The sequence below is a fragment of the Juglans microcarpa x Juglans regia genome, chromosome 1D (genome assembly GCF_004785595.1).
Source record: "Juglans microcarpa x Juglans regia isolate MS1-56 chromosome 1D, Jm3101_v1.0, whole genome shotgun sequence".
NCBI lineage: Eukaryota > Viridiplantae > Streptophyta > Magnoliopsida > Fagales > Juglandaceae > Juglans > Juglans microcarpa x Juglans regia.
Genome location: NC_054594.1, coordinates 36413630 through 36476806, shown reverse-complemented (window position 1 = coordinate 36476806; position 63177 = coordinate 36413630). Strand labels below are relative to the sequence as shown.

Sequence of the window (63177 nt, the reverse complement as noted above, 5' to 3'; positions counted from 1 at the left end):
AGAATGAACCGTAGATCCAGAATCTTAGGCTTGATTTCGTAATTGGAATTCCCCTGGATTACTGATGGACAATTATAGAGGGTGGGGTCGTGTATTTGGGTTTTTTTCCCGGGGTGGGTCTGAAGGGCCATGCCTTGGTGAGGTTTCACATCATGAACCAATGAAGTCTTGAATTGCTTATAGAAACAAAACGAACCTCTTCTATTCTTGGCACGGAGGTATATGAAGAATGACCTTTGGGTCTGTTTTGTCTAGTGGTTATGACATCGTCTTCTCATGCCGAAGAAAACCATCAGTAAGAGTAACGTGAGCATGAGAATTTTTGGTAGTACTGGTGAACCAGATGGCCGCAGTGGTGGAATCTGGGATGGAGGGCTCGAAGTATTTCTCTAGATCTGGCAAAAGCGAAAGACCTCCTAATGTAATTCGAATGGGCGCTGACCTGACCGTGAATAAGAGTTTGCTTCACGTGTGCATCTGTATGATTGCTGTAACTATTATGTCTGAATTAGGTATTTGGAGCTTGAGTGGAATTCCATTGCTGCATGTGATTGGATCTTTTTGCTTTTTAAGTCCTGTGCTATTTTTCATTCAACACTTTTTTGGTGCAACAATGATTTTCATTCTAGATGGTGCTGACATTGACTCAAATATGGTTCTGGCTAATGCATTTTTTCCCCTGCTATCTAGGACATAATTGCAACTGGAGGGCTCGACACAAATGCCGTTCTTTTTGATCGACCATCAGGACAGATCTTATCTACACTCAGTGGTCATTCCAAAAAGGTTTGACTTTTATTCTATTATTCAATTGCTGGAGTTGTCCTGTTTTGAAAATCTGTTGGCTGATTAGACATTGCATTTGATAGGTTACCAGTCTAAAATTTGTTGCTCGGGGTGATTTATTCTTAACTGCCTCAGCAGACAAGGTAAGTATTTGGTTTCCAAGTTTTGTAGTTATGAATCATGAATGTTGACATCAACCGGTTCTTAATAAAAGGAAACGTTTCTTTCCGAAATTTATTGTTTAGTTATGGGTTTTTCAGACAGTAATGTTTGCCTGACCATTAGAAGTGTGTATGGGTGATTTTGTAAATCTTCTTGGCTATTAGATTAAATGTCTGTAGGGAGCCTGAATTGCAAATATTGACCTGGGTGCCACCCAGAGGAAATCAGTAGGTACTGGAATGGAAAGCTGCAAGTGAAGGTTTAAGATTTGCTAGCATTGGCTTTTGCCTTTTAAGTTTGAATGTCTCTACAAGTGACATTGAATAGCTTTGATAAAAAAAGAACACCCATATTATTTCTTGAACAGGTGATTTTGCATCTGAATTATTATGTGTTTTCCTTGATTCTATTTTGTAAGTTGTGATGACTCTGTATGGTGGGTATTTTTGGCGGTGTTGGTCAACTTTTTTAAGTGCACATTTTCTTAGGAGCTCTGATTGAATTTAGGCTTTCCATTTACCAAATACTAAAGGTCTATAGTTAATAAAGATTGCTTTCACTCTAGTCTCTTACAACTTGCATATTAGAATACTACAGTGCTTCCAGCTGTTTTGATGTAACTCCATGCCATGAGCATTTAAGAATCAATTTCTCGATAAGTTTTTAAGAATTATTTTAACAATATATGTACTTCTATTCTTGCCTTGTTTTCTAAAATGTTCTTTTTCTGTTTTTTGCTCAAGACTGTACGTGTGTGGCAAGAGTCTGATGATGGGAACTATAACTGTAGGCACATCTTGAAGGATCATACAGCCGAGGTAAGTAAGCTTATGATTCTCTTGATGGGTTCCTTCACCAATTTCAACACTGGGTGTAATATGCCTTCCTATGCTTCTTTCTTTTAGCTGTCCTTTGGGAATAGAAGTGGAATTTTCTCATTCCATACTTGCTTCTCTGAATTGTGTTCTTAAAGTTACTAATAAAAAAAATTGTTCTTAAAGTTTGGCTAGACAATCTAGTCTGCTGCGTTAAACTGTCACTAGAACATGATACCTGTATTTGGTCGTCAGTTTTTATGTGGACATGCTACATTAAGAGTGGTAACAATTGAGCTGTTAATGTTGCGGAACTCAACTCTCTCCCCATACTAATCGTGCCGTGTTAGTCATGTTCTTGTTCATCTCACTGAAGGCAACATGATGAATTATTTCTCTTTCACAATTGATCTAGTATTTTTTAGATATTTTGTGATCACGAATAAAAGTGTGGCATTATATGCAATGAAATCTTGAATACCATTGACAACAATGTCTTGGTCGAGAGGTGTTCGCAACTAAAGAAGGATGGCATGCCATGCTTAGTTTTCTTTTTCTCACTCCTAGGATATCATATTTATGTCTTGTTGACTGCTATTTAATTATGATTCATGTGCTCTCATGTGATTCAATAATGATATGCCATTTATTTTTCTAAGGTGCAAGCTATTACTGTCCATGCGACGAATAACTACTTTGTGACCGCTTCTCTTGATAGCACATGGTGCTTTTACGAGCTTTCTTCTGGATTATGTCTCACACAGGTCTGTTTCTCTCCATCTCTGTGTGTCTCTCTCTCACATGCACCCACTTGCACTCTTATCTAGTACCTCTATAACCGTGAATAGCAGGAATGATATGTATCTATAAGTTGACATCAATGAAGTCAGTACACAATCCTATGTATGTGGAGCATAAAATAAATCAATAGAGATTGCAGAAGAAATAAAGAATTTGAAATGCTTTCAACAATCATAAGATGCCTTGCAAGCATTTGTATATCTATCCCTTTTGCTCCATCTTTTCTGGTGAGTTAAGTTAATTATAATTAGTTCTGCAGGTAGTGGATGCCTCAGATTCTAACGGCTATACATCTGCAGCATTTCATCCTGATGGCCTAATCCTTGGAACAGGCACTTCAGAAGCTGTTGTTAAAATTTGGGATGTGAAAAGTCAGGTGGAACTTGCTCCTTGTGTGGCTTTCTATCTTTTAGTTTTTTCAAATTTTTTCTGATTAAATTTTCTTTGATTGGTTTACAGGCAAATGTTGCCAGATTTGATGGACATGTTGGGGCTGTAACTTCCATATCTTTCTCTGAAAATGGTTACTTCCTTGCAGTAAGTTTTCTGCAAATAAATTATTCCCAGTGTATAGGGGTTGGACATATCTTGTTTGATTTCATGTTATGAAATGGACAGACTGCAGCTCATGATGGTGTTAAGCTGTGGGATCTACGCAAATTAAGGAACTTCCGTACATTTGCACCATATGATTCAGATACCCCAACAAACTCGGGTATGTAATTTTAATATCTCCATGCCCAAAATAGATGGCTCCATGTTGAGATCAAACATGGTTTTGTTGATCTATTATTAGGCTGCGTTTGGATGTTGAACTGAGTTGAGTTGAGTTGAGTTGAGATGATAAAATATTGTTAAAATATTATTTTTTAATATTATTATTATTATTTTGAGATTTGAAAAAGTTGAATTGTTTATTATATTTTGTGTTGGGATTTAAAAAAGTTATAATGATGAGTTGAAATGAGTTTGGGATCCAAACTCACCCTTACTCCTTGTCTGTTTTGTCCTGCGCCTTTGTGATGGAACTGGGGAGGTTTTAATCCTTTACTTATTCTACCTGTTTACTGACTTGATACTAGTGTTTGAAAAATGTATTTGGTAATGGAAGCTCGTTTCTGCTTGCAGTGGAGTTTGACAATAGTGGATGTTACCTTGCAATCGCTGGATCGGATATAAGGTGGGTGTTAAAAAACTCCACAACTACTGGGCTTTGATAATATTTAAACTTATCGAATCAATTTCAAATCCAATTTCGCAGAGTCTGGAAGATGTTTTTTTTTTTTTTTTTTTTTTTAAATGAATCATCTCTAATATTGAATTAGCTCGGGCTATTTTGATGTTTGCTTTCAGTCATTTCTACAAACAGCCTCTAGTAACTAACTGGAAGGAAATTCATGGCATGCCAGGAGCTCCTTTAGCCACATTCACTCATCTTTTCCCTCTATCTGGCCTTATTTGCCCCCTTTATTCTTCTATGGTGGGAAGATAAATTTTTTTTTTTGATACGGAAGAGATAAATTTTATTAATATGAATGAAATAGGCCTAAACCATGTACACAGGAAGTATACCACAGGACACCTAAATACATTCTAAGAGCGATGAACTAAAGACAAGAAGTCATGAATATTATCCCCAATTAAAACAATAGCAGAAAACCAAAGCAATAAGGTAGTTAGAAAGAAATTCTTCAGCTCCACCACTGTGTGTTCCTTGTCTTCAAAACAACGCACATTCCTTTCCATCCAAATGCACCACATGATACACAATGGTGGGAAGAGAAAATTAGTTGCAATTCCATCATGTATGAACCAACACTCCATCTATTGCAACTAGATGTTGGAAAGGTAGTTGGGCCCACATCACAGCATTTTCACGAATTAATCCCAACCTAGCTGATTAGTTAGCAGGTTCATGTGAGAAACCTGACATCTCTATTTTAACCCGAGTCTTAAGATTCAGTTTCTAGCCTTGACTTTAGCAACCCTTCAACCACCTTTTCTTGGCAACCACTTGAACTGCTGACTAAGTGACAAACCCTAGCCATCTTTCAGTGCTAAATGCTGTTTTGCTTCTGTAGTTTTGTGATTTTTTGCAGCCATGGAAACTAATCTGGGGATTGTGCTTCTGCAGAGTTTACCAAGTTGCAAATGTTAAATCAGAATGGAATTGTATCAAGACCATACCTGATTTATCTGGCACAGGTTCTCTAAATTTGGGCCCCATTTTTTTGTTTTTAATCAGTGGCTCTTACCTGTCAATTCTTGATGTTCAGTCTGTTCTGCTTTTATTTCAGGTAAAGCAACTTGTGCAAGATTTGGTCCGGATGCAAAATATATGGCAGTTGGATCAATGGATAGAAACCTCCGCATTTTTGGCCTGCCTGGTGAGGATGGTCCATTATAATCATAGAGCACCCTTGAAGTTGCCCTATGCAGGAAGTGGAATCTTGGTATTTCCTGCAGTTTCTGTTACTGCTACTTGTAATTCATTGGCTGAACTGAATGGTAGAGATTTCATTAATTATATAGTGTAGGCGCTATTCTCACGTTCCTCTCCATTGAGCAAAGAGTACCCTTGAGCATTCTGCATCGTTCTTGTGAGGTGCGGTGTCAAACTGAGCTGAAAATAGTCATATCTGTCGGCCCATAATCCCATGTCGTCATAACTTTCTAAGCGCGTCTAATTTCCTGTATTATCAATTTTTTTTTCTATTAACTTTTGGTAATGAGATTTTGCCCTTATTGATTAGCGTTTGAGTTGGCCAACATTACCATCCTTGTGTTCAAATGTGGGGTAGCTGATACGACATTGTTTTCAAAGCTGTTCACATTCGATGCTTTTTTGTCATAAATTGGTGCACTGACAAGGTTAAGCAATTTAGAACAGCTTCTAGACCCCAAGTGTGGCATGCTTGCAATTCATGGTATTCAGTATTAACGATGTGGGATGGGCATTCCAAAGTTCAGTTTTTCAATCGAAACAACGTTGTTAATCATGAATGATCAAACTTACAATGGCATTGGAAGCCGGGATTCATGCCCAAATCGCATTCCCACGGTATGTTTACGGTCACTAACATCAAGAGATGCGGGCTGTATAAAAATTGCTACTTCAGGTCAGCCCTACTAACCATCAGTTGGTGGCTTTGTACTGTTGTAAAACAATTAGAGCTGAATGTTTGAACTGCAGCAGCAGTTAAACAAGCCTTAAATATTTTAAAATATATTAATATTATTTTTATTTTAAAATTTAAAAAAATTAAATTATTTATTTTATTTTGTGTAAAAATTTAAAAAAATTATAATGACTTGCGTCAGTCACCAGTTTGGAGCATTATTGTGACCAGTCTTGGTCGTTTTGTTCGCGAGAATATTGTTTACACCCAAATGATCTCTGCCACTTCGTATCCAGTAACTTCTACAACACTAATAGCTCTGTAAATTCATTTTTTTTAATGGAAAAAAGATTATTTATTCGGGCGTGAGTGATCAAGCACCATCTACTGCCAAATCGAGCATGTGGCCAGAAAGCAATTTTTAATTAGTTTAGAAATCTATCAATTCACCAAATGGAAAATCCCTCATCTGAGATATCATCATACCTCTCCTTAAAATAAAAAAGGAGGCAAATTTAATGTAAATGAATAAAGAATAGGATCATAATAAATTAAGAAAGACAGATCTGGGAGCCTCATCTTAGGTAAGGTAATGCGATGCATGCGTAAAACCCCAAAGCTGCAAAAGAGACAACAAGACTTGCATTAAATTATCGTCGGGTAAATTGAAATGAGTATAATTTAAGAGTTAGTCTATATACAGTCCCCAAATGGAGATTGCTTATATAAGTCCATATAGTTATGTTTAAAAAATAAATAAAATTCTAATAATATCCTTTTTAAAATGATGTTTTTTCCTCTTTTACTCCCAATCATCAATAGGACTACACACGTAGTCCCCCACTCAGGACTGCAAATAGAATTTCTCATAATTTAATTTGCAGTTGAGAACATGACTGCTTTTGTAAATGGAACAACAATTCGAAAGAGCTAACATAGGTATGATTTCTATATTTCTTTCATCAAAATGAAATTCCACATGGTTTTGAGAAGTAAATCCATTTTACTGGAGCTAACCAGAGTTGGCATTCTAGCAAATTGCTGCTCGTGTACTACTGTTCCACTTCATTTGTGATTCATCTTATCTCAACACCTAAAAACAATATTTGTCTTACCCTTGTTACCGGTTGTCTGATTTTAGGGATCCTAAAGTTGTGTTTCTAGTCGGCGCACATCAGCCACAACACTACAAATGGTTTTAGTAGACAGAAAACCTGTATAATTTAATGGCTGGAATGGATTTGAAATATGCATAACATGACAAAGTAACTGTATTATTGGATACCCTGACTTGGAGCAGGTTGGTGAGTTTAACAAGACAAGGAGTATGAAGGGGGTTGAAGTGGGAGGCAGCAGACAATACTCAAATCTTTCTTATGAACTACAATGGATTTATAACTAACAAGAGCATCGACCAATATAAAGGACAAGCCAGAGAAAAAAGGGTCCCACTCACCAGACCAGGAAGCAAAAGTAACAATGTGAAACAGTCACTGGAAGTTAACAATGTACAAGACACAGTGGTTAAACATCAGGCATTACCTCAACATTCTTTAAATCAAACTCTTGGTTATGAGCCAAGCACAAGCTCCCAAATGTTTCACACGGTCCACTGGTTCCACTTAACCTTTTCACAGAGTTCACAAGCATGAGAAGAGAAGCTACTTAACCGCTGGTGCAAATTAAAATTTTGAATTTGACAATTCCAAAGAAGAATATTCAAAGAAACAACTTACAGATCTCCATCCAAGCACAAGGCAAAGTTACCACCGCCACCAAATGCTAGTAAGTCATTCAAACACAAGTAATAATATCGATTGGCTCCTACACACAATTTTGACATGATGTCATTTTAGGCAAAAGAAAGGCCCATTAAAGGCTTCTCAGGCATTGTAATATGTTTTTCTTTGATTTTAAGGTGTACTAGAGTTCATTTAAGACTTTGGTCATAAATTCCATGACATTGATATGACAACGAGCATTGATATGGGTAACTCTTAAAGGAACGGCACTCTTAATGTAGCAGTTGAAGACTGCCAACCAAATCCAGGCTTGAATAAATGTCCCAATTAACATCTTAGTAAATTGGGTATCCTGTCTTCCTATTACCAAACATTGAGGGGTCCAAAAAGGCAGCCAAATACTTGGCTCTACCACCTATTCACATGCATGATGCAACTCATGAGAGCAAGCATTACACGTAATTGAATCAAGTTCCTTACCAGTTGGTCTAAATAGTCTCGGTTCACCATATATGGTTGTAAACACAAATGTTTGGTTTGTTCCCTATCACCAAAAAAGGAAAAAATAAATAAAAATAACAAAATCATGCTTCAAATATTGAAAGAGAAAATTAGAGATACAGACCCAGATAGATGAAATATCAAGGAGATAGCCACTTCATCGAGAAGACATCTATGAAAGATTAATATCAATAATGATTATAACATGTTAACTTACTAGGTATTTTCTCTTTGTTGTAGGTTTCAAAGGGCATTCCAGCAACCCACCAAACACAGCACCTTGCCTATCACCAGCAATCTAGAAGTTGTACATCACAATTACATAAGCTACCATTACTAAAAAGTGAATGTATATATAGAAGATAGGTAATCTCCAAATTGTATCACCACACAAGAGATCTCATTGGAACTCAGATATTAGCGTACCAGCAAACAAGGGCCAGAAAGGTCGGCACTCTTGCGAATAAGTGTACGCAGTGATATACCATGTTTCAACGTACTGCCCTTCAGTTGAAAGAACCGATATTGAATCAAGATGTGAATACAAGGATAAATAAATGCATTTACTGCAGAGTGTATAAGCTTTTCATCAAAACTGACCTGTACAGCAACACCCACTGGCATCCTTTGACAATATTAGGAAGGGACGACAACAAGAACTCATACAAATCTGTGGAAATAAAAGCAGACTCATCCATGAGATAGGGTAAAGGCTTCTGTGGACTGTGTTGATCGGTTGCATCTTCAAACCCTTCAGACCCACTAATGCTCCTTCCTGAAGTCAGCTCTTCATAATCTTCTTGATTAATTGGTGTTACCTTCTTGTCATATGTTGGACTATATTTTACATAGTCGTCCAAGGATTCATCTAGAGCTTTAAAGTTCGCATTTCTATGTTGAGCAGGGTGTGCTTGAATTGGTTTGAGACCATGTTGATGCTCATTTGATCTCGATCCAAAGCCGGCTGAAGGAATAAGGTAAGAAAAATATGAAGACAAAGATTTCTCCCCTTTAGAACAAGGCCTGGCCTACACATTCAAAAACCTCAAATCATCATGAAAGTAAATTACACATTCAAAATTCAAATAGAATTCGAGAAAATCAGCCACTTCCTATTGGAATATACAGTAAACACGGAGGAAGATGCTTTTTTCTTGAATTGTTTCCAAACAAGCGAAAGAAAGAATCAACTTGACTAATCCATAGAGTTTGAAAAGGGCATATTTGCGTTGAAACTTTGGTTTTTAGTCATAAACCTCATCTCTATCTTTCTCTTAAAGAAATAAAATTTTCACATACCCTGCAATCAAAACCCTTTTTTTTTTTTTTTTGATTGGTAATCAAGAAGTTTTATTCATAAAAATAGGCAAAGTCCAAGTCCACAAGGAGTATACATGAGAAGTACCTAACTAGAAAAGTCATGGACATTTAGTCCGTGACAAACAATGGCCCCCACCCATTAGAACAATGTTTTAAAACTTTTAGAAAACTTTAAAAGAATCCATTAAAACAACAGAAAACAGTGGAGTACTAATTAAGAAGCTAACTTCGTCTACAGCCTAAAAACCACATCCGTTCGAAGATCATATACCTCATTTCCTTCTAGTGTGTGCACAGGAATAACTCAGACAACAAAAATTACACGCCTGGTTTTTTAATAGTAGGAATGACTCCAACAACCAAAATGCCCAATTTTGGCAGTTATCTTGATAATTAAAGACTTTTTTTTTTTTTTTTTTTTGGGGGGGGGGGGTGGAGAGGGGTAAAAAAGAAGCTAGATTTAACGACAATTCAGCAAACACTAGTTGACAAATAAATAAATAAATAATCCGTCTCCACATTGGATCTCAATCGATCAATAGCTAGTCCACCCAAATTCAATTTCAACTGAAGGAACTCCAATTCTTTCAGACACCCAGATCTAAGTTTTCCAGAGAGCCAACCTTACAATCAGGCTCAACTATTTACGTGTCAAAGAACAAAAAATAAAGAGGAGAGATTACCAGAGGGGAGGGAGAAGCGGAGGAGGAGGAGGGGGAAGAGGAGTTGGGGGAATCGGCGAAGAAACGGGAGAGCCTATCCGTCACTTTCTCTTTCAACGCGTACATAATGAGTGTCGTGATTTAGATGATGATAGTGAATCGGTCTTGGGGTGCTTTTCTTCAAGACATTCGAGTTTTTATGTGTTTTAACGTTATCGCTTTTGCTTTGGGGAATGAGAAAGGAAGGGAAAGCAAACAGGGAAATGTCGGTGGGAGAGGGACGAGTGGCAGTAATGGCAGGCAGCAATCAACGGAAATTTGGAAAGTTTGGGGCATTTTTATCTTGTTCGTTATGCGCGCGTCTCTGTTGGTTTTTGACTTCCGATACTGCTATAGGCCGTGGGCTGAGGCATCCTATGCTTTAGAGGTTTTTTTTTTTTTTCTTTTTGTTTTCCTTCTAAACAAACACAAATCGCACGGAGTAAAATATAAATAATTGTATGTACGGCAAATTATAAAATTATAACACAAGTTTTCACGTTTATATAATTGAGTAATATTAGATACAAATTTTAAATAGACAAGCTTTATATAAGCTTTTTATAAAATAATAGGTCACACTAATAAATAAGAATTTTTTTTACACTTTTTTAAAGTGAGGTCTACTTTTTTACAAAAACTTGTATAGAGCTTGTCTATTTATAGTTTGTACAAGTCATTTCTCTATATAATTTAAGGCCTTAGTTTCTAGTTTTTGTAAAACTGATATTCAAGTTTCATGAAATTTTTAATTAGACACCTCCGTCAATTTTTCATTTAGGTCTCATTTGGATAGCAAAGGCTTTCCAACTCATTTTATTTGATCTCAATATTCAAACACACCACAAACACACATTTTTCAATTTCAAATATTCAATTTTTTCAAATCTCAAAATAAAAATTATATTAAAAAATTATATTCTAATAATATTTTAATTTTATAATATTTTTATTCAATTTTTTCTCTCTCATTTTTTAAAATCCCATAAAATATATTAATTCAAATCATTCACTAGGGGTGGAAATATATGACACGACCCATTAGCCCGACACGAACACGACACTGTAATAACGGGTTTGGGTTTAGCCTTAAGAGATTCAGGTCAAAACGGGGTTAACCCGTTAAGACATGATTGCTTAACGGGTCACTAATGAGTCAACCCGTTATGACCCGTTAAGAAAGTTCAAATTACATTTTTACCATTATACCTAAAAACTAAAAAACCCTAAGTCCCGCCACACTCACAGTCTCACACTCCCTCGGACCCTCACAAATTCACAATCTAAGATTCTTACATTCATCTTCTTACTTTTAGCCCTGTTTTGAAAAAACCCTAACCCACATTGCCACCTGAGCCACCTCCCTCATGAATCGTAGCCTCACCGTTCAGCTGCTAGCCGTTTAGCTGTGTCACGGCGTCCCAGGCCATCTCTCACAGTCTCACTTCTTATGTTCTCTTCAACCCTGTCTCACGAGTCATGGGCCACGGCTCAACCACTTACTGCAGGTTCGTTCTTCTTTTCTCCTTAATTATTCTTTTTAAGATTTATAATTTGTTTGGTTCCCACACGGCTCTTTCCTGCTTCAGAGCTTCTCTCCTTGGTAGCAGCTCCTGCTTCACTTCTTCTCTCCAGATCTCAACCAACAGGGTAACACTAAACCCTAGCACTCGGTCTCTGATTCTTTGTCGTTGCTTTGATTTGAAATTATCTTGATTAGTAGTAAAAACTGTTTTAATATTAGAATTTGTTCTATGCAAACTGCACTCGTCATATTTCTAAATTTATATTCATTTTATTTTTGTAATTCTTGAGGATTTTGCTTGTTGTGGATAAAACAAAATGTTAAACTCAACAACTAAATATGCATGCTAGAAATGAGTTTTGCTACTCATCATCTCCGCACACTATACACCGCACTTATTTTTAATTTTTTTAAATCTCTTTTGGTTTTATTCTTCCTAAACTAATTGATTTCTTCTATTCATCATCCATACACTACATATTTGGTAAAAGAAAAAAAAAATATGTGTGGTGTGTGGTGTGAGGATGATGAGCATAATTTTTCACTAGAAATAGGGTTCAAAACAACTTCCATATAGTATACTCAGAATCATTCAAAATTAGCACAATGCTATTACAGATAATTGAGGGAAAAACAATACAAAAGATCAATAATTATATAAACACAACTGTTTAACAACACAATTGATAATGAAGGACATGAGTACAAATTAACGTAGCATATGCTTGTGGTAATTATTCTCAAGAAGATTTTAAGAAGCAATGGATGAAGATTTGGTCTCCAGCAAGGCACAAGTACTAAAACTATCACAATTATTGCTACTCTTCTAACTGTTTTGCGGACCATTTGATTTATTTCCTATTTTGTCAGTATCTTTCCTTAATTTTGATGATCAATAATTTTTTTACCATATATTGATCATACTTATAATGGAAGGATCATCTTTGTTATCTAATAAAAGAAAAGTGGTGATAATTTGCATTTGGTATTAATTGTGGAAGGACACAACTCTTTTCTGTGCAAAATTAATTTCTTTTTTAATTTGTAGTTTCCGTCTGAGTTTTTCATAAGTTTTTCCCATTTATACAGAATATGACAAGCAAAAAATGAGTTTTTTAGTTTTAGAAACAAAGTAAATTGTTTAAGATTTTCTCTACTATATCCATCCGTCATTTTGCATCTCTCTCTCTCTGTAATATTCAAATCAATTCTTAACATGTCCATAAGATGCAAATAGTAAGTCTTGTTATTGATTTTATTTTGTAAGTAATAGCTACTTTATTGAAGAAAATGAATAACAAATAGTGTGCAGGAGGCACTCCCAACTTCTTGTTATTAGTTCATATTAATGCAAGTTTAGGTTGAGTCATCTTACGTACTTCAATTACAATTTTCACCTTCTAATTGTGTATCTACTTCCACTTCCACTTTCCTTTTATATTCCTTTTTCTATTTGTTTTCCCTTTTGGCAGTCTCTTGATTACCAACAAAACAATAAAGAAAAAGAAAAATAATATATTTTACTGTATGTGCCACCTTTATTAGCATTTCATGAGAAGATTTACAATTATAGTGTAATTGTTGTGTAGAAATCTTGAGTTGTGCATAAATTATATTTCTTCATTTCAATCTTTTAAGTTATGGTTAAGTACTTAAATAGTTGCTGATATTCACGTTCGGCTTTTTTAAAATGTCAAATGAGTGAGGCAGAAGGCAAAAATGATGATTTGATTGACTTAGACGTGCTGGACTCGAAAAGCTTTCCTAATGATGAAGCTAAAGCAAAATGAAAGAAATAGTCAAACATGTGAAGTTTTTTTTCAGATAGTTCCTAATTCTAACAAAGGTGATGATAAGGCACGAGCCAAGTGCAAGATGTGTGGAGCTTCTTACTAGGCAGCAAGCAAATATGGAATCGGGAATTTAAAGCATCACATTGACACATACCCTAGAAGAAGTTCACGACATATTGGTTAGTTGATGTTAGCACAAAATAGTGGATCTGTTTCGGTAAATGCTTCTAAATTTGATTTTGAATAATTTAGAGAAATCTTGGTAGGCACAATTGTGAAATATGAACTGCCTTTTCGGTTTGTTGAATATTTAGGAGTGAGATCTTTATAACTATATTTGCGTCTAGATGTTCCAATTATTTCTAGAATACTGCTAAGGCTGATTTGTTAAGGTGTATCATTGAGAAAAAAAATGATTAAATGCATGTTAAATGATGCTCCTGGTAGAATTAGTCTGACATCTGACTTGTGGACTTCTATAACCACTGATGGTTATATGTGCATTACAACAAATTTTCTGGATAAGAAATGGGTTTTACAAAAAAGGATTTTGAACTTCTCTTTTATGCCACCACCACATAATGAAATATCTTTATTTGAAAATTTTTATAATTTGCTACGGGAATTCAACAAAAGATTTTTGCATTGACTTTAGATAATGTTTCTTTTAATTACGTTTCAGTAGAGTTGTTAAGAACTCAATTGAACATTAAGAACGCCTTTGTATGTCATAGTGAGTTCTTTCATCTTCATTGTTGTGCTCATATTCTCAATTTGGTAGTACAAAATAGATTAAAAGAGATTAATTATACTATCCAAAAGTTCGTAAAAGTATCAAGTATATCAAAAGATCACAAACAATGAAAGAAAATTTTTTAGCCTCAACAAATCAAATGTCTTTGGATAGTAAGAAAGGACTGAGATAGGATATCTCCATTAGATGGAATTCTACTTTTCTTATAATTGAGAGTTCTCTTTTCCATCATCGTGCTTTTTGTCATTTGGAGTTGACTGATTCCAATTTTCAGTTTTGTCTATTAACATCTGAGTGGGAAAAAGTGGAGAAGATTAACACTTTCTTGGGAGTTTTTTATGATGGCACTTGTGACTTTTCTGGAACCAATACCCTACAGGCAATTTGTATTTTTTAGTAGTGTTTATGATTTATTTGACATTAAAGGAGCACTCTAAGAGTGAAGATGACTACATGAAGAAAATGTCTTGTCAAATGCTTGCTAAGTTTGAGAAATATTAGTTTGAGTTCAATGTGTTGTTATAGAGATTTATACAGAGTTTGGAAAAAATAATTCACACACTTTTGTTAGATGATGAAGACATATTTATACAGATTTTGAAACCAAAAACTGTTCCTAAACTTAAGCTAACGTATAGAAAACTATGTATTGTACAAATCAAGCAAATCAAAAAGAATTAAATGAGTATAATCAGTTACAATTCCTAATGCCGATTTTGTGAATGATTTATAGCTGTCCTTATATGCCCCCATAAGATGGAGGTGTCGTCTGCAATAGCAATCTTGGATCTTAAGGTTTGAAACTGTTGACGGGGTAGTGATTTTGTGAGGAGGTGTTGAACTGGGTTCAGATTGAAATGATTGGCTCCAATATTGTCACAAAATAGTTGAGGTGCTTGTAGAAGTTTAAGACCAAGTTCTTGAATGAGTGATTTAAGCCACACTGTTTCGGAGGTAGCAGTTGCAAGTGCTCAAACCTCAACTTCTGTTGATGATCTGGAAACTGCCTTTTATTTTCTTGCTGACCATAAAATTGGATTTGGACCAATAAATGTTATGAAGGCAATGGTTGAAACTCAAGTGTCTGTGTTTGATGCCCAGCCTGCATCACTATAGGTCTTTAGTTCGAATTGAGCATTTTTTTTGTAAGAGAAGACCATAGAACATTGTCTGCTTGAGATACCTGAGAAGCCTCTTTGCTGCAGCCCCATGGTGTGCTTTTGAATTTTGCATGAACTGAGCTAGTCTATTAACAGTAAAGACAATGTCTGGACGTGTGAGTCCCAGATATTGAAGTGCACCAATTGTTTTTCTATACTCAACCCCATCAGCATTCTCCAAATCACCTGTAGTTGTGAGCTTAATTGTATTTGACATTGGAGTTAGTACTTCTTTAGCATTGTCCATGGAGGTTCTTGATAAAACTTCTCGAATGTACTTGTGTTGAGATAGAAACAGTCCTTTTGGTATGGGAATAACCTCTATGCCCAAGAAAAAATGCAAGATACCAATGTCTTTGACTGAGAAGGTAGTGCCAAGCTTTTCTATGATAGCATTTGCAAACTTCTTGTTGTTTCCTGTTACAATTATATCATCAACATAAACAAGATAATAACACAAGATGTCATTAGTCTTATAGATGAACAAAGAATTGTTAGTTACCGAGTGTATGAAACCAAAGCTGAGTAATGCATCCCTAAGAGCTTTGTACCATTGTTGTGGTGCTTGCTTCAAACGATAGATACTCTATTTTAACTTGCAAACATGCTTGGGTTTAGATGAATCTTCAAATCTCAGAGGTTCATTCATAAAAACTATTTCTTCAAGGGTACCATGCAGGAATGCATTATTAATATCTAGCTAATGTAATGACCACCCATGCATGACAACAATAGTTAGAATGAGCCTAATTGTTGCTGGTTTCACCACTGGGCTGAATGTTTTAGAGTAGTCAATGCCTGGCCTTTGATGAAAACCTTTAGCAACGAGTCGAGCTTTATACCGACTTATTGTGCCATTAGGATTTCTTTTCTTTCAAAACACAAATTTGCACCTAACCAAGTTTTGATCTGGAGCAGGGGGAACCAATTCCCATGTCCCATGATGAAGAAAGGTTGTGACTTCATCTGACATGGCTTTGTGCCAATGTGGATCTTTGAGTGCCTAACTAACACATGTAGGCTTGGGTGGTTCAAGTATTGGATGCTTTGAAGTGTGATGAAGTTGCTTAGGTCAAAAAATATTATTCATGGATCTTGTAATGATTGTGCGTGTGGGTTGTGGTGGAGATGGAGTAACTGAATTATCTAGGACATGAAGAGGAGCTAAGTTTGCATGAACTACCTAATCTGAAACTGGCACTTGTGTCACTGAAACTTCAGGTGAAGTCGAAGAAGGAGGCAAGAGAACTTTTTGAGGCTGTGAGAGTTGTGTAGTGTCATGTGAGGCAATCTGCGAAATTGGTCCTGAAAGGAAGGTATTTTCTGAGATTGATGAGTCAGGAGAGTGAGTTGGGGGCTCTTGTTTGAAAAGATAAACAGACTCATAAAAAATGACATGCCTAGAGATATAGAGACATTGAGTGGGGAGATGAAGACACAGATAAGCATTTTGACTAGTTGAGTAACCAACAAAAAGACACGGTACAGATTTATGTTGAAATTTGTTGGTGTTATAAGGCTTCATCCAAGGAAAACATAGGCATCCAAATGATCTAAGTTTCTCATACCAAGGCTTTTGATTGAATAAAGCTTCAAGTGGTGATTTATGTTGGAGAACAGGTGAATGAAGTCTATTTATCAAATATGTGGTTGTTGCAAATGCATATGCCCAATATTCTAGTGGAAGGGAAGCATGACTAAGAAGAGTTTGTCTTGTCTCCACAATGTGTCTATGACAATGCTCGAAAACTCTATCTTGTTGGGGTGTATGTGGAGCAGTTGTGTAACGACTAATACCATGCTCGGTAAAGAATGGTCGAAGGACAATAAATTACCCTCCATTATCTGAGTATACCCCTTTAATTTTTGTGTCAAACTGTGTTTCAATCATTTTATAAAAATGAGGAAATATGAGTTTGACATCTGATTTTTTTATGCAATGGAAAGAACTAGACATATTTTGTAAAATGATCAACAAAGATAACATAAAAGCAATGACCATTGAGACTGGTTGTGGGAGAAGGTCCCCATACATCCGTATAAATTAAATCAAAAGGAGTTTTGCTAGTTAAACCATGTTTGTGAAAAGGCAACTGATGAGCTTTATTGATGACACACGAGTGACAGTGAGTAGAACTAGAATCACAAGAACTAGTTGGAAGAGAAAAATAACTAATGATGCGGTTGACAACTTTTGAAGATGGATGGCCAAGGCACTGATGCCAACCAACTGCTGATGTTCTTTCATGAATAAGAGCAATTGGTGTAACAGCAAGTGATGAAGAAAGATGATAAACTCCATTCTCACACGGGCCTCGAAGAAGTGTCTCCCCCGTTCACCAATCCTTCACAAGAAAATAATTTTGGTGAAATTCCAATAAAACATTGTTGTGCTTTGTGAAGTGATGAACATATATCAATTTTTTATTGACATGAGGAACACAAATGGTATCTAGAACTTGAAACTGTTGTTTTGGAAAGGATAGAGTGAGATAGCCAAAGTGAGTGATGGGCAAACCTGATCTATCTCTAATAATAACCTCATCAGTACCATCATATTCAGAATCGGATTGTTGACTTGAAACTTGAGACGTGATGTTGTGAGAACCTACTGAATCAAGGAGCCAGCGTTTATCTGGACTAGGAGCAGCAGTGGTGCAATTCGCAGTTGCTTCGAATGACTTCAGTTTCAAGCAATACTTTGCAATATGACCTTATTGCTCACAATACTGGCACTTTGGTGGGTATTTGTATTGTTTGAACTGTCGAGATTTGGACTTAGAGTCAGCCTTTGATGATTGCTGATTTGCTGAGTATTGAGGCTTTGAAGGACAGTAGTCTCAAATAAGGGCAAAAATATCATGATATTCAGAGCCTAACCCGTGTAGAACATATAATGTGATGTCATCTTGAGATAAAGGTGCATCAATGAGAGCAAGCTCATCAACAATACTTTTAACAGAGTGAAGATACTCTGTTATAATACGAGTGCCACGCTACATGAGGGTGAGATCCTCTTCGAGCTGCATTACTCAAGTCCTGGATCGATTGGCATACAATTTGGTGAGTTTGGTCTAGATTTGATGAGACGTCTTTGAGGTAGCTATGAGCAGTATCACAGCTGGACAGAAGTCAGGATTGCACTTAGGATAAGTTTATCCTGACGGAACCAAATTTGATAAGCTGCAGTAGCAGCCACATCATTTGACGTTGGTTGAAGTGAGCAAGTATGAGTTCCATCGACATAACCAAAAAGGTTATAACCGAGAAGAAAGAACTCAAAATGAGCATGCCGTGAAGGAAAGTTTGTTGGTGTGAGTCAAACAGAGATTTGTTGAGTAGCATTGATAGCTATGGGGAACACTTTCAGAGGAGGAGTTGGCCATGACAGTAGCAGGGAAAAGAGGGAAAAGCCAAGAAGATTCTCGTTAGAGTGTTTGGGGCTTTCAACTGATACCAGATAGAGGTTTATACAAAGTTTGGAGAAAATGATTCACACACTTTCATTAGATGATGAAGACATATATATACAGATTTTGAAACAAAAAACTGCTCCTAAACTTAAGCTAACGTATAGCAAACTATATACTGTACAAATCAAGCAAATAAAAAATAATTAAATGAGTATAATTAGTTACAGTTCCTAATGTAGATTTTGTGCATGATTTGTAGCTGTCCTTATAGTTGTTGGCTATAATAGTTATATTGAATCCTCGATACAAACTTCATTTTATTGATTTTTCTTATACGAAACTTTATGGAAATGGTTCCCTAAAGTATTTGAATGTTCGTACCAAATTAACATCTCTTTTCATGGAATATAATAGTTTTAGTGCTCCCACAAGTTCTACCACGACTTCAGAAAGATATGTTAGTAAAGCAGAACGTCAGTCCCCATCTTTTAGTAGATTGAATAGACAAGTATTGTAGGTAAATTCAAATACTATTTTTTGTTTAATGATTTATACTATACTGTTGTTTCATGTCACATATTGGCTTGAATTTTTTTTTTTTTTTTTTTGTATAGGAATTTAAATCATTTGAAATGATGATCTTGCTGTCCATATACAAAAAATTCAATTGAAACTTTACTTGGATGAACCTAGGACAGATAGAAATGCAGACCTTGATATTCTTTTTTTGTGGAAAGGAAATGAATTTTGTTATCCTAATCTTGCTTGTATGGCTCGTGACATTTTGAATATTCTAGTTTCTACAGCTGCATCTGAATCTACTTTTAGTGTTGGTGGGCATATCATTGATCAGTTTAGGAGTGCACTGAAAGCAGATATTGTTGAAGCATTAGTCTACACGAGGTTGGTTATATAGAGAGCAGGGTAACATTATTTTTATTTTATTAAATAATTGACTATAGATTTTCAATACAATAATTTTATTTGACATAAAACTTTATCTATGCCATTTTTTAATAGGAACACAAGAAATAAAATTGGACAAGTTAACTGAAGATGTAATGGAGTTGGAGAACAACAAGAGCAAGGAGGACGCTACACTTATTCAAATTCTAAATTTGTTTAGATTTGTGTGTTTATCATATTTGGGATTGTAATATTAAATATTAATATTATTACAATGTGTGTTTATCATATTTGGTACTGTTGAAATTTTAATTTCAATATTTTTATTATTTGGATTATAATTTTAGACTTGTTGTTAGTTTTATATTTTTATAGATATTGTGATTTTAACATTTATATAAAATTATGCTAAATTTAATCAGGTCAAATAGGTTAATTTTGGATTTGTTTAACCCATTTACATAAACGGATTGAAACGGATCTAGTCGGGTCGTGTTAACTTATTTTGTAGTATTCACTAACAGGTCAAAATGGGTCGTGTCTTGTCTACCCGTTTTGTTAATAGGTCATGTTATAGTTTGAGATTTTGACACGACAAGCTTAATAGGTTGTGTTCGGGTTGACCCATATAGTATAATATATATGACTTGACATAATACGAACACGACCCGTTAACATGATTTGACACCCCTACTATTCATAAACTATTTCACTACTATTTACAAATTATCTCCTATCATCTCACTATCTAAACGCTGCCTTAAAATCTAAGGATAAAATTGATATATGGTATCAGTGTTTGATATGTCAAGCTTCACATTATAAAAGTTAAAAACCTGATTATGTATATAACCATGAAAAATAAAAATTCTTTTGCATACCAAACATATGATTCAAGTCGCTTTCATGATTGATAAAATTGATTTTTTTTTTTTTTAACTTTCTTATAACTATTATAGGTACCACAATAAATTATGTGTCGAGTCACCAATTTTAAAAGTAGCAAAATTCTATCTAAAACAATTTTGATACACGATTTTGACACAATTTGTCCAATGCATAATGCATTACGATATTAAAATTGAAAATAGGGGTGTAATCGGTTCGGTCTGGTTCAGTCTAGGAGAGGTCACAGATCGAAAATTTTGGTCTATCATTTTTGCCAAACTGGACCATTATGGGTCTGGTCAGTCCATGAACATTTTTTACTCTTTTTTCTTTTTTTTGAAAAAAATATTAATACAAAAAAATAATTAAATTAGTAAAATTAAAATTAAATGATCTCTTTAACATTTTATATATGGTTAATGAGTATTGAATAGTTTCATTGTATATATAGTTAATGGTGATCCCTTGGATGAAAATTACATAATTAATTTATACAATTACTATATAAAATAATATTATATATATATAAAGAATATTTAAATATATATACATTCGGTCAGTCTCGGTCCAATCCGGTCTAAAACAATCACACCCCAGACCAATAAAATATGAGATGAGATGAAAGTTGAAAGTTAAGTAATATATTGTTATAATATATATTTTTAATATTATTTTTATTTTGAGATTTGAAAAAATTAAATTATTTATTTTATTTTGTGTGAGAATTTGAGAAAGTTGTAATAATTAAATGAAATGAATTGAGAAGAGTTGTGAAAACAAAAAAGGCTTAAGACTATCGGTTCGGTCCGGACCGAACCATTTAGTCTGGTTGATTTTTCCAATCCGGACCGATAGACTTATACCCGTAATTGAAAACTATAACCCACTAGAGTGGTGTATACTTTGATTTGTTAATATTTTTAGTAGATTATTGGAGAGATTCACTCATTCCTTCCCGCCCTCACAAGAGAGAAAACTAAGGAATTAGGAAAAACAACTTGAGATCACTGGATGTCACAGTGCATCAGTCACATTATCAATGATTTTGTACATTATAATTATATTTAAAATGGGGTAGTATATTGACAATTGAATAATGCTAGTAAGTTCCATCATTTTGCCGTTTTGAAATTTTTTTAAAATGGTTAAAATTTTTATTATTAGTGCATTTGTGTATTTTGTTTTTCTTTAACATTTAAAAAATATATGCAAAAAAACAATTTCAACTAGAGCTAACTTTGAGAAAGGTAAAATAATAGGACTAAGTAGCATTACCCATTGGCAGTTACTGAAGCCCATAGAGTGATTCATGAATGCTTGTGATTGGTGTAGATGATCAATTGGTACAAAATGCTTTTACCAATGAAACCTCAAACATACATAGGAAGAATTTGTCCATTCACTGCTTATGTAGGGCTTCTGGCTTTCTTGGTTGTTGATTCTACTTCTTTATAGATGAATTTTGCTACTCATCATCCATACACCACACATTTGGTAAGGAAAAAAATAAAAAATTATGTGTGGTGTGTGGTGTGTGGTGTGTGGTGTAGGGATGATGAGTAAAGTTTTTCTTTACAAATATATCTCCTTTTAATTGATCTTGTTATGCAGTTTTGTGACATTCATATCTTCGTAAAATAGTTTAGAATTGAACACTTATAAATGTGACATTGTTGTCGGAACTAGTTGGTTATTTGATGATTTATTCACTCCCACACCATTTAGTGAATGGGGAAGTTATTGAATCTAGTTTTCTTGACCACAAGGGTAAGAGACCAAGACTTGAAACAAAAAAGTGTTATAGATATAAAAAGATTATATAAAAGTAAATTCACAACTAATGTAACTTTATGATCTATTAGATTTACTTTACGATAAAAGTGTTGGTAATGGGTAAATCTCATGACCAAGTGGTGTCCACATGGGTGGGGAAGTTATTTGTTAACTCCCCACCACTATCACAACGCAAGGGAAGTTATTTAACTTCCACATATTTAGAGAAGTTAATTAACTTCCAGGCATGTCTCTTCTAAGATAAGAGGACGTACATCATTTAGTTATGTGAAAAAAAGAGTCCTACAAGAAGACAAAAACTCTCCTCTCTCTCTCTCTATCATCATTTTTCCTAGAGAAACCATCTAAATCTCTTGATCTTGAAGCGTGAAATTTTCTAGGAGACTCTAGTAGCCTCCTAAACGACGTAGAAGTGCAAACAATGAAGTGACGTGGGCTGTAAGACGAGCAAAGATCCGACCTTGTGGAAATTCCTCTCCTTTTGATATTTCGATTTAACCTTTATTTAACATTAGTATCAGAGCATATGTTGTTTGTTTTCGCCCATGTGAATAAGATTACATGTTGTTTGATGCTTTGTAATGAGTTTAAAAGCATGTTATTAATGATATGCCATGGTCTATTAAGTTTCGGATTTTTCATTAGAGGTTATGGTATGACATGTTTAAAATTGAAATATTTACATGAAAATGATCCTTATAATGTCAGAAACATGTCTATTAAATTTGGTGAAGTTTCGTTGCATATAGAAGAAGAAATCTGAAACCTTAGTTTTAAAACTTCTTGTTTGGACCGTGACTTCAAACCAAGTTTTAGCCAACCAAATCTAATTGTTTGGTAATAATTTTTATATGGTTGGAAATCTGGGTTCATTAGCTTTAATTTGATATATCATATGCTTAATTTGGACTTCGTATGAGTAAGTTATGATCGATTGAACATGGCTGCTCGAAATCAGAAAAAACCAGTTTTTTGGCTTGAGGAAGAAGACGATCAATAGTGTTTTATTTTCCAATCCCACTCTCGGTAAGAGAGAGTGTAGTCCGCCCATCCACTTGGCTCCATTTTTAATCACTTTACCGACACATATACACATTAGTTTGACTGAATTTTGAGCTTAGAAGTCTCAAAACACCGTGAGCGGAGGAGGTGATGTACACTCTCCATCACGGCAAGTGAAACAGAGGCAAAACAGCCTCTAGAGCAAAAATGAATCTCACACGCATAGGCGGCGCGTGGGGGCACGTGCAGAGGATTCCAATGTCATTTTTTGACACTTTCGGTACGTATAAACATGTGTTGGTGTCTAAAGTTGATTGATAATTTTTTTTTATTGAAATAGAGAGCCGAAAATATTTTTTTTGAAAAAAAAATGGATTTGGGACTTTATTTTTTTTCATACTTCCTCAAGCCATATTTTTCTGTGCTATGTGATATTTGTATATATTAGTTGTGGATTCTCTATCCATTGAACCATCATGTATACCAGTATGATTATTTTTTTTTATAAGAAATGGATAGAGTTGACATTGGTAATTTTTTGGAATCATGTATAATGCTTGTATGTATTTTTATGTGAATGGATAAGGTGTCACTTATAAGTATATCGATGACGTGACATCCCTATTTATTTATTGTTTTTCCTAGAAAATTTGTAGTAGAATTTTCTTTGGAAATGTAATATTGGGAATGTAATTTTATTATTGAGGCCATGTAAAGGGATGTGTTTCACGTCTATCGATATACTTTAAGGTCACCTTAACATGATGCACCAAATTACCAATGTGGCTTCGGGTGGAGCCTATGTGTTATGTGTTTAGCGCAATAAGTGTTATTTTTTTTCATATTTGATTAATGGACTCTATGTGCATGAATTTTGAGGATTTAAAAAAAAAAATCCTCCATAAATTTTATTCAAAATTAATTAGATATGAAATTTGGACTTATATAGTGGGAGATGATTATTAGCTTTTTGCGAAATTTTTCGATCTCACTATATAGGAAGGAATTCTATAGTCTAGTTAGATTTTGGAATAAAATTAAATGTGTGCTAATGTCAATCTCGCGCAATGAATGTAGTGATGGCCACTAAGAACGTAGTTGCTAACCTTACCAAATGGGAGAAATTGGATGGAACCAACTATGACATGTAGCATAAAAAAATTCAATATCTGCTTAATGAACAAGAGGTCCTTGAAAATCTGTCTCACCTGATGATACAACCTGATGAAGGGAATACTTCCCAACATCGTCGTGATATGGAAGCTTATTAGGCTTGGGCAAAGAAAGATCGATGTGCACGCTTTACCATGCTAAGCAGCATGCACAATGATCTTATTGGGAAGTTTGAGAACTGCCCAACTGCCCAAGATATGTGGAACCAGCTGAAAATCACCTATGAGGGGACATCAGCTACCAGGCTCCGTGCTCTCACTTTGAGGTTTGAGCAATATATTATGGACCCTAAACATACCATGACTGAGCATTTGAGGTCCATGTCTGTCTTGATTCGTGATCTAAAGGCTGCTGGCAATAATCTCAGTGATGAACAACAAGTTATTGTTGTGATACGATCTTTGCTCGAGTCAACTTGGGGGCAAATGAAACTTGTTTTGACACACAGTGAGAATATTAAGACTTTTGCTGATATGTCTTGCCATTTGGAGCTGGAGGTGGAGCGCATAGATGCGCACCGTAATATTCTACTTGTTGCCCAAGCTAGGAAGCGCAAGGCATTCAGGCCTAAGCTTAAGCAACATGGGAGATTTGCTGGACCGATAAATAGTCTTGAGCCAAGGGATGAAAAAGTAGCAAAGCGCCACAGAGGCAAGAGTGATAGCAAGGACAAGTCCAATATGAAGTGTTATAACTGTGGAAAAGTGGGACACTTTGCTCGTGAGTGCACTAAGGCAAAGAAGGTATTCCCTAAACACAACTCTCTCATTACTTATGTTTGTTCACATATTTTTGTTATTCATTCAATCCCTGAATGGATTGTAGACACAGGAGCAACCAAACATGTAACTCGAGATCGAGTTGGGTTTATAGATTATAGAAGAATACCAGTTGGCAGACAGTACGTTATATTGGGTAATAGAACTCGGGAGGAAGTGCTTGGAGTTGGCACCTACCAACTCAAGATGCGTCTGGGGCGCTTATTACTTCTTCATGATGTGCTACATGCACCTGGTGTTCAATGTAATCTATTTTCAGTTATTTTTATGTTGGAATTTGGTTTTACTTTTCATTTTGATGGCCCTCAGTTGGACTTTTATTTGGATAGAGCTTTGTATGGATATGGATTTCTTTTGAATGGTTTTTTTATGTTGGATTTAGATAATTCTTCATTTTCTTTTATGGCTTCAAATGATGATGATGTTGTTTCTAATTCATTGAAATGACATGCTAGATTAGGCCACATAGGAAAAGATAGAATGGCTAGATTAGCTAGAGAAGGTCTATTGGGGTTTCTCGCTAATGTTAGCCTACTTGTGTGTGAGCCTTGTTTAGCTGGTAAGGCTTGTAGGAAGCCTTTTGGAAAGGCTCTTAGAGCATCTTATCCTTTAGAACTAGTCCATTATGATATTTGTGAACCTATGAATATGAAGGCACGCCATGAATCCTTTTATTTTCTCACATTTATAGACAACTACTAACGTTTCAGTTATGTCTATCTGATCTCTCATCGCTTTGAAACATTAGATTGTTTCAAACGCTTTGTGGCTATGGTTGAGAATCAAAAAGAAAGAAATTTAAAAATTCTACGAACTGATCGTGGTCGAGAGTATTTGTCTAAAGAGTTCCAGGGACTATGTGAGCAAAAAGGGATATGCAGACATTTAACGATTCCTGGCACACCACAACAAAATGGTGTTGCGGAAAGGAGAAATCGTACCTTATTAGAAATGGTTCGATCAATGATGGCGCAAGCTAACCTGCCAATATCTTTTTGGAGGGATGCTCTTCAAGCTGCTGCTTACATTTTGAACCGTATGCCTTCTAAGTCCGTTCCTTCAACCCCATATGAATTATGGAGTGGTGCAAAACCAAATTTGGAACATTTGCGACCTTAGGGTTCTGCGGGTTATGTTCACACCACTTCCCATAAATATGAAAAGTTGGCCCTAGAACAAATAAGCATATCTTCATAAGATATTCAGAGACCTCAAAGGGTTATGTGATGTTTGGTGAACATCCTAATGGAGGGATGACAGAAATAGAGTCACGTGATGTCACATTTATCGAGAATGATTTTTCCAATATTGGTTAAGCAAAGAATGATCTTGAACTTTTTAAGTTGCAAGAGCTTAAGAGAGTTACACAATCTTTAGGCGAGGGTGGAGAATTATCACATTCTAGAATCGCAAAAGATAGTGGGAGTGACTTGCCTCCAAGTGGGAGTATACCACTAGAATACAACTCACAAGAGTCTCAGTTACGTAGAAGTGAACGTGGAACCATTCCTCGTCGTCGTTTTGAGATTGAAGGAGAATCTTTCATGTGTACTCTGTGTGACTTTGATGAACCTTATTCTTATGAGGAAGCACTAAGTTCACTTGTTTCAAATAAATGGCTGGCTGCTATGAAAGATGAGATGAGTTCTATGGCAAAGAACCAAGTTTGGGAGTTAGTTGATCTTCCACCTGGGCGCAAATCTATTGGAAACAAATGGGTTTTAAAAATTAAGTGTCAGGCAGATGGATCAATTTTCAAGTATAAAGCCCGACTCGTGGCGAAGGGCTATTCTCAAAGAGAGGGTATAGATTATGAAGAAACATTCTCCCATGTGGTGAGGTTTGCTTCCACTCGCCTTATTCTAGCTATAGTTGCACATCTAGATTTGAAACTTTTCCAAATGGATGTGAAAACTGCATTTGTCAATGGAGAACTAAACGATGAGATCTATATGGATCAACCTGTTGGTTTTGAGGTTGAGGGACAAGAGCGCAAAGTATGCCAGCTGAAACGTTCCATTTATGGCCTTAAACAATCGTCTAGACAATAGTACTTCAAATTTCATGAGGCCATTACCTCAATTGGCTTTGAAATGCTAGAAGAATATCATTGTGTGTATGTCAAACGTACAAGAAAAAGTTTTTTGATTTTGTCTTTGTATGTGGATGACATCTTATTAGCTGGAAATGACATGGAGATAATTGTCGCTACAAAAAAGTGGTTGTCCTCTACTTTTGAGATGAAGGACATGGGTGAAGCAAATTATGTGTTGGGAGTTAAAATTTCAAGGGATCGATCTAGCAAGCTTATTAGTTTGTCTCAAGAGACTTACATTAAGAAAATTCTAGAACGATTTCGTATGCACAACTCCAAACCCATAAACACTCCAATTGAGAAGGGTTATACTTTGAGCCTAGAACATTGTCCTAAGAATGATGAGGAAAAGAAAGGAATGACCAGAGTTCCTTATGCAAGTGCAATTAGAAGTCTGATGTATGCTATGTTGTATACACGACCTGACATTTGCTTTACGGTTGGATTGGTTAGTCGTTATCAGAGTAACCCAATACCTGTTCATTGGCAAGCAGTTAAGAGGATTTTTCGATATCTTCGTGGGACAACAGACCTTGTTCTTTGCTACCAGGGTGGAGATATGAGATTGAAGGGTTATAGCGATGCTGATTGGGCTAGTGACAAAGATGTGCAAAAATCCACGACGGGTTACCCATTTATGCTTAGTGGAAGAGCTATTTCTTGGTGTAGCAAGAAACAATCATGCATTGCTTTGTCCACGATGGAGTCAGAGTACGTTGCTTGTTTAGCAGCCGTACAAGAGGCTGTTTGGTTGAGGAGATTTTTCCAGCGCCTAGAGGTTACAGCTCTTGCAGATAAAGCCGTTAAGATATACAGTGATAGTATGGCAGCTTTGGCATATGCCAAGGATCCCAAATACCATGGCAGAACCAAACACATAGATATACGTTTTCATTACATTTGAGATGTTACTGCACGAGGTGAGGTGATCCTACAACATATCTCTACTAGCAAGATGGTAGCTGATCCTCTCACTAAGGCTACTAGTAGAAATGTTTTCCAAACATATGTTAGGAGTTTGGGACTTCATCAGATTTGATATATGTTGTATTAAGGATACCTTAGACTTTATTGTATATTTAACACTGTAAGTATCTATTGCAGTGAGATTATTGTGTTTATCTCATATTATTAAATAATTGATACTAAGTGAAAATCACACATTATAAAGAAGTCACCAGACAAAGATCAGTCCACTCACATGGATGATCACCTTGGCGCTTGAGTAGCAAGCAAGATGAGACAAGTTGATTACTTTGGCGCTTGGAAAGCGAGCTAGTAAATATCTTAATGCTTTAGAATATTTAAGATAAATTTAAAGAATGTCGCCTTAGCTTGGCTAAGATGAGACTTACAAGAGTTGTATATGAAGTATTTGTACAAATTCATAAAGCCTGATTAAAGCGGAATATGAGATCTTAGACAGGTGATAGATGAGTGACTGTGCTAAGAAACTCAAGTTAGAGCGCTTTTGTGGCGACTAGACTAAGATTCCGACGGCGTTTGAATGTGACAAGCCCAATTAAGTAGAAGTTTCATCATAACATACATTTCATACTATTTGTGCTGTAGACGACCATATGAGGGAGTGATTTGATGGGTCCCTGCTCCATCACTATGTGAGCCCTAATAGATCATTAAATGATCTATGCATATGCCCTTGAACCTGGAACTATGTCATGAAATGAAAACTTGATAATTGCTACTTTAGCATGTTTTCTTAAGGCCACGAATAATACAGTCTAGCGAAACATGTCTATGAAAGCAATCAAGTCTAATTGAATTGACATGAGCGTCTAGGGAATATTGTTTAGATCCTTACTTGTTATTTTATGTCTCATAACCCGGGCGATTGTGTCGTTTTGACTCGATATAATCATGAGCATATTATATATGTGAGATCAAGAATTGCTTTGAGTTATAAACTTGTGAGGGATTAAGGACACTTGATCTAGTGAGATAAAATAATCTGGGGCATAGACGAGATATAATGAGTGATGTACTATGTTAGTATGATGGTGACTTAATATAGTACTCCTACCCTTTGTCTTCTCGTCAGGTCGCACGCTTCATTTTCTGTATGAGGGATAATTGATTGAGAGAATATAATGAGATTGTTAATGGATATAGCACCCATAGTGAACTAGTGGGAGATGTTGGTAATAGGTAAATCCCATGACCAAGTGGTGTCCACATGGGTGGGGAAGTTATTTGTTAACTCCCCACCACTATCACAACTCAATGTAAGTTATTTAACTTCCACATATTTAGAGAAGTTAATTAACTTATATGCATGTCTCTTCTAAGATAAGAGAACGTACATCATTTAGTTGTGTGAAAAAAAGAGTCCTACAAGAAGACAAAAACTCTCCTCTCTCTCTATCATCATTTTTCTTAGAGAAACCATCTAGATCTCTTGATCTTGAAGCTTTGAATTTTGTAGGAGACTCTAGTAGTCTCCTAAACGACGTAGAAGTGTAAAAAACGAAGTGACGTGGGCTGTAAGACGAGTAAAGATCCGACCTTGTGGAAATTCCGCTCCTTGAGGTATTTCGATTTAACTTTTATTTAACATAACTTTACAATTTAACGTACCACATTAAGACACGTCACTTTATGTATTTACTTTTATGTAATTCTTTTACAACTAAAGTATTTTTCTAAAAACAATACAAAAACCTTTTAACAACAATAAAAAAAATGTTGTGTCCTACTCATTTCAATGTAGCCTCTGGTTGTTCTAACAATCCACAACTGTTTGGATATTGGACAGAGAAAATGGTGCTTTTCGTTGCTAATGCGACGGCATAAGTTATAACCAGCTTTATTAATTATTGAATTATATGTTCGATTTTTATTTTTATTTTTGTTTACGGAAACAATGAGAATTAAATATATTAGAAATTTGGGAGAGAACTTTCTATTTATTTTTAATAGAAAATTCAATAAAAAAAAAAAATGCATATCCAAAGGTACATTAAAGTCTGAGTTCATCTGTATGCAAGAGGAAAAGGAGTGTGAGAAAAGTGGCACTGACTTGTATGGTGAATCCATGGTTTCTTCAATTTTTTATCGTCCTTTTGTACCGAATTATTACTTACTTAATGCTCACGTAGTCCTCTCTTTCTATTCTATGGTGCTTTCATTTCTTTTTTTTTTTTTTTTTTTTTTTTTTTCTTAAAGAAATATTTATCAAGACTTCTACTTAACACTCCCAAGAAGAAAAGCTTCCAATCATCTTCCTCTCAGCACAGTCTGAAACTTGCCCACCAAGTCCGAAGTCAGGCACTTTCTTTGTTGAATTAGCTTAAGATTTTATCGAAATACTAGGATTTAAAATCATAAAATAGAGTTATTTTATTTTTAAGTGGCGCATTATTTATATTATTTAAATAATAAAAATTTGATTATATGATTCAAATTTTAAAATTTATTTTTAAATTAAATTATACCATATAAAAATTTTAGTATGTGTGCTTTAGACATGGACTTGATAATATTATTTTTATAATAATAATTATTGTAAAACCTACTAATTTTGATTAGTGTACCATTTATAAAAGAGTCTCTCTACCGAGACCGATAGTCTATTGATAATAAATAAATAAATAAATAAATAAAGGATGCACCAATATGTGCAAATCCTGTGTGGTCTACCTAGCATTTCTCTTTAAAATAAAAAAAAAAAAAAAAGGCAATCATACTAAGGATCGGTCGTGTATATACAAACAATATTTTACCATCTCTTGGAATCTATTGGGATTAAGATACCACCAACTTGATGCATATCCAATGATGTTAAGCAAGATCTGGCTTTTTATTCAATAATAGTCAGCCACGCGGAATGTTTGAAACAAACAAAGAAAAGAAAGAAAAATAAATAAAAAATGATACTCCACATTTTAATTCTCATCATCTTCTTATCATTTTATGATGTGATATTAAATGATTAAATATTATTATAATATTACATTATAAAATAATAAAAAAATAAATAATGAATAGATTTTTTTAAAAATACAATGCCAACATAATGATATCCGATGCCAGTTATTGTCTTGACACCTAATTTATTCTTCCAAGCCATTAATTTCAATGCCCCAAAACTGAGAAGAATGGCAAGAGGACGATAAAAACAAAACAAAATACAAAAGCAGAAAGCTGGAAGAATCTCACTGTTAGAAGAATGGCTAATACTGCTACTACTACCATTGATATAAAACGACAGATCATATATAGTAAAACAAAGAAATTAACTGGTTTTTGTTGTCCAGTACTGGCCATTCCAGAATGCCTTCTTTACCCATTGAAAGGACAACCAAGTAAGATTTGCAAACCGACAAAATAAGCTTATTGCACTTTGTACTCTTAGTTAATTACGTAATGTATCATTTAAATTAATAAAAATTAAGTTTTGCAACCTAATCTATCTAAATTCATATATAAAATATAATAAATAATTTAATTTTTTTAAATTTTAAAATAATAATAATATTAAAAAATAATATTCTAATAATATTTTATTTAACTAATCTAAAATTATCTTATCTCATCTCACTATCCAAACTAACACTAAAATATTTGATTGTGTACAGTTAGGATTATATTATGTCACTTTTGACACCCGTTAAAATGTATTTATAATTTAGGATGTACCTTGAAAAAATAAATGAGTTTTATTACACATTATTTTCACATATAATATATTATATTTATATTTATTTTTTATTTTTTTATTTTTTTTAAACTAATTAAATTTTTTTACTTATTATTTATATACTATATATTTGATAAAAAAAAAATATTAAAAATTAAAAAAATTATATATCGTACTAGAATGATGAATACAATTTTTAAAAAGAAATTACGGTCTATTCAAATTTGAACCTTTCTTACGCCTAAGTCAAAGTTGAAATATTGACCTTTGCCAGAAGTGAATCAGAAAAGATCTAGAAATAAAAGATCTACTTCACCCAGCTTTCTTTAATGTCTATCAACCCAAATGTGCCAGATATGTATAAATCATGTACTTGTCGTGAGGTTTTTCCCCTACTCACGTGAGAATAAAATGGTAAGTGAATAGTTTATAAATAATAATAAGATGGTTTGAATTGAGTATTTTTTAAATTTTAAAAAATAAGATAAAAAAATTAAATTAAAATATTAATAAAATTAAAATATTATTTTATAATATTATTTTTATTTAGAGTATTTGAAAAATTTGAATTATTTTTTATTTTTTATTTGAAAGTTTAAAAAATTGTAATGATTAATTTAAAAAAATTTGTATTTAAATTATGTTTAGAAATATCATAAGATGAGATTGGAATTTTGAGGTAAAAGCCTCACCTGTTTCTGGACTCCTCCCAAACCCCAAATTCCCAATGCCTCATGCACAAAGCTTTTACAAAATTGATTAACTTTTAAATTGAGATTCAAGCTTCACTTAAATTGATTAAAAAAAACAATAATTTCAAATCATAGCTTAAGTATTTTGTACATCAGTCAAACTTCATGCACTTTCTTCCCACAAAGTCAGATTCCTTTCCCTTCACAGTTCACACCCTCCAAGTCCTCACCTTCTTCCTTCCTTGCATTGAGAATATCTCTTGTAAATGTAACCATTAGTATACATATTCAAACCATTTTGTTCTCATTCTCTTTAATTCTTTAAGAAATATTACGTTATTAAATGCAAAAACGAGAGTTCACTGTTCCAAAAAAGTTTATTATTATTATTGTATACATGTATGCCCAGCAATTGTACGTTGTACTCTGGAGAATAGGAAAATCCACGTCCCTCGCCCTCTCTTTCTGCTCATCTAAAGAGATAGGGATGCCCAAAGGAAAAGTAAATCCCAAGCACCGCATCAACAATACCGAAATCCAAAAACTTTTCAGCAAGAAGTAGCAGAAATCGACCCAAAGAGACGATCTTTCTCTCTCAGTTTAAACCAAAGCTTCCCGAAAACATGCCATGATTTGATCCATCAACACGACCCCAAATGGGTTTCCCTACAAAACCCTTCTCCTTTTTCCTCTTCTCTCTGATTTTCTTTACCAATCTTGAGCTCATCCCACTTGTTGAATCTGCTTCTGACTACACAGCCTTGGTCTACAAGGGCTGTGCAAAGCAGGCCTTTTCAGATCCGACAGGGGTTTACTCCCAGGCTCTCTCAGCCCTCTTTGGCTCTCTGGTTTCGCAGTCTACAAAGGCCAGGTTCTTCAAGACGACCTCTGGCAGTGGCCAAACCACCATCTCTGGTCTCTTCCAATGCAGAGGCGACCTTAGCAACACTGACTGCTACAACTGTGTGAGCAAACTTCCTCAAATGGCTGACAGTCTGTGTGGCAAAGCCATAGCCGCCAGAGTCCAGCTATATGGCTGTTACGTACTCTATGAGGTTGCGGGGTTTACTCAGGTTTCAGGCATGGAGTTGCTCTACAAGACCTGTGGAACCACAAACGTGGCCGGAAGTGGGTTCGAGGAAAGGAGGGACGCTGCGTTACAGGTGTTGGAAACCGGCGTGGTTAGCGGACACGGGTTCTATACCACGAACTATGAAGCCGTTTATTTGCTGGCCCAGTGTGAGGGGGATTTGGGGGACACAGATTGTGGGGAGTGTGTGAAGAGCGCTGTGCAGAGAGCTCAGGTTGAATGTGGGAGCTCCATTTCAGGCCAAGTTTATCTGCATAAATGCTTTATTAGCTATAGTTACTATCCTAATGGTGTTCCCAGGAGATCATCTTCATCCTCCTCCTCTTCTTCTTCTTCATCATCTTCTTCAGGTATGTAGTTTCTGCTCAACCCCGACTTTAAAGTTAGAATGATAAAATTAGTATAGATCTCTCCGACTGTGCATAAGTTTACGAGTGCATCTGGCTTTTTAGCTTTTAGTGCTGAGTCAGATTAGTGGTTTTCTACCGTTTAAGCATTGTTTTACTGGTGTATAATAACGTGAGATAAGTTTTAATCAATGTCGGGACAGGAGGAAATACAGGAAAGACAGTGGCTATAATATTAGGAGGGGCAGCAGGAGTGGGGTTTCTACTAATTTGCCTACTGTTTGCTAGAAGTTTGATGAAGAAACATGATGGTACGTACATATGTGGAACATGAGGTAGATCTACCCTTTATTTTTTGTTCTGTTTTTCCTGGTCCTAAGGCTGATACGGCTGGAATGTGTTATTTTGTGCAGATTTTTGATAGGTGATGGTTTTTTGCAAAGAGGCAAATTACTTTTGAGGTAGATTCTTTCTACAATATTATTTTTTGTTTTTTTTGGTTAAACGACATGGGATTTTGTGGCCAAGATAAGTGCAGAGAGAGAGAGATAGAGAGAGAGAGTGTGTGCGCGTGTGTGAGGGTTTCTTGACATTCATCATGTTCTTACAGTTTGGTAAAAAATTGTAGAAAAGCAAGAAGAAATTTTCACAAGAATGATGATAGCCTTACCAGGAATGAATGTCTGTGATTTTGTGTTGGATCATGGATGAAGAAAACAATTTTCAGTGGACTTAATTAATGGGGATTCGGTCTTGTGCTTGCAGGATCCCTCTAAAGCCATGTGGGGGTGTTTGTCTCTTTTCGCTCTTCTCTAGATTAATGCTTCTCTCTATTTTCTTCACAAACTTTATGCTTTTTAGAAAGTTGCAACCTCTCTCTCTCTCTCACGCTCCCCCACACGCATTTTGTCTATTTATTAATTCCTGCTTACAATGACACTGACTAGTTTGTTTTAGATCAATGTCATTAATCAGTCACTTTCACTAACTTTGGCTTTCCATTCCATCACCACCTTAATTTGAGTGTCACTCAAAACTGAGGGAGATAAATTTTGGTTCTCTGTCATAAGGTTTTGAGGTTTTTTTTTTTTTTTTGCGGAACTTAGGAGTTATGTGTAATAATATTTATTGTATATCAAATCTTGTTTAATATTTGATAAAATATTGTAGAATACATTTCATATATCCATATACCTGACTACAGTTTTAAATGACTTAGAACCGGTTTGGATTGACTCATTTTACTACTATTCATAAATTTTAACTCATAAATTTTATTATTATTTATAAATTATTTTAACTCATCTCATCTTTAAATTCAAATCAATGGAAAAGGAATTTTACGTTTGTCATTAGGGTATGGGATGTTAAAATTTTAGCATTGATGAGATGAGTTCAGCAAAAGGCATGCAACAATTATTAGTACGAGATTTCTTAAGAAGAGACGTCTGCATTCACCAAACAATGAATTAGGTCTAGTTTATTTTTAAAAAATATCTTATCTCATTTTATTATTATAATTTTTTTAATTTTAAATTTTAAAATAAAAATAATATTAAAAAATATATTTTAATAATATTGTATTTAATTTTTTAATTTTAATCTTAACTCATTTCATCTAATCAGTCCTTAAATGGTTTTGCTTCTTTGTTTTCTCTCCCTCACACGAGATACATTTCGGGCATGCATCTTGATATGATATTTAAAATCTAATACGAAGAAGATTATGATGAATGATGCTCTTTCTACATGACTGATAACCATGTGCTACTTTGTTTCCCTCTCTTAAAACATGTTGAATCTTCCATCCGTTCCTTGTTCTGAAACAGCTTCTGACTTCCTGTACAAGGCTTCCATACCACAAACAATCCTCCTCATCACTACTAACTGCCTTTGTCACCATCTGGGCATCCCCTTCAAAAATCACATTTGGAATATTGAACTCCAAGCATAGCTCCACTGCTCTCCAAAGTGTCATAATTTCTGCAACTACTGGATGGGAAATGCCTCCGCTCATACTCAAAGCTACCTGCACGTCGCCTCTAGAGTCCCTGACCATCAAACCAACACCCATTCGATTGCCTTTCAGTGCCTGCCATCTGGTTTGTTTTCTCCTTTCACTAACAATCGAACAGCTGTTGTACACGTTATCGATGTAGCAATGATGGGTCAAAAGTCAAAACTGAGACGCTCCCCTTCACAAAGTCTGTAGACAGAGTGGCTGTGGGTCCTATTTTCTATTTTTATTTATTTCTGGTTTAAAATTGGGTCGAGGTGCTAAAAAGCCCACAACTTACTTACGTTTGTGGAAAGTGGGGACGGCCCAAAACTTGAAAAAAGAAAAAGAAAAACATCATCATCCAAATACACAAGCATTTGCTAAACCAACAAAGACACCGAAGACGATAAAACAAGCACACTATAAAGTATAAATGATCAGCGGAGCATTTTAGACCAACAATGTTTTGCACATCGAAGTAAAATGTTAAATGTAATTAAAGAAAAATTTACAAAAAATACATTTATCTATATGCGTGTTTTTTATGTGTTAAAAATTAAGAAATTTGAAATTTGAATTACCAAAATAAATTTTATAAGTAAAATTGTAAATAATTTAAAATTCAAAATAAAAAAAATTAACAAAAAAAAAATTAATAAATAAAATTGTAAATATATATAGCATTACTTCGCATAAATTTTTTAATAATGCTATTCATTATCTCAACTTCTATTATCTTATGATATGGTAATAGGTAATTAGAAATTATTTATTACATTTTACTTGTAAATTTATTATTTAATGATACATCATGAGATGATGGGAGGATGATAGAAGTTGAGATGATGAATAGATTTTTTCTAAATTTTTTAAAAGAAAAAATGTTGACAAGGATACCCCGCCTGCCTCCGTATCAGTTTATTTTACGAGCGCGCACATGACACGCCAAAAGTCTCGCATCCTCCATCAAGATTCAACGTCAACAACATAACATGAACGACCACCTAATATTAGAGTCCCAGTCCCATCCAAGCCGAAGCCGAAGCAACGCCACCGACCCACGCGTTGTCCACGCTCAAGCCATCGTTGCCGCCAACACCGACCGCTGTGTCTACAACAACCTCATCACTCTCTACTCCAAATCCGACCTCTTGTCCTACTCCCTCCGCCTCTTCCACCAAATCCCTTCTCCCAACGTCGTCTCATGGACCGCACTCATCTCCGCCCACGCCAACTCTATCCTCTCCCTCCACCACTTCGTTTCTATGCTCCGCCACCCCACCTTCCCCAACCAGCGCACCTTTGCCTCTCTCTTCAAAACCTGCACTGCGCTCCCTTCCTTCTCTTTCGGCCTTGGCCTCCACTCTCTCGCGCTAAAACTCTCTGTCTCTAGCGAGCCCTTTTCTGGGTCCGCACTCGTTAATTTCTACTCTAAATATCGCTTACCCAATGAAGCTCGTAAGGTGCTCGACGAAATCACTCACAGAGATGAGGTTTGTTATTCCGCGATTATCGTGGGACTTGCACAGAATTCACGGCCCTTTGATGCGTTATCGATGTTTGCCGAAATGAGAGCTTGCGATGTGGCGTCCACGATGTATAGTGTCTCCGGCTCGCTTCGTGCAGCCGCAGAGGTTGCTGCATGGGAGCAGTGTAGGTTACTCCATGCCCATGCGGTTGTTACGGGGTTAGATTCCAACGTGATTGTGGGTAGTGCTCTGATTGATGGGTATGGAAAAGCAGGTTTTGTTCCAGATGCTCGGGAGGTTTTTGATGAGAATTTTCCGGTGATGAATATCGTGGGGTGGAATGCATTGATGGCTGGCTATGCACAGCACGGAGATAACAACATGACTCTCCATCTTTTCAACTCAATGGAAGCTCGAGGGCTTGTACCGGATGAATATAGCTTTCTAGCAGTCCTAACATCGTTTTGCAATGCAGGTTTGGCTGTTGAGAGTGAGCAGTGGATGAACAGGATGAAAGTGGATTACGGTTTGGAACCGGGACTAGAGCATTATACGTGTTTGGTGGGTGCATTGGGACGAGCTGGTCAATTACAAGAAGCTGAGAGGCTTGCAATGACTATACCTTTTGTGCCGGATGCTGCAGTGTGGCGGTCACTGCTATCCAGTTGTGCATATCACGGTGCAGCCGAGATGGCTTGGACCATGGCTAGAAGGTTATTGGAACTTAACCCTCATGATGACTCGGCTTATGTGATTGCTGCCAATGTGTTATCAGTTGCAGGTAGGTGGGACGAGGTGGCAGAAGTGCGGAAGATGATGAAGGATAGGGGGGTGAAGAAGGAAGGTGGGAGGAGCTGGGTAGAAGTGCGAGGGAAAGTACACGTGTTTTTGGCCGGGGATAGAAGGCATGAGAGGACAGAGGAAGTATACGAGAAGTTGGCAGTGTTAATGAAAGGGATTGAGAAATTAGGGTACGTGCCGGTTTGGAAAGAGATGTTTCATGAGGTAGGGGAAAGGGAGAAAAGGGAAGCTCTTTGGTATCACAGTGAGAAATTGGCAGTGGCTTTTGCAGTGGTGAGTGGAGCTGCACCACCCGGTAAGGCACTAAGGATTGTGAAGAATTTGAGGATTTGTAGGGATTGTCACGAGGCATTTAAGTATTTTAGTAGAATTTTGGAGAAGGAGATTGTTGTGAGGGATGTAAACAGGTATCATAGATTTTTATATGGTAGTTGCTCATGCGGAGATATCTGGTAACACTTGTAGGAGATGAGCCATCTAGCATTTTTATTGTCACCATTCGACGTTCGCTTATAAAGATTGTTTTTACGTAGCGTCTGATGAGTTCCTTTTATTGTTAAAATGCTCTTGCAAATTGTAACATAGGTATCCCTTCAGGAAGTCAAGTCATTTCTATGATCCAAGATTTTTTTCTGCTCTTAACGGTGGATGATAAATCCCCTCGTTCATGGGTTAAGCAGAAAAGCTTTTCTTGATAAGCAGGGCGGGGTACCAAAAAGCTAAGAAAACCTGCGGTGAAGGACCAGTGCTAAATCAATCTACCTGAAAGAACTCTTCGCATTTCAGCTCAGAGACAATTGGCAGTGGAAGTTGTGTTAAAGAGGGAACTGGATCCCAGATAATCAGCAAAAATGCTTTTCAAGAGACGATCACGAATTAAAAAAAAATGGACCTGGTTAAGTATTTATCTTCCATGAGCATAAAATGGAAGTACTCAGACCAATGACTCCATTCCAACTCTACCTACGATCGTCTCCAAGCTTCAGACTATTGTCTCGGCTAAACAGCGAAATATTTCTAAAGCGTCTTAAGCCATAAAGTTGAATGCCTAAACAAAATGAACGTGCCAATTCAAAATGAAATATAGCCCTCAATAAATAATGGAACCTGAAGGAACGATAGCTCACTATACCGCAAAACATAGAGGCACTACTCGGTCCTTCAGAGTTCCGACTTTTGTATCTCTAATCAATCAAGCAAAATTCTTAATAGATTTAAACAAATTGTTCATTGTTGGCATGTTTTTCTAGCTAAGGTGCACAGACGAAGACTGACTTAGATGGAACTCTTATCGTCTCTTTATGGGTACAACACTTGCATGCGCGCAAATTCGCGGATGAGCCAAAGCGTAGTTCGAATTTCAATGTCTTCCAAGTTCGAATTTCAATGTCTTCCAAGTTCCAATCACAAAGCACCACAAAGAATAAATCGTTTACAGAATTTCAAGTACAACTCCCATTGCAAATCAAATACGTCGATGAATCCAATTTACAGTCTATGGTTATTACAAGATCTCGAGAGGGGGGGGGGGGGGGGGGGGGGGGGGGGGGACCCTTATGGTCTCCATCATACTGCAATGAACACGTTTATCGAGTTGACACCATACGTTAACGATGGAGGCATTATTTCAAAACAATTCTTAACGCAAAATCAAGAAACTTGGGGAGACTTTGAGTTTTGTCCCTCATTTGGGACTTGGTATCAGAAGCAGATTTGCTTTATTAAGCTAAATTCTTGGAAAGACTTTGTTTTTCCGTTTTCTCACCAACCAAACGGCATATCATAGATAGTCTCAAAAACATATCAAACAAGCCCAAAAGAAAACAGAAGAAAATAGGCAATAATTAAGAACCCTAATGACGGCATCCATTTGCAAAACATATCCCAAGCTATTAAGAAAAACCCAAATAAAAATTGCTCTAATGTACCAATCTATGATGGAAAAACCTTAAACCCCAGGCAAAACCCTCTCTCCGAGCTGAGCTGAGATGACCTGAGGCGAGAGGAGAGGAAAGGAGAGGAGCTGAGTCACTTGGTGGTGCCGAGGAGGCTGGCCTGCTGGAGTTCAAGGTCGTTGAGCTGCTGCTCGCGGTCCATTTCGATGATGAGTGGAACCACCAGGATCAAGAAGGTGGTGCCGGCGATCCAGGCGGCCCTGCCCGTGCTGCGCATCAGCTTCTTGGACACGGTGGCGGCGTCGGAAGCGGCGCGCTTCGTCTGGTTGAGGATGGGGGACTGGGACACGCTGCGTGAAACCCTCGAGATGAGGGACTGGTCGTTGCTGGTGGCAGAGACTCGCTTTTTTCCCTGGGACGACGCCATATTCAGTGTCTGATGGTGTACCGAAGGGAAGGGTTTTGGGGATCGTTGTGAAGTCGCTATATAGGGCACTCCCAAGCAGGCTCAAGGGTTTTGAAGCTTCCTTTGCTCTCTCGAGTCTCGGCTCCAATTTTTAACTCGAGATTCTTTCTTGGCCAAAGAAAAAATAAAAATAAAAATAAAAATATTTTCTTTTACTTTATTTATTAGTAATATTTACTTCATCCTTAAAATATATATATATATATATTTAATAATAATATATACTAGTCTTAAATGTATAAATTTTAAACAGTGTAAAAAATTAATCATTTTAATAAAGCCTATTTTGTTACAAAGACTAATATAGAACTTGTGTTTTTAACACTTATACCTAGTATTACTTTTATGTTTATAGATAAATTAACCAGTCGAGATGGATTTAAACCGTGGGTCAACCAACATATGCTAAGTGATAGTTCTAATTGTGCAAACATAGCCGAACAAGAATTCCGATCCAATCTAAATTAGTGTGAAGCATGCATACTCCACACAATTTTTATGGCATAAGATTTTCAAATTGACATTATTAGCAGATGCAACACAGTCACTTATAGCTCGACGTCTTCACATCATGGAACGCAGCAGAGTCAGCACAAACAATAAATTATCTCCAACTCACCAACTACTACTAGACTTGAAATTGTGTCCAATTCTGGAAATAAAAATGTGTGATGTGTTTTTTGTATTGCAGTGAGGATTCTGTTGTAACGGTCTCTGCCATAGTTTGTTCTAGAATGCCAACGCACTACAGGTGCTTGATGTATTGCCAAAATGTTCTAGGCTTCTTATTTTTCTGTAAATTCTACATTGTATTGATCCATTACCATCAATGAAATGAAGAATATTGTTCTCTGTTTATTCTATTCTATCATGGCATCAGAGCCATTCTAAAGACCGTCTCTTTTTTTTTTTCTTTCTCTTTTTCAAATAGCAAACAAAACGTCTAAACAAAATCCACCATCTTCTTCCCCTCTCCCCCTTTTCTCTCACCTTGTCACTGTCAAGCTCTCCCATGAAAATTTTCTTCTATGGCATGCCCAGATGGTACCTTATCTTCGGGGCCAATGTCTTTTTCACTTCGTAGATGGTTCAAATCCTCATCCTTCTCGCTTTCTTACTGATACCACTACCATCAACCTAGCCTTCTTGACTTGGACCCAAATTGACCAAATGATCCTTAGTGCTCTTATCTCCTCACTTTCAGATAATCTCATAACCCAAGTTGTTGGTTATTCCACTTCTCAGGAAGTTTGGTTTGCTCTTGCAAAATTATTCACATCTCAATCTCATCATGCTCGAGTAACTCAGTAGCGTTATCAGTTAGCCACCATTTTCAAGGGTGCTAGCTCTGTTTCAGATTATTTTTGCAAACTTAAACATCTATCTGATACCATGGGTGCTGCTGGCACACCATTATCTCCAGCTAAGTTCACTTCTTATTTACTTGTTGGTCTTAGCAGTGATTATGATGTCCTTGTCACTTCTGTGACAACAAGAGTTGAGCCTATGGCTCCTGAAGAAATATATAGTCTGTTTCTTACTCATGAAAGTCGTTTGGCACACTTCAATCATCTTCCCATGAATACCAATCTTTCAGCTAACATGACCACTACCTCTCATTTTCATGGCCGAGGTACCTACCGTGGCAATAATCGTGGTAGCTATCACGGTCGTGGAAGAGGTCGTGGCTTCTCACCCCCTTCCAACTCCCATACACATCTACCATATTCCCAATCTCCTTCCCTTCCTCACTCAAAACAAACCTGCCAAGTCTGTGGCAAAGTTGGTCATGTGCTTTGAAATGCTATTATCGCTTTGACCATGCTTACCAAAGTGATCCTCCTTGTTCCCTCATAACTAATTACAGCAATTCCATGCCTTCACCTGATCAGTCGTGGTACCCAGATACTACAGCAATGAACCATATCACATCTGACCTTGCCAATCTCAACATCACTTCAAGACCTTATGGTGGTAATGAACAAATGAGAATTGGTGATGGCAGTGAACTACCTATTCCAAATATTGGTGACTCTAAGTTTTCCACTTCCTCTCATTCTTTTGTTCTTAAAATCTTTTACATGTTCCTTCCATAACTAAAAACTTAATCTCTGTTCAGAAATTCTATCTTGATAATTCTGTTAGTTTTGAATTTCATAGTTCTCATTTTCTTGTGAAGGATGCAAAGACGGGAACTCCACTCCTTCATGGTTCCATGCATAATGGACTCTACTACTTTTCCCTGCTTTCCACTTCTTCATCTACATCTCAAGCCTTTGTTGGTGAGCGTACAACTACTTCACAGTGGCACTCACGTCTCGGTCATCCATCTCTTCAACTCGTGTCTCGCATCATCTCAGCACACCAACTTCTAGTTTCAATTCAAGCTTTTTCTCCAATTTGTTCACCATGTAGAGCAGCCAAAAGCACTCAATTACCCTTTAAATCATCTCATCAGCATTCTACAAAACCTTTACAATTAGTTTACTCAGATGTATGGGGTCCAACCCTTGTTCTTTCACGTGAAGGTTTTAAAAGTATTATGTATCATTTTTGGATGATTTCACTCGGTACACTTGGTGGTACCCTCTAGTGCAAAAATCTGATGTTATGTCAATTTTCATGAAATTTCAAACACATGTTGAGCATCTCTTTAATTTCAAAATAATTTCTATCCAAAGCGATTGAGGTGGTGAATATCGTCCTTTACACAATTTTCTGTAGTCGCAAGGCATTTTGCATTGAATAAATTGTCCTCACACGCATCAACAAAATGGTGTCATGGAAATGAAACACCGACATATTGTGGAAATGGGCCTTGCCCTTCTTGCTCTTGCATCCTTACCACAACTCTATTGGGTTGATGCTTTTCACACAACCATTTTTCTTATTAATAGACTTCCTTCTCCAGTTTTACATAACATTTCTCCTCATGAAAAATTATTTCACAAACCACCAGACTACACTTTTCTCAAAGTATTTGGTACTGCTTGTTGGCCTCATCTTAGGCCTTACAATCGCCACAAGCTTGATCTCCGATCCATACAATGCCTTTTTCTTGGCTATAGTGAATCCCACAAAGGATATTGATGTTTTCATCTACCTACTGAACGTACCTACATCTCACGAGACGTAGTGTTTGATGAAAACACGTTTCCTCTTGCACAACTTACTTTAGCCTCCAAATCAACACACTCTTCCCTTCCCTCTATTTTAGGCCCACATTCCACACTTGCTCCATCCCACAATATATCTCTGACCAGGCCCATTAATCCATCTCCCTTACGTGACACATCAAACTCTGTCATTTCAGACCCAAGTCCAGTTTCTCCTGTTTCATCTTCTTCCTCTACACCTTCTTCTACTTTTCCGCATGCATCATCATCCTCTAGGTCCTTGATACTCACTCATTCAAAAAAAAATTCCTTAAAGCCTTGCCAATATAAAGATGGTACAACACTCTGGCCACCACCTCGCAGTTTTTTGACAATTACCACCATTGTTCCTGAAGAACCCACCTATTACACCCAAGTTGTTAAACACCAAGAATGGCATACAACCATGGCCAATGAATTCCAAGCCCTTCTCTAAACAAACACTCGGACACTTGTTCCAGCTTCTGATACTACTAATTTAGTTGGTTGTCGATGGATTTTCAGGACCAAGCATCTCTCAAATGGCACTATTGAACGCCGAGAAGCTCACTTGGTGGGCAAAGGCTTCCACCAACAAGCCGGAGTGGACTATTTTGAGACCTTTAATCCAGTTGTGAAGCCCACAACAATTCGCACCATCCTTTCAATTGTTATCACTAAGAATCGGTCACTTCGACAACTTGATATCAACAACGCGTTCTTGCATGGTGACCTCCATGAACAGGTTTACATGTCCCAACTCCCTGGCTTCATAAATCCCAATTTTCCTCACCATGTGTGTAAGTTGAACAAAGCTATATATGGTTTAAAACAAGTCCCACGGGTTTGGTTTTCTAAGTTGAGCAACCAGTTGCTGGAACTTGGTTTTAATCCTTCATTGTCTGATTCTTCTCTTTTCATCTATCACCGTGCTTCTATTACACTATTTTTTCTAGTTTACGTGGATGATATCATCCTTACTAGTTTTGATCCTGAGGCTATTAGATGTATTTTGCAAGCCCTCTACAACACTTTTTCTGTAAAAGATCTTGGGCCACTCATATTTTTTCTTGGACTGGAAATTCATAACCTTGCCATAGGTCTTCATCTCTCTAAAACCAAATACATCTATGATCTCCTGAAGAAAACCAACATGGACTGTGTCAAGCCCGTGAGTTCACCTATGGCTGCCTTAGTTAAATTGACACTTACAGATGGTCCTTTTTTTAAGACCCAGCCCTTTATCGAAGCACGATAGGTAGCCTCCAATACCTGTCACTCACGCATCTGGATGTAGCTTATGCAGTCAACAAAGTGTGCCAAGTCATGCACACTCTGAAAGTTCCTCATTGGCAAGCCATGAAGAGAATACTGCGATATCTAAAACACACAGGTCATCTTGGTCTTCATATTAAGCCATTCTCTGATTATTCACTTCATGCCTTCACTGATGCCGACTGGGCAGGATGTCCAAATGATCGACGTTCAACGGGAGGCTTTTGTATCTTTTTTGGTCCTAATCTTATTTCATGGGAATCCAAGAAACAGAGCACTATTGCACGCTTGAGTACAGAGGCGGAATACAATGTATTGGCCAACACAACAGCTGAGCTCTTCTATTTTCAATCACGTCTCAAAGAACTTGGTGTATTTCTGCCAAAGCCCCCAATCTTGTGGTGCGATAACTTGGGAGCAACCTATCTCTCGGTAAACCCTGTTATGCATTCTCGCACAAAGGACGTGGAAATTGATTTCCATTTTGTGTGTGATCGTGTTTCCTCCAAAACTCTGAATGTTGTCTTTATCTCATCCAAAGATCAAATTGCCAATGTCTTTACAAAACCACTAGTATCCACTCGCTTTCTGTTTCTACGTTCGAGTCTCACACTAGTTCCCATTCTAGACTTGTGTGAGGATATTAGCAGATGTAGCACAATCACTTCCAGCTCAGCGTCTTCATATCATGGAACACAGCAGAGTTAGCACAAACAAGAAATTATATCCAGCTCACCAACTACTACCAGACTCGAAATTGTGTCCAATTCTGAAAATAAAGATGTGTGATTTGTTTTTTGTATTGTAGTGAGGATTCTGTTGTAACGGTCTCTACCATAGTTTGTTCTAGAATGCCAGCACACTACATGTGCTTGATGTATTGCCAGAATATTCTAGGCCTCTTATTTTCCTATAAATTCTACATTGTATTGGTCCATTACCATCAATGAAATGAAGAACATTGTTCTCTATTTATTCTATTCTATCAGCCATAATATAGAAGGTGTGTCTTCCAGCTTTGTAATTTTCTAGATAATCCTACGAAATGTTTCATTAGAGTAACTTAATTTTGGACGACAAACGCCATTAGATTTTACCAACAAATTAGTGCTGATGCTTATTAATCCGTTCATAGACATGTCAAAATGGGATCTTCTATCCATGTGGGATTGCTCTTGTTTAATTTACTGGGATTGGCAATTCAAACCTTGGGTAAATGCAAGCACACAGTAGATGGACTTAATTAATATCTAGGTAAATGCAAATCTTTTGTCACCAGTCTCTTTTGTTAGATTATGGACAACCATGCCTCATACCGCTGCTCTTGTTACACATCCTCAATATTATAACTTAGAATTTTAAGAATGGCAATCTGCTTGAACATTAGTAGGCATATTTCCATCTCTGTTGGTACGCCTGCCTACACCTTTGCATGCTCTCCATCGATCTGTTGACTGGTTAAACAAATGCATGCTCTCTATCGATCTGTTGACTGGTTAAAAAATAGCAGAGTCATGATTCCCATCTGCATTTCAATGTGTCAATATGAGTATATCAACCCAATATTTCCCACTTCTCCTGCAGGGAAGGACTATTTGATATATGCTCTGATTGGCAACTCCAATCCGCAAAGGCAGCAACTAAAGATCCATAATTATCAAGTCCTCATTATCCCTTTTACTCGTATCCACTCGTTCCTTGTTTCTAAGTCATGGATTTGAACAATTTAGTACATAAAATGTGCATGAAAAAGATAATGTCACCTGTAATGTCCATTGAATGCAACTTGTATTTGTGGAAATTAAGCAGCATATGATTTTATGATTTAATCTCCATCTCCATGTATATCAAGTCTAAAATACAACAAATTCTACAAAAATCAGGGTGCGAACTATCTCCTGAAAGAAATATACGTGCGCTGTTGTTTACCTCAATCCAACTACACCCCGGTTGCTTCTTGACTCCCTTCTCTTTCATCCGGGCCAGAATTCTACCGGCATCTTCTCTCCTTCCACCGCTCAATAACAATTCAACCAAAATCAAATAAACACCAGAATTACATGGGTCTACTTCCAAAATCCTCTCGCCAGCAATGTTGCCCACCTCAATGTTCTTGTAAATTCTACAGGCTCCTAGCAGTGCTCCCCAAACACTTACAGGAACTTCAACTCCATCTGCTCTCATTTGATCTAAAAAAGTCATCGCCTCATCTATTAGTCCAAACCTCCCCAACAAGTCCATGATACATGTGTAATGCTCACTTGTTGGCTGAAGAGAACATTTGGATTTCATGAAATGAAAGTAGTACTTACCTTGGTCTACCAACCCTGCATGGCTACACGCAGATAGAACACCAACAAAGGTTATATGATTGGGCATAACATCAGTTAATCTCATTCTTTCAAACATCTCTAGGGCCTTTGTGCCATTGCCATGATGAGCAAAACCACAGATTAGAGAATTCCAAGAAATAACATCATGGCTTGGCATGGAAGAAAATTCTAGTAGAGCAGAATGCATGTTTCCACATCTCGCGTACATGGTAACCATTGCATTGGAAACTTCAATGTAACTATTAAAACCAGCTCTTATAACATCTGCATGAGTTTGTTTTCCAAAGAGTAAGGTCGGCAAGTCAGAACATATTGTCAAAACACTAGTGAATGTAGCCTTGTCCAGGGATGGACCTGATTCTTTCATTCTAATGAAAAGCTTTAAACCTTCCTCACCTTGACCATTTTCTCCTAATCCGAAAACTGTGGCATTCCATGCAGTTGTATCTCGGGTTGGCATCAGATCAAAAATCTTAATTGCACCCCCAACCTCACCTAATCCAAAATATCCAACAAGCAAATTCGTCCATGACACAACGTCACTGTATGGGGATTTCTCAAGAAATGCATGAGCTTCTTTGATGAGCCCATTTCTTATAAATTCCAACAGGATTGAGTTCCACGTTTTCTGACATTTTTGTGGCATCTCCATGAAAAGCCTTATAGCATCATTAGCCTTTTTGTTCCTGACCAACCCACTTACCAATTCATTCCAAGACTCAAAATCCCGCTCAGGCATTTTCCGAAACAAATCTTTCGCAGTTTCAATATGGCCATTTTCTATATACCCAACCATCATTGCATTACAAGCTCGAACATCCCTAGTGGGCATGTTTTCAAAGAGCTTACAAGCTTCAACGATCCGTCCTGACTTACAAAGCCCCGAAATCATTATAGTCCAAGACACAACATCCTGAGCACTTGATCGTCCAAAATACTCTTCTGCTAAAGCCAAATCCCCACAATTCACCAGCCCCCCGACGATCAAGTTCCATGAAATCACATCTTTCAACGGCATCCCATCAAATAAATGTAGTGCTGTGTCTATCATTCCGTTACGAATATACCCTGCAACCATCGAATTCCAAGTCACGACATCTCTGGATGGCATCCCATCAAAAACATACCTTGCACCATCCACATCCCCACACTGCATCAACCCAGCAATCACCGTATTATACGAAACAATATCCCTGTCAGGCATTCTATAGAATAATTGGAGAGCTTCACAATAATTCCCATCTAAAAAGTGCCCACGAATCATCGCGTTCCATGTGACCGTGTTTTTCTGAGGCATTTTATCGAACAGTTTCCGAGCTTCTTCGACGAGGCCATTTTTTACGTAGCTCGAGATCTTGGAGTTGAGAGGCCTTAGGTTGGGGATCGTTGCCTTGGCACGGTTTTGTGTAAATAATTCTGGGTTTGCGAGAGAGAGTGTTTCGACCAGGTTTAGAGAGGGATTTTGGGTGACTTTGAGGGCTTGAGTGACGCGAGAGAAGAAGCAGAAGAGGAACATACTCCATCAGTTTCAACGATCAAATGTGAGGGAAGTAAACCGAAGCAGAAACAACTGTTAAGCGTAAATGCATGGATCCGCCACCGTCGGTGGGTTCATGGTTTTTTTAGGCAATACGTTGACCTTTATCTTGTCCGGTTTGGATACTGGATGAGAGCATGGTCGTTGGATTATGCAAATGTAAGTTTAATGGAGCGTTTAAATAATAGAATCTAAAAATAGACTATATTGAATTATAAAAATGTAAAAAAAAAAAAAAAAAAAAAAATTAACTATAATAAATTAATATTGTCGGTCATATTTAGATTTCGCTAGTCCAAATGAAATAAAAAAGTATTTCTCTCTCCCGATTTCAACGCTTCTTTTTCCTTTTCTTTTCTTTTACTTCTTTCCTTCCCCCCTTAATTTTTGGTTGATCGGAACTCAGAAGTCAGAAGCAGTATAAAACGTCGACTACTCTACATTACGTTACATTCTCCAAATAAACTTAATGAGTTATTGCTTCTGCCATTAATAGAAAAATATTGAAAAAAATATTATTAAATTGATAATATTTTATCATTATTTTGATTAATAAATGAATCATTCAATATGAAAATAAATTTTGAGTGGAATAGCCAAACGTAAAATCATGTAATATTTTGTAAATTTTATATTTGCATTTGTATAATCTAATGAGGATGTTCTGATATGAGATGATCCTAGATGAAAATTAAAAGTTGCATAAAATACTATTAGAATATTATTTTTTAATATTAATATTATTTAAAAATTTAAAAAAATTGAATTATTTATTATATTTTGTATTGAAATTTGTAAAAGTTATAATAATAAGATGTGATGAAATTAAATACTTTCACTATCCAAATGGAGCAGTGAAAGTCTTTTAGGTCAAAGTCCCGTCAGTGCGAGGAAATGATATTTGCAGTTGTAAGATACGCAAACGCCGCATAATCACTTTAAAAAAAGTAAATAAATACGAGACTCGTATGAAAAAAATTATTTTTTTAATGGTAAATTTCATTCTTTTTCAAAACGATTGCATGATGTTTATCCACTTTACAACTGTATGTAGTATTACTCACTACACACGATTTTTTGTTATTTCTTGTTGGCTTGTAATGGTTTTAGTTTCCTTAAATAGAGTGGGTTACTCTGCTGCCCCACTCTTACCGCTGGGTGGTAATTTTTTTTTCATATTTTTTTAATACATTTAAATATTTTTAAAAAATAAAAAAATATATCAATATACTTAAAAACACTTCCTTAATCACTAAGTAAAAAAAAAAAAAAAACGATCAAAAGGAGCGGCCAAGTTAGAACGGCATACTAGTGTTTTCCCCTTAAATATTATATATGTGCCTGTATCAATTTATTATCTATTTAATACGTGACGTGGGTGATATATGATATAAGAATTTTCAAATAGCATTATTCTTTTCATACACTAATCATAAAATATTTTAATTTATCATTATATTTTTTAATGCATCATCAAATATAAAAATTATTTATTGTTTTTACATATCTGTCGATTATCGAAACCACGTTAAGGAATAGAGAAACACTACACTCACCGGATTTGTATACTGAATTTTTCTACCAAATCGTATTTTTATTTTTTTAATATTTTTTATTTAATGGTTAAAAAAATATTTTTTAATAATTTTGTAAATTTTATTCTTTTTAAAAAATGTCTAAAGTGATTTTAAAAAAAAATTATACTCATCTTCTTTACATCACACACTATACATAATTTTTTTCACTTATCAAATGTGTAGTATATAGATGAAAAGTAGAAGAAATCAATTAATTTAGGTTGAATATAACCCAAAAAAAAATAAAAAAAATAAAAAATAAAAACAAATTTGGTGTGTTGTGTGAAGATAATAAGTAACAAAACTCTTTAAAAAATATTTGAAAAAATTACAATATTCAGTACCCATTCAATACAAAACTTTCGGTGGGAGTAGTATTATTCTAAATAATAATAATTAAAATGTTTATCACTATATTATTTTTGGAGACTGCTAGGTTAGCAGGGCGATCGAGATAGATCTCGAGAGTTTCTACCGAAAAGTACAAAACGTATTTTTTATTTTATATGTTTTTTTAAGCATTTTTAAATCACTTTAAATATATATATTTTTTTTAAAAAAAATCACATATTTATTTAAAAACGCTTTCATTTATCATTAAAAAAAAAAAAAAACACAATCAGTAGTCTTTCTCAGTGACTTTCCTCTGAGGGATAAACGTTTCCAAATTTTTTTTTTTGGTGTAGTTTATTATCTTAGCTAGTCGTTATTCTTTTCCACCTAAATTGAAAGAAATTAATGGCGGCTAGACAGCAGAAGAAGTGAGCAAGACCCTGACAGGAAAACCCATCCATTATATACACGAGTCTGATCTATTTTGGACTCACCTTATCCATCCCCCACAGTATGTCACTGGACACAATCTTGCCACATCAGCTTAGATAGCTTGCGGAGCTTTGCACACTCCTCATCCCTCCCTCCTTTTCTCGCACATAATCAAACTTTCCGCTCCTCCAACCACCATAATATAAGAAAACCACCGCCACCACGACCACTAGAATCGAGTTCCTGAGCCATGGCAGCCACTGCAGCCGCGGCTGTTGGCTCATCTTTCTCTTCATCCATCCACACCTTCAAATGTATCCGCTCCAAGCACTGCCCATCCGACGTCCCTCTCCTTAGAATTTCATCAACCCGCATGTTAGCATCGACATCTCTTTCTTCCAGGATCGAACAGCTTTCACTTAGTGCCATCTCCAGCAAGTGGCGGCTTCTGAGGATATCCGCTGCTGTTGCCCAGGAAGAGGTGGCAGTGACGGCTGAGTTGGACGCGGGGACGTTGGTTGAGGATCATCAAGAAGATAAGGGAGGAGAGGAAGTACTGTTGGATGGAGAGGCCGAGAGTGCCGTGAACACTAAGCTTTACTTCGGGAATCTGCCTTACAGCGTGGACAGTGCTCAGCTTGCTGGCATAATTCAGGACTTTCGAAGCCCAGAGCTGATTGAGGTAACTAGTAGCATGCACTGTTTTCTTCGGCAAGCTGTTCCTTTTTTCTTTTCTCTTCTTTCTTGTTTGCACTGGTTAGATTGTTATCAATGATGGCTGGGTAAGTTGATGAGGTTCGACCTGGACTACATGGGAAGATCAGGAAACAGATCTTCATACTAGGCATAATTGGCAGTTGGGTTTTTTATTTCTTCTGTTCGTTTTTTTTTTTCTTTTTTTTTGGTTCTTTTCCTTATTAAGACAACATTAATTATTCGTTGATGAATAAGAGTGGAAATTAAGATTTACAAGTAGTCCATAAAGAAAATAAAGAGACTAAAGTTACTGACGAAAGTTAGGAGCACCTGCATGATTAAGAGAAAACAGACCAAACATATGTTGAACATCTCTATCCATTAATTAATGTATTGGAATTGGATTTGGTAACAAGCTTTTCTCATTCACTAACCTAATCAGACAATTCCCCAGTGTGAACAGCTAGTTTGATTTCTTGATTAGCCATGCTTGAGAAATCTTAATGAGACATTTGAAAACGCGAAATAGATGCTGTGTTGCTGTGGCAATTTATTAAGGAATGTAGTCTCGAACAAGTGCTATTACTCTAGTGGCATGTGTGTGATGTTTGGGAGGCCAACAACTAGTTTGTAAATGTAATGGGTTCCCTGATCTTGATTAGTAATGTGCGAGTGAGATACTCTGAGTCAGGTTAATTTGGATCTTGCTAATTAATAAGTTCGGTACAAGATCCCAAAAAACTCAAGGAAGGGTGGTTGTATGATAAACAACATAATTTGTTGAATAAAGCGTGATAATTTTGTCTTGTCGCAATTCAAATGTCCCGCTAACATTTACTATACTTTTGGTTGTGAAGTGAAATGAGTGAAGTTCTTATGAATATTCAACGAGGATTGGAGAATGATAGCTCTCTCTATTAATCAATTCATTTTACGATATTTTCGGAGTGATGAGTGCTACACCCACAAAATGATTTTATAAAAGCAAATTCACAAACTGATCACATGACTTTGTGTGATATGTTAGATCTACTTAACAATAAAAGTAATTTTACACTCTGACTACCACATCAAGTCACGTCTGTTTGTGGGTTTACTTTTGTGAAATTTCTTTGTGGCCAAAGCATTTCTCTTTCGGAGTTCAACCTTATCAAAATGGAAATTTAATGCTGCAAGTCTTCATCAAAATCAAATGCCTTTTGGGGGTTCTCAATTCACATTTGAAGTTCTGATTCTCCTCTTTTTTCTTTGGCATACAATTATATTTGATAACACACCATCACCGGGATACTTATCTATTGAGTTTCACACTGTCCTTACTTATTGATCAAATTGTGATAGGTGCTCTATGATAGGGATTCTGGGAGAAGCAGAGGATTTGCATTTGTGACAATGAGTAGTATTGAAGATTGTAACTTAGTTATTCAAAATCTGGACGGAAAGGTAAGAAACTAATTCTTTATGCATGCCCATATCAATATCATTAAGCCCCGTTTGGATTCAGAGGTGAGTTGAGATGATCTCAACTCATCTCACTACTATTCACAAATTTTAACTCATAAATCTCACCACTATTCATAAACGATCTCAACACATCTCAGCTCAACTCTATGATGACTGCATAACAGGCACGAGTAATTTGGTAGTTTCAGTTCTTTGTTTCTTTCTTCTTTCCATTTCCTCAATTCTAAAAGAATTTGGTTATGGCAGGAATATATGGGCCGAACCTTGAGGGTGAACTTCTCAGACAAACCTAAACCTAAAGATCCTCTATATCCAGAAACTGAACACAAGCTTTTCGTTGGGAATTTATCCTGGTCAGTCACTTCTGAGAGTTTGACACAAGCATTTCAGGAGTATGGAAATGTGGTTGGTGCTAGGGTTCTGTATGATGGGGAGACAGGCAGGTCACGTGGTTATGGTTTTGTGTGCTACTCCACAAAATCAGAGATGGAAACTGCCATTGAATCTCTTAATGGAGTGGTAATCTGTCTTTCCCTCCCTCCTTTTCCCTCTTTCCTGAATTTCTTAGACACATCACAGACGAATATTTTGATCTTACTAATTGCTCCTTATTATTTCTTGGCATTACAGGAACTAGAAGGGCGAGCAATGCGTGTAAGCCTGGCTCAAGGAAAACGATCATAACATGAACAGCAGGGGATAAATATGAGGCAGGCTTCCCAAGTCGGTGGCTCTTAAGCAGCAAAAAGGATATGCCATTTGGCTATCAGAAACTGTCATTGTGAAAATTGAATGATTGTCTTTGCTAATGCTAATCATCGTGATTTTGTTTTCTGTAGCTAATAACAAACACTAAGAAATCTCATGATTAACGAATCATACATGTCTGATGCTGTATATTAACATCTGCTATAAGCAATCAGTACCTAAAAGTTCCTTATCCTGGCCGAAAAAATGAACTTATCATATTACTAGTACTTGGTAGGTTGTACCAATCTTCACTTATTTCCTTTATCTGCCCCAATCTTTCATGAGCGGACACAGCAGGAAACAACCCATCATCATCTTGAGCTCTGAACACAGGTCAAAACCCTCTTACATGTCTTTGGAATCAAGTTCCAAGAAGTTGAAACTAACTAAAAGAACACTCCTGTAAGGCCTTTGCAGATAACTATTATGTGGGAAAACTGGGTCTCGTTCAAAAATATCTGAGATTATTGTGGATGTTTAATGTTGTTGTGCATGAAGCAGACACAATACAATAATAATACTGAATGATCTTTGAAAAGTTTTAAGGATGTCGTGCAAGAGTCATATGCCAATATGAAGTGGGATACAATAGCTGGGAAAATTGGTGCTCGACTGATTGAATCTTCCATGGAAGTAATGATGAATTTTATTAAAATTTGAGAGACAATACGTCCAAATCTCTCTAATTACCGTTGTTGGCCTTGACACTAGACCTACACAGATTGCAGGCCTAATCATGGCGTCATGGATATCAACCACTTCATGCATTTCACCGCTGGACTGTCAAGGTCAATGCCTAATCTCATTTTCTTGAAAAAACACAAAAGAAAGAGGAATGATTCTCTCTTTATATAATTATTATGTTTTAAAATAAAAATATTTATGTAATGTAACGTTATTTTTTTAAAAATTATTTTATAAAACTATCTCTTATTTAAAATGGAAAATAGTTTAGCTATAAAAAAATTATATAAAAACATAAACTGATATAATTTGATGTGGTACGTTAGATTGTAAAGTTAATTTTATTATAAAGTAGATCTAACGGATTCTATAAAATTACATTATGAATTTATTATGTATAATATATTTGTATCTACAGCAGTTCTCATTTAAAATATAATTATATAAATGATTGTATTTTATTTATCCTGATTAATCTATCATTCAGACTATTATTTTGGTTGTTTTGGATACCCAAACACATTATAAACCCGCACTGTCTAATCATATAATGTAATAATAATGAACTTTTAATCTCGGATATCAAAATAAAATAAAATAAAATAAAATAAAATAAAAGAATGAAATTGAAAAAATGTATTAGGACAATGGTCCACCTAAATAATGGAACACTTTAGCATGTACCTAGAAAGAAATTTCATGATATTGCAATCTCATGACACCTGTCTAATTTCTCGAGAGGTAAGAGCTCAAATGTCAACCCAAAAGCTTCCATAATTTTACTTTATTATAATATATTATATAATATATTAAATAAGAAATATTTTTATAAAATTATATTATTTTTATAAAATATTTTATAAAAATATCTCTTATTTAATATATTATTATATAATATATTGTATAAAATATTATGAATCAATCATTTTCTTTAATTTTTAAGTTCGCAAGAAAATATTGAACCGAAAAAGATAAAAAAGAAAAAGAAGGAGAAGTGCGTACGGATAGATACATTCGCACAAGGAACAAAACAAAAACCCAGCAGAATCACAACCCGTGGAGAAAAATCCTCCGCAAAATCTCTCTCTCGACCTCTCTATCTATAAAGCATCACCACCTCTCAGATTTCTCTGTTTGCATTCACAAGTATTGTTTTCTATACATACTCTGTTTGGGAGTATTAGAATGATATGTAAGGTGTTGTTTGGTGCTGACGGCGGCGGCGGTGTCTGTTTCGCATCTCGGAGGAGCGAGGGGGCCTTGGGTATTCTTCTACGGTTTTGATTCGGAAGCTGCTTTTTCTTTATTTTTTTTCCCCTCGCTTTTTAGGGTTTTAGGGGGCTGCGGAAAATGGCCGCACCCTTTAGCATTCCGGTCACTGCTCAACAGGTCCCTACTCTCTCAGCTATCTCTAGCTCTCTCTCTCTCTCTCTCTCTCTCTCTGTGTTTGTGTGCCTGTTTCTGTTTCTAATGGCGATGGTAAATGGGTCAGGTGGGGACTTACTTTGTGGGGCAGTACTACCAGGTTTTGCAGCAGCAACCGGACTTTGTATACCAGTTCTACTCTGAAGAAAGTACCATGCTTCGTATCGATGGAAACACACGCGAGACCGCCACTGCAATGCTCGTATGCCCTCTTTTTCTCTTTTCGTTCATTTTCTTTCATTCTTATTTCATGTTGTGATTTTGCCTTTATTACCCATTTTAGATTGAATTATGTTGGAATTGGTGTTGAATTATTGATATGGACGGTTCCAAGCAAAAAAAAAAAAAAAAAAAAAAAAGGAATTTCTATTTTTTCAGTTTTAGGCTTACTTAGCGATTTTTCCTCCTATAAACGAATATTTCCAGTATCTGCTTGGAGTTTTCGCTATATTGTAATACATTTTTCTAGCTCGGTGGTGGGCTTAGGTAATCTTTGTGGTTCATTAGAATATTAGGTGCTAGGTATCAACCCCAAGTCTCAACTCTATACAGTTCGGAAAATGGAAAAATAAATAAATAAAGGAAATAAGTTGATGAAGCGTGGGACTGTGGAGTGGACTATAGTTTTGCAAATATGCATAATATCTTTTGCTTATTGGGAAAATTCTAATTCTTGTAAGATAGTTATATGCTCCATCAGTGGTGTACGTTCTTGGTTGAGCATCCCAAAAGCATGGAAGCGAGATATTTGTTTCTTTGAACTATAATATAAGAAAGCTGGCGGGAGTGAGGGTTTATGAACTACTCCTTGCAAACTATCTGTTAGCTTTTGGGGAGCACATTGATATGGCAACTATGTTCAATTAATGTGCTGTGTGATGCTACTAATTTGTTGCATTCTTTTACGTTTGAATTAATTTTTTTTACATGGTTGCCACAGATTAATGAAAATCTTATATGCCAACAGCATTGAGAACACATTAGGGTGCGGAGATGAATGTTTAGTTGGGTTTCTTCTTTTTTTTTGGAATAAATCTGTAACTTGCAGAAGTGTATCTGCTACTAAAATGGTATTAGAATTTCATGCCCTTTCTTCCCCTGTTAGATGACAAAAATCCAATGATACAAGGTTAACATTGATATCATACCCTTTTTTTAATTTTTTTTTTTTTATTGGCACCTGTTGTCTGAGAATATTGTCCCATCTAATCCCAGGGGTGCACAAGCCCTCTACAAGGAGTTTCCCGCAAGTGCACGTTGGGTAATTCAGGGGGAAAATTCCTTTTTCCCCTTGAATTTGGTCCAGACATCCAGTTAACAGAGGGACAAACAGTCAATTTTGAAAGAACTTATTGTTTGCCTTTCTTCAACTGTAGCACTCATAGCTCATGTTGGTGCATTCATTACTGAAATAGATCCATTACTGATTAGTTAGTACTGACTTTTCGAGGAATTTGTGGTATTAAATGCTGGTAGTTTTGCATTACTTTGTAGCTGATGGTTGTTTTCCCTTGATATTTGTTGCGCTGATTTAATAATCTTTCCTTATTAAGGCACTATTTTTTTATGATTTTATTTTCACTGCTCTGGTACTCACTTTTTAAAAATCATTTATGAGTGTGCAATTAATAGATCTCCTAGTTTAGCTTGCCTAATTTATTTCTTCTTTTGGCAGCAAATCCATTCACTTGTTATGTCTCTCAGTTATACTGGAATTGAAATCAAGACAGCAAATTCCCTGGAATCTTTGAATGGTGGTGTTCTTGTGATGGTTTCTGGCTCGGTGAAAATTAAGGATTTTAGTGGAAAGAGGAAATTTGTGCAGATGTTTTTCCTTGCACCTCAGGAAAAGGGCTATTTTGTGCTTAATGATATTTTTCACTTTGTTGATGATGATCCAATTCACCATCATCCAGTAGTGTTATTAGCCCAGAGCAAATACGAGTCCAAATTAAACGCTCCTGCTACTGTTTCAGATCCAGGTAATGGTTACTCAACTTAATTTGTCGGGGTGGACTTCTCAACCATCTCTGCGTGGAAAGAGGAAATTCTTGATTACCTATCCAAAAAAAAAAAAACTTTTTGGTCAGAAATTGTTAAATTTCTCTCTACAGTTCAGTATGAAACTGTATTTATGCACGACCAATATCCGTAGGGAATATCTTCAGTAACTCTCCGTTTGTATAGAGACCAAAGTTTTCCTCCATTCACTAATTTAGTAAATCAAAATGATGGTGGTTGCAGTGTCCAATTATTTGCTTGGTGGAGAAATCCAAGCAAGGGAGTTGGTGGCTCCTACTGAAGTAAAAAAAAATGGTATTGTTGAAAATTATAGTCTTGCAAAGCAGAGATTGCAGCAAGTCCCCGAGTCTGAGAGCATCTTGGAGAACAATTTTGCGGAAGAGTCAGATGGTTGGCTTCAGAATACATTGAATTCGGTACAAGACCAACTTCCTTCAGTGGTCGAGGAACCTGTTGGAGAGCCCCAAAAGCACACTTATGCTTCTATTGTACGTACTAAATCTAACAATTATCCATATTGTGGGAGATACATTCCCACATGGGACTGATTGTTTCTGTTTGCTTGTTTTGGAAGTTACGGGTAGCTAGAGGACAACCTACACAAGCAGTTGCTTCACAGCCTTCTATAAAAAGTGCACCTCTTAATTCAGAGTGGGATCATGTTCCACAGCCCACCACACAGCAATCAAGTGTGGTGTCAAATACATTTGACAGGTTTGTAGCGGAGGTGCCAGAGGAGGTTCCCTCAATGGAAGATGAAGGTGTGCTTTCTACTACTTCTGTTAGATATTTACATTGAATTATAAGAGAATACACTTTCTTATGATTGTTAGGGTTTTGCAGTTCCTTTCCTGCAAAATTGGATAAGATATCATATGTTTGTAATTGCCTTCAAACTTGTTGGTTATGTTGGGTTTTGGAGCCTTTATTTGATTTTATGTATGGATGCTTGCAGACGAAATCAAGTCTGTTTATGTGAGAAACTTACCACCTACTGTATCTGCTTCTGAAATTGAGGAGGAATTCAAGAATTTTGGTAAACTCAGTGAGGAGGGTGTGGTCGTTAGAAGTCGCAAGGTTCATGTCCTTTGCACCTTATTGAACTGTTCTACTTCATTATAGCATCGACTTATATGAAGCTAAATGCTTATTGTGTGCAGGAGGTTGGTGTTTGCTATGCGTTTGTCGAATTTGAAGATATGATTGGTGTTCATAACGCAATCAAGGTCTGGATATGTTTAGAGAATCTGTGATATAATAAATCTTTTAGTTATTATGAAATTATATTTTACTTGGACGAAAAAAAAAAGCTGTTATGAAATTATATACCATAGATGACAATTACTTTAAACTTATTTTGCGAAATGAGCATACTTTCTGAATTTTTCTCAACTTGGTTGATGTCTTTCCAGTTCTCTAGTTTGCATTAGCTTTTGGAAGTTATATATGTTTTTTAGTTTAACCCCTAGGGGTTGGCTCAAGTGGTAAAGGCCATGGTATTGGTGGTATGCTCCCTTCAGGCCTAAGGTTCAAATCCTCTTGTGTGCAAACATTTTCTAGAGGCCATTGAACTGGGGGAACTTCCCCTTGAATTACCCGAGGCACACTTGCGGGAAACTCCTTGCCAAGAGCCTGTGCAAACCCTGGATTAGTTGGGACTTTGTTCTCGGACACCCGGTGCCAATAAAAAAATATATATGTTTTTTAGCTCTCTTAAATTTCCAAAATTGGATATATTATAACTTAAAATTAAGTTTCTTTGTTTCTTTGGGGAATTTCCATTACTTGTGCAATTTAATGCTTTTTATTGCTTTTAAAAAAATAAAAGGAATTTTCATGTTTTTGTTGGATTTGTATATTAAAACAACTCTGATTTTTGTCTGTAGGCGGGTTCTGTTCAAATTGCTGGACGACAAGTGTACATTGAAGAGCGGAGACCAAACAGCAATATTCCATCTCGGGGATCAAGTGTGTATTTTTTTTCTTTCAATCTTTTCTTTCAGGAAATGGCCCCAAATACTATCATGAATTGTTGCGTAAATATGACATTCTTTGACGATAAGCCAATGCCGTTGAAAGACCAGAAATGTTTTAAAACAAAAAAATAAATGTTGATTTAGATTTTGATGATACCTGAGGTGGATTGTCGGCATCACTTTTCTTTTTTTTTGGGAGGGGGGTTGGGGTGTGATGGTGTTTCAAACAATCCTGTGATATGTTTAAGTGAAAATGACAAAATCACATTTGAAAAAGTTTGCCGCTTTGGTTTTGCCTGCAACATTATGCCCTTTTGTATTCATAGTGGATATGTCTTGATTATGGTTCTTGGTTATAATATCTTTTTTTGATCGGGATTCTTGGTTATAATATCTTGTCTGACCTGAATTGGTAAGCTTGCCAAGTGGATAGAATGAATACTGTAGCATGGATTTGGTGACATTTGAAGTATTTGAGCTTTGTTTTTGGCAAGTTTATTGTAGCATGGATAATCACCGGTTCCATTGGTCTCAACAAAACACTATTTCAAACTAAATTATCGGTTAATTGTATATTGTTTACTTATCAGAAAGGAGCTGTATATTTTTATGAACAGGGAGGGGCAGGGGTAGGGTCAGCTACCAAGCAGAGGCACCAAGGGGACGTTTTAGCTCTCGGAGTTTTGGTAGGGGAAGTGACCAGGACTACAGCAGACTAAGAGGAAATGGTTTCTATCGGCCGGGTTTCCGGCAAGACAGGGGGTTCTCAGGTCACCAAGTATCAGGAAGTGGACAAAGTCCACCAGAGCCATTTAATTAGATTTTTTTTTTTATAAGTAATTTAATTAGAATTCTTGAACAAGGGAGATTGCAGTTTTGAGTTGAGCCATGCAGCTCGGCACATTCGCCGTTTAAAGTCATTTTCAGGAGCCAGCTTTGTTAAATGTTTTGAACAATGAATCACATATGTTGCCCATTCTCTGCCAGGAAATTATTTTAAATCAACAGTAACGTGTTTGCAATTTTGCTCTCTTAATCCAGTCAATGTGGCATTGTTTGTGCTATTGAGAACTGCATGTTGAAATGATTTATTTATTCATTTATATATTCCTGTTGTCTTGAAGGTATGACTTTGTACGCCCTGTAAGCCGTTATTTTTTAATTTTGCTGGAAGTGAGATTTCAATCATTATTGTTATTATTTATCTTCTTTTCCTCATAGTATAATTGCAAAGAAAAGGAAGTGCGTTCCCTTTTTTACTTTAATCTGAAAGATGGTTTGATTGTCATATTTACCCTTGTTTTCTGTAAATATGAGGAAAAGAAGCCCCACATCAAAGCCAACTGAGATTGAAAACCCATTCGCAAGTTTAATGGGCAACTTTTTAGGCATCCAAGCATGCACCATCAATCGAAGCCCCACATCACAAATCTCAGATAGCTCAGCGAAAAAGATGAAGTGTACATTGACATCAACGAATCACTGACCGAGATTGCCAAGGCAAAAGGAACAGCAAGGGAATTTTCAGCAGTCAGGAAGAAAATTTATCAGAAGAGCAAGGCCTATAAGGAGATCCTAACTGGTAATCTTACTAAGAATCAGACTCTAATCTCGCATGATGATTTAGCTAAGATGGTAGAGCCTAACCTGCCCCAACCCAGAAATGAAGCTGATTTGTTGGAATTGTATAGGGATTGCCCGTCCCTCTGCAATGTGTTCTCTGATGCCCCAAATCAGGTTACACCAACCTGATATTGTTTTCATTGAGGAAACGATTTTGTCGAATGTTAATACTATAATAGCATCGCATGATGATTGAGGAAACCCGTGTATATATCTAGTAATGTAATGGCTTTTATGGTGTACTTTGATCCAATGTATTTACCTTGGCTACTCATCCTAATTTATTGTTTTGCACAACATAATCTGAAATATGCCATTTGGGACCTGTTGGATACTATAGTCTCGAGTTTTCCTAGCCCCATTTTAGGTTTAGGTGACTTTAACACAGCCCTTCATCAATCTGAAAAAATAAGTGGCAGACCATTTGCATCTTCGTCTCAAGATACTAGATTAAAACTTTTCATGGACCAGAATGGACTTGCGGATTTCGGATACTCTAGCCCTAAATTTACTTGGTCAAACAAGAGGTTTGGCAACGCCCACATCAGAGAAAAGGCTTGACAGGGGAGTGGCAAACATGAAATGGGCTACTCTTTTCCCAGATGCTAAAATAACTCATCTGCCGATTCATTCCTCGGATCATGCTCCCATTCTCCTAGACACCATCGGTTCCAAAAAATCTCCAAGAATTTTCAAGTTTGAAGAATTTTGCGTTAGAGTTCCCTCTAGCTTTACTGTTGTGGCAAAGGCTTGGGACAAGACCATAATAGGCGGCCCTCCAGAACATGTCCTAGCTCAAAAACTCATCTATGTCAAAAAAGCTTTAAAGATTTGGAATAAAAATCACTTTGGGCATATACAAACAAGAATTAGAGAATTAAATCATCATTTAGTTGGGGTTCAAAAACAAGATCCCTTTGATAATTCTCTATACATTGAAGACTGCATAAAACAAGCCCTGAATGAACAACTCAAGAGGGAATAGATCCTTTGGAAACAAAATTCTAGATTGCAATGGCTCACAACCATGAACCTCAATACCAAATTCTTTCACATGACCTCCACTATGAAAAGAAGAAATAATAATATCCATTACCTTAAAGATCAGTCCAATCAATGGGTTCATGACCCTTTCACTATCCAAAATATGTTTTTGGAACATTTTCAGAGAATATACAAAACATTAGAACCTGTTATTCCTAAAGACATCGATTCTTTTTTTCCAGATAAGTTGTCCAATCAAGATAATGAGACTCTTTGTATAATACCTG

At 36.2% G+C, this 63177-nt stretch overlaps 8 protein-coding genes across 10 annotated transcripts in view; 5 read left to right on the top strand and 3 right to left on the bottom strand.

Moving 5' to 3' along the window:
* Nucleotides 1–5316, top strand: part of LOC121267247 (pre-mRNA-processing factor 19-like) — a 14704-nt gene extending 9388 nt beyond the window's left edge. For both annotated transcript variants that reach the window (XM_041171094.1, XM_041171097.1), the window contains exons 9-18: nucleotides 691–786; nucleotides 870–929; nucleotides 1692–1766; nucleotides 2423–2527; nucleotides 2824–2940; nucleotides 3024–3101; nucleotides 3183–3279; nucleotides 3693–3744; nucleotides 4699–4769; nucleotides 4862–5316. In XM_041171094.1, coding sequence (XP_041027028.1) covers nucleotides 691–786; nucleotides 870–929; nucleotides 1692–1766; nucleotides 2423–2527; nucleotides 2824–2940; nucleotides 3024–3101; nucleotides 3183–3279; nucleotides 3693–3744; nucleotides 4699–4769; nucleotides 4862–4971 — 861 coding nt within the window. In that variant the 3' untranslated portion in view covers nucleotides 4972–5316. The remainder of the gene's footprint in view (nucleotides 1–690; nucleotides 787–869; nucleotides 930–1691; nucleotides 1767–2422; nucleotides 2528–2823; nucleotides 2941–3023; nucleotides 3102–3182; nucleotides 3280–3692; nucleotides 3745–4698; nucleotides 4770–4861) is intronic.
* A 771-nt stretch (nucleotides 5317–6087) lies between these two features.
* LOC121236687 (oxidation resistance protein 1-like) lies at nucleotides 6088–10232 on the bottom strand. The gene is made up of 8 exons (XM_041133120.1): nucleotides 9930–10232; nucleotides 8527–8954; nucleotides 8353–8425; nucleotides 8144–8224; nucleotides 7906–7969; nucleotides 7420–7507; nucleotides 7226–7310; nucleotides 6088–6302 (listed from the first exon to the last, which is right to left on the bottom strand). The coding sequence occupies exons 1-8, from the start codon at nucleotides 10032–10034 to the stop codon at nucleotides 6264–6266; spliced, it is 963 nt and encodes a 320-aa protein (XP_040989054.1). The 5' UTR covers nucleotides 10035–10232; the 3' UTR covers nucleotides 6088–6263.
* Nucleotides 10233–32763: 22531 nt separating this feature from the next.
* Nucleotides 32764–34874, top strand: LOC121235364 (plasmodesmata-located protein 2-like). 2 transcript variants are annotated; one of them, XM_041131718.1, is made up of 4 exons: nucleotides 32764–34018; nucleotides 34219–34326; nucleotides 34429–34476; nucleotides 34781–34874. In XM_041131718.1, the coding sequence occupies exons 1-3, from the start codon at nucleotides 33235–33237 to the stop codon at nucleotides 34434–34436; spliced, it is 900 nt and encodes a 299-aa protein (XP_040987652.1). In that variant the 5' UTR covers nucleotides 32764–33234; the 3' UTR covers nucleotides 34437–34476; nucleotides 34781–34874. The 2 variants fall into 2 exon arrangements, with proteins under 2 accessions (XP_040987652.1, XP_040987649.1); XM_041131715.1 differs by having other exon boundaries at nucleotides 34429–34874.
* Nucleotides 34875–36924: 2050 nt separating this feature from the next.
* Nucleotides 36925–38816, top strand: LOC121238880 (putative pentatricopeptide repeat-containing protein At5g52630). Its single transcript, XM_041135954.1, has one exon. The coding sequence runs from the start codon at nucleotides 37007–37009 to the stop codon at nucleotides 38738–38740; it is 1734 nt and encodes a 577-aa protein (XP_040991888.1). The 5' UTR covers nucleotides 36925–37006; the 3' UTR covers nucleotides 38741–38816.
* A 1224-nt stretch (nucleotides 38817–40040) lies between these two features.
* On the bottom strand, nucleotides 40041–40720 carry LOC121239948 (mitochondrial import receptor subunit TOM9-2-like). Its single transcript, XM_041137364.1, has one exon. It carries the CDS (start codon nucleotides 40604–40606, stop codon nucleotides 40313–40315), a length of 294 nt encoding a protein of 97 aa, XP_040993298.1. The 5' UTR covers nucleotides 40607–40720; the 3' UTR covers nucleotides 40041–40312.
* A 6125-nt stretch (nucleotides 40721–46845) lies between these two features.
* LOC121241479 (pentatricopeptide repeat-containing protein At4g02750-like) lies at nucleotides 46846–49054 on the bottom strand. Its single transcript, XM_041139259.1, has one exon. The coding sequence runs from the start codon at nucleotides 48901–48903 to the stop codon at nucleotides 46873–46875; it is 2031 nt and encodes a 676-aa protein (XP_040995193.1). The 5' UTR covers nucleotides 48904–49054; the 3' UTR covers nucleotides 46846–46872.
* A 2277-nt stretch (nucleotides 49055–51331) lies between these two features.
* On the top strand, nucleotides 51332–54305 carry LOC121240502 (28 kDa ribonucleoprotein, chloroplastic-like). Its single transcript, XM_041137961.1, has 4 exons — nucleotides 51332–51948; nucleotides 53304–53405; nucleotides 53673–53945; nucleotides 54057–54305. Exons 1-4 carry the CDS (start codon nucleotides 51517–51519, stop codon nucleotides 54108–54110), a joined length of 861 nt encoding a protein of 286 aa, XP_040993895.1. The 5' UTR covers nucleotides 51332–51516; the 3' UTR covers nucleotides 54111–54305.
* Nucleotides 54306–55864: 1559 nt separating this feature from the next.
* LOC121240482 (nuclear transport factor 2-like) lies at nucleotides 55865–61305 on the top strand. The gene is made up of 9 exons (XM_041137942.1): nucleotides 55865–56249; nucleotides 56353–56487; nucleotides 57961–58267; nucleotides 58530–58795; nucleotides 58882–59068; nucleotides 59263–59384; nucleotides 59468–59533; nucleotides 60194–60275; nucleotides 60901–61305. Exons 1-9 carry the CDS (start codon nucleotides 56211–56213, stop codon nucleotides 61101–61103), a joined length of 1407 nt encoding a protein of 468 aa, XP_040993876.1. The 5' UTR covers nucleotides 55865–56210; the 3' UTR covers nucleotides 61104–61305.
* Nucleotides 61306–63177: the final 1872 nt, after the last annotated feature.

Bases quoted from the DNA above. Each gene is read 5' to 3' on its own strand.
- LOC121236687 (XM_041133120.1), bottom strand. From the start codon at position 10,034: ATGTACGCGTTGAAAGAGAAAGTGACGGATAGGCTCTCCCGTTTCTTC. The intron at 8,426-8,526 runs GTCAGTTTTGAT...ACTGAAGGGCAG, and splicing joins CAGTGGGTGTTGCTGTACAG to TACGTTGAAACATGGTATAT. The intron at 7,311-7,419 runs GTAAGTTGTTTC...CTCTGTGAAAAG, and splicing joins TTGTGCTTGGATGGAGATCT to GTTAAGTGGAACCAGTGGAC.
- LOC121235364 (XM_041131718.1), top strand. From the start codon at position 33,235: ATGGGTTTCCCTACAAAACCCTTCTCCTTTTTCCTCTTCTCTCTGATT. The intron at 34,019-34,218 runs GTATGTAGTTTC...ATGTCGGGACAG, and splicing joins TTCTTCATCATCTTCTTCAG to GAGGAAATACAGGAAAGACA.
- LOC121238880 (XM_041135954.1), top strand. From the start codon at position 37,007: ATGAACGACCACCTAATATTAGAGTCCCAGTCCCATCCAAGCCGAAGC.
- LOC121239948 (XM_041137364.1), bottom strand. From the start codon at position 40,606: ATGGCGTCGTCCCAGGGAAAAAAGCGAGTCTCTGCCACCAGCAACGAC.
- LOC121241479 (XM_041139259.1), bottom strand. From the start codon at position 48,903: ATGTTCCTCTTCTGCTTCTTCTCTCGCGTCACTCAAGCCCTCAAAGTC.
- LOC121240502 (XM_041137961.1), top strand. From the start codon at position 51,517: ATGGCAGCCACTGCAGCCGCGGCTGTTGGCTCATCTTTCTCTTCATCC. The intron at 51,949-53,303 runs GTAACTAGTAGC...AAATTGTGATAG, and splicing joins GAAGCCCAGAGCTGATTGAG to GTGCTCTATGATAGGGATTC. The intron at 53,946-54,056 runs GTAATCTGTCTT...TTGGCATTACAG, and splicing joins TTGAATCTCTTAATGGAGTG to GAACTAGAAGGGCGAGCAAT.
- LOC121240482 (XM_041137942.1), top strand. From the start codon at position 56,211: ATGGCCGCACCCTTTAGCATTCCGGTCACTGCTCAACAG. The intron at 56,250-56,352 runs GTCCCTACTCTC...TAAATGGGTCAG, and splicing joins TTCCGGTCACTGCTCAACAG to GTGGGGACTTACTTTGTGGG. The intron at 59,385-59,467 runs GTTCATGTCCTT...TATTGTGTGCAG, and splicing joins TGGTCGTTAGAAGTCGCAAG to GAGGTTGGTGTTTGCTATGC.